The following is a 72,089-nucleotide window of genomic DNA, read 5'->3' as shown; positions in this document are numbered from 1 at the left end:
TTTCATGACTTTTTTCTATATTTCTCAATGGTTTTAAAATGATAAAAAAGCATGTGATATTTCTTGGTTAATTAGTGTGTTTGGACATAAACTTGTGCATTTTTTAGTAGCATATCACTCATGATTTGTTGACATATGATTTGAACTTTTGGAATGCAATTTTATGATAAATTTGTTGCTGATCCTATGTGTGGCTTGCTGCTTGTGAATATGAATCTTATTTTTCTTCTTGCCTTGCAATTAGTATGTGTTTTAATAATTAAATAAGGTGCAAAATGTCTTAAAAATGTGCCATGGGTTTTAGCTTGAATATGTCCTATTAATTCTCACCTTATGGCACAAAACAAGACTTCTAAAAATGCCATGATAAAGGGATTATGGGTCATATCTATGCTAGAGCCTTATGACCACTTTCATGCACATTTTGTCACTTTATTAGTCTCTTTTATGTCTTTCCTCTTAATATTTTTTTTTTTTTTTTGTGCACTTCTTTTATTCTATGCTTTATTTTACTAATCATCTCACTTCTTTTGTTCCATTCATTTCATGAGCATTTCTCCATGTCACCACTATCTCCTCCACTTCCTTTAGTTTAGTATTCATTTTTTGCAAGTTTTAATCCATTTAGTGATGTAATTTGTTATCATTGGTTTGTAGCTTGGCAAAGGGGCCATAGAATGTATTTAGGCAATTGTTGTAATATGGACTATGGACACTATGACGCACCGGCACGCACACACTCACCCTAGATGTATGCCTAGGATTGTATGTGTAGATATACGGCTAGGATTGCATGGTTAGACGAATGTTTAGGTTTTAACACTTAGAAAAAATCCAACTTTTTCCCAAAATATGCAAATAACCTCATTTGAAAACTTTTTTGCAAAAAATAAAATGGGAGTCAAAACTCCTTATTTCTCTTTATTTTTCTTAAGTAAAATTTCCAATGAATCTTAAATACACATAGACTTCATTTTGAAAAAGACTAATTCCACCTCACATTTTCCAAATCTTATGCCCTTGAGGCCTCTCATCTCTATTCTTCAAAATCTCTTTTCAAACTTAAAATCAACCAACAAAAACAAAAACCATTTTTGAGAATGAACTACGAACGGTTTTGATCCCTTAAAAGGGTACGTAGGCAATGAGTCAAAACTCATCCAAGCCGAAATAAAATCAAATTCTACTTCTTCTCACCCCCCATTCTTAACTAATCACACCTTCTTTTTTACAAATAAGCAATAAAACTAAAGCGTAGAAATAAACTTAGGAGAGCGGTTCTTATGGAATACCATAATCGCTCCGGGTGCCTAACACCTTCCCGTAGCGAAAACGACCCCCGAATCTAGAACTTTTTAAGGGTTTTTCTCCTTTTACCCTTCCCAAGAAAAAGAGAGATATCAACGGTCAAAAGGTTCAAGTCCAATTAATGGCTTGGCACCCAAAAACCATGATAACAGAAATGGCGACTTCACTGGGGAAACTTTTTAGCGGGTCGCGCCTAGTTTTCCTTAGTTTATATTTACGCTTTGTTTTATTGCTTACATATGTGAATACTTGTTTACTTTCATTTGACGTGTGGGGTGAGAATATCAAAAGTCCTAACCCGGGCTGAGTGAACTTATGTTTAGGTAGAGATATAATCGACAATTCGATCCGGGGGTTGCCTCGTGTATTGGATTATGCGATCAATCTCACATAGCTGAGGCATTTTGAAGGTGATATTGTCGGCGTGTGTTGTCATGCTTAGGCACTTCATTTTCAATTGTTCGACGAAGCTATGAACCGTAGTTACCAAACCCATCCTAGCCTTTTTAGGACGTAGTGCGGTGGCTAAATTGAGTGTTGTCTCAAACTTTAGTCGTCACGCGATACTACACTCAAACTAGACCTTCTCACAAATAATCATGGAACGGGTGTCGTCCTGTACTACCATGATATATGTGAGAGAGGTTGCAGTTTGGGAACTGTGTTAGAACCTTGGTTACTACTACCCAAAGCCTTAGTTCACCGGACGCCGTGTCCATCCGTGGCCCCGTTACTTTGAAACTCAACCCACTTTGTTCTTTAACAACACAATCATGCATACATGCATTCATGCATAAACATTTTTCATGCATTCATCGAAGGGTTTAAACAAATGGAAATTTTTGTAAATAATCACAGGTATGAAGAAGACTAAGTGCTACAAATTCAAGGAGGTGGATTTGGTTAGTTTGAGAGAGTTGGCACTCAAGGTCAAGAGTCAAACAGGGTTCCGACTCCGATATGGGGGATTGCTTACTTTGCTCCGAACCGATGTGGACGAGAAGCTAGTGCACACTCTAGTGCAATTTTATGATCCAAGCTTCCGTTGCTTCACTTTCCCGGATTTCCAGTTGGTTCCTACTCTCGAGGCTTACTCCGATCTAGTGGGTTTACCTATAGCCGAGAAGACGCCTTTCACCGGTCCCGGGACTTCTCTTACTCCTCTGGTTATTGCTAAGGATCTCTACCTCAAGACTTCCGACGTCTCCAACCATCTTATTACCAAGTCCCACATCCGGGGGTTCACTTCGAAGTATCTTCTTGATCAGGCTAATCTCAGCACTACTCGTCAGGATACACTCGAGGCTATTCTTGCTTTGCTTATCTACGGGCTCATTCTCTTTCCGAACCTCGACAACTTCGTGGACATGAATGCTATCGAGGTCTTCCATTCCAAGAACCCGGTTCCTACTTTGCTAGCGGATACCTACCACGCCATTCATGACAGGACTCTCAAGGGCCGTGGGTATATTCTTTGCTGCATATCTCTTTTGTATAGGTGGTTTATTTCGCACCTTCCGAGTTCCTTCCATGATAACTCGGAGAACTGGTCCTACTCGCAGCGGATTATGGCCCTCACTCCTAATGAGGTCGTCTGGCTCACTCCTGCCGCTCAAGTGAAGGAAATCATTATGGGTTGTGGAGACTTTCTCAATGTACCTCTTCTTGGTACTCGTGGAGGAATTAACTACAACCCCGAGCTTGCTATGAGACAGTTTGGTTTCCCTATGAAGTTGAAGCCCATCAATCTTGCTACATCTCCAGAGTTCTTCTTCTACACGAATGCTCCAACCGGACAAAGGAAAGCTTTCATGGATGCTTGGTCTAAGGTCCGAAGGAAGAGTGTGAAGCATCTAGGTGTGAGATCCGGTGTTGCTCATGAGGCCTACACTCAGTGGGTGATAGATTGAGCTGAGGAGATTGGTATGCCTTATCCAGCTATGAGATACGTGTCTTCGTCTACTCCATCTATGCCTCTACCTCTGCTCCCTGCGACTCAGGATATGTATCAGGAGCATCTAGCTATGGAGAGTCGTGAGAAACAAGTGTGGAAAGCTCGGTACAATCAAGCCGAGAATCTAATCATGACTTTGGATGGTAGAGATGAGCAGAAGACTCATGAGAACCTGATGTTGAAGAAAGAATTAGCTAAGGCCCGGAGGGAATTGGAAGAGAAAGACGAGCTGCTTATGAGGGATTCCAAGAGAGCCAGAGGACGGCGAGACTTCTTTGCCAGATACTGTGATTCAGATTCCGAGTCCGATGATCCTCCGACTACTTCCTATGCTTGAGGGCTTCATTTGTTTATCTTGTTGAAATTTCAAAGTCTTCCTTTTGAAAATGCTATGTAGTTTTGATTATCTACAAGATTTCTAATTTGTTTAAAAAATCCTTCGATGAAAAAATAAGTCTTTCGCATTTGCATTTGCATATCATGCATCATATGCATCATGCATTGGTCACAAAGGCTTCCAAGTGCTCACTATCTCCTGGTTTCTCTGCCTTAGTGTGAAAAGTGGCTCGTGCTCAGAGGATTTACGAACCTGATAGAACTGATCGCACCAGAGAATATTGAAGAAAGAAAAGGGCTATGGAAGAAGAGAACGCGCAACTCCGTACCGAATTGGCATCTTTAAAGGAGGAATTGGCCAAAGCTCATGATGTTATGACTGCTCTGTTGGCTGCTCAGGAACAACCAGTTCCCGTAGTTTCTACAGCTGCAAATGTGACTCCTACAGTAACAACTGATCCCCGCTTTATCATGCCATCCGGGTATCCTTACGGACTTCCGCTGTACTATACTGCTAATACGGGGGCAGGGACCTCTGGTACTACCAACAGTGGCCCAATCTCAGGGGCAAACTTAACTCCTGTTAGTACCGCCTTGACTCAAGCTGCAACAACTGTTACCGAGCCCATTGTGAATACGGTGCCTCTATTTGTCCATGCTAATGCGCACCACGGGAGTATTGCCACAACCGGAACTATGGAAGAGAGAATGGCAGAACTTGCCGAAGAGCTCCGACGGGAAATTAAGGCCAACAGGGGAAATGGAGACTCCATTAAAACCCAGGATCTCTGCTTAGTATCGAAAGTGGATGTTCCTAAAAAGTTCAAAGTCCCGGAGTTCGACAAGTATAACGGGCTGACTTGTCCTCAAAATCATATTGTCAAATACGTCCGGAAGATGGGCAACTACAAGGACAATGATTCCCTTATGATCCATTACTTCCAAGACAGTCTGATGGAAGATGCTGCGGAGTGGTATACTAGTCTGAGCAAAGATGATGTCCATACTTTTGATGAGCTAGCCACTGCTTTCAAGAGCCACTACGGGTTTAACACTCGATTGAAGCCGAATAGGGAGTTTCTCAGGTCCCTATCTCAGAAAAAGGAGGAAAGTTTCCGTGAATATGCGCAAAGGTGGAGAGGGGCAGCTGCCCGTATCACTCCTGCTTTAGATGAAGAAGAAATGACCCAGATGTTCTTAAAGACCTTGAAGAAAGATTATGTTGAGAGGATGATCATCGCTGCCCCGAACAACTTTTCGGAGATGGTCACCATGGGAACCCGTCTTGAGGAAGCCGTGAGGGATGGAATCATTGTGTTTGAGAAAGCTGAGTCCTCTGCGAGTGCATCACAAGAAGAAAGCCGTGAGCCACTATGGTAATGGACACCACAAGAAGAAAGAAACGGAAGTGGGGATGGTGTCAGCTGGAGCCGGTCAATCCATGGCTACCGTTGCTCCTATCAATGCAGCTCAAATGCCTCCGTCATACCCATATATGCCGTACTCTCAGCATCCGTTCTTCCCACCGTTTTATCATCAGTACCCTCTGCCACCGGGTCAACCTCAAGTGCCCGTCAATGCAATTGCCCAACAGATGAAACAACAGTTGCCGGTTCAACAACAACAACAACAACAGCAGCAATATACCAGACCAACTTTTCCTCCTATACCGATGTTATATGCTGAGTTGCTTCCAACTTTACTCCAGAGAGGACACTGCACGACTAGGCAGGGCAAGCCTCCACCGGACCCTTTACCTCCAAGGTTCCGCTCTGATCTTAAATGTGATTTTCATCAAGGTGCCTTAGGTCATGATGTCGAGGGGTGTTATGCTTTGAAGTATATCGTGAAGAAGCTCATTGATCAGGGAAAGCTGACTTTTGAGAATAATGTCCCACACGTCCTCGACAATCCTCTTCCAAATCATGCCGCTGTGAATATGATCGAAGTGTGTGAGGAAGCTCCTAGACTTGATGTCCGCAACGTCGCAACTCCTCTGGTGCCTCTACACATCAAGCTGTGCAAAGCTTCTCTGTTCAGCCATGATCATGCCAAGTGTCTAGGATGCCTTTGTAATCCCTTGGGTTGCCATACTGTTCAGGACGACATCCAAAGCTTGATGAATGATAATCTTCTGACTGTCAGTGATGTTTGCGTGATTGTGCCAGTTTTTCACGATCCGCCTGTCAAGAGTGTACCTTTGAAGAAGTGTGCTGAGCCTTTGGTGATAAGGTTGCCAGGACCAATTCCTTATGTTTCGGACAAGGCTGTTCCATACAAATACAATGCTACCATGATAGAAAATGGAGTAGAGGTGCCTCTAGCCTCCTTTGCCACAATAAGCAATATTGCCGAAGGGACTTCTGCAGCCCTAAGAAGCGGGAAAGTCCGTCCGCCGTTATTTCAGAAGAAGGTAGCTACGCCGACCATTCCACCAGTTGAAGAAGCAACTCCAACCGTTGTTTCACCCATTGCTACAGATGTGAATCAGTCAGGCAAATCTATAGAGGATTCAAATTTAGATGAGATTCTGAGGATAATAAAGAGGAGCGACTACAAGATCGTTGATCAGTTGCTGCAGACTCCTTCGAAGATATCCGTCTTGTCATTACTCTTGAGCTCTGAGGCTCACAGGAATACCTTGTTGAAAGTGCTGGAGCAGGCTTATGTTGACCACGAAGTTACGGTAGATCGTTTCGGTGGCATAGTGGGAAATATTACTGCTTGTAACAACCTCTGGTTTAGTGAAGAAGAGTTGCCGGAAGCGGGAAAGAGTCACAATCTGGCTTTGCACATCTCGGTGAATTGTAAATCAGACATGATATCAAATGTGTTGGTGGATACCGGTTCCTCTCTCAATGTAATGCCCAAGACAACTCTAGATCAGTTGAGCTGCCGAGGGACCCCTTTGAGGAGAAGTACTTTCTTGGTCAAAGCTTTTGATGGATCTCGAAAGAATGTGCTGGGGGAGATAGACTTGCCGATAACCATTGGCCCTGAGAATTTCTTGGTTACCTTCCAGGTGTTGGACATTAATGCATCCTACAGTTGTCTGCTGGGAAGACCGTGGATACACGATGCGGGTGCGGTTACTTCCACCTTACATCAGAAGTTGAAATTTGTGAAGAATGGAAAACTCGTTACAATCCATGGTGAAGAAGCATACTTAGTCAGCCAGTTGTCTTCCTTCTCTTGTGTTGAAGCAGGGTCTGCTGAAGGGACTGCTTTCCAAGGTTTGACCATTGAAGATGCAGAGCCTAAGAAAGCTGGGGCTGCTATGGCTTCATTGAAAGATGCTCAGAGGGTTATCCAGGAAGGTCAGACTGCCGGTTGGGGCAAGGTGATACAGCTCTGTGAGAACAAGCGTAAAGAAGGTCTCGGGTTCTCCCCGTCATCAAGGGTTTCCTCGGGAGTCTTCCACAGTGCAGGGTTTGTTAATGCCATCTCTGAAGAAGCCACTGGATCTGGTCCCAGGCCTGTATTTGTTACACCAGGAGGCATTGCGACAGATTGGGATGCCATTGACATTCCTTCAATCATGCATGTTTCCGAGTAATGTGTCTTGTTGCTTTAATGCTTTGTTTTCAAAATAACAATCCTCTCGCTCTGCCCAAAGCGAGAGTGATATTTTCTGTAAGGGCATGTTTGTTTCGGCATTGCCGTTGATTAATAAAATTTTGTCGTTTCTTCCACGACTACTTTTTTTAGTGCTTTTTCCCTTGGAAACAATGGTAATGCCAGAAAAAACCAAAACGTCTGTATTTTCTTATTAATTTCAAAAATCTGCATGAAAAAAAACTCTTTCTAAAATCATCCAATCATTATATGCAGGTTGAACCATAATAAACCCGTTGAACACAGTAATCCTACGGTTCCTCCAAATTTTGAATTCCCTGTGTATGAAGCCGAAGATGAGGAAGGTGATGACATACCATATGAGATTACTCGGTTACTTGAGCAAGAAAAGAAAGCCATTCAGCCTCACCAGGAAGAGATTGAGCTTATCAACATAGGTACCGAGGAAAACAAGCGAGAAATCAAGATTGGTGCTACTCTAGAGGAAGGGGTTAAACAGAAGATCATCCAGCTCCTCCGGGAATATCCGGATATTTTTGCATGGTCCTATGAAGATATGCCAGGTCTAGACCCTACGATTGTGGAGCATCGGATCCCCACCAAGCCTGAATGTCCTCCCGTCAGGCAGAAATTGAGAAGGACTCATCCAGATATGGCTCTCAAGATCAAGAATGAAGTTCAAAAGCAGATTGATGCGGGTTTCCTCATGACAGTTGAGTACCCCGAATGGGTTGCCAATATTGTGCCTGTGCCAAAGAAGGATGGTAAAGTCCGGATGTGTGTTGACTTCAGAGACCTGAACAAAGCCAGTCCGAAAGACAACTTTCCGTTACCTCATATTGATGTGCTTGTTGATAATACTGCTCAGTCTAAGGTGTTCTCCTTCATGGACGGTTTCTCCGGTTATAATCAGATCAAAATGTCTCCTGAAGATAGAGAAAAGACATCTTTCATCACTCCATGGGGTACTTTCTGCTACAAGGTGATGCCATTCGGTCTAATTAATGCTGGTGCTACCTACCAAAGAGGAATGACTACTTTGTTTCATGACATGATTCACAAAGAAGTCGAAGTATACGTGGACGACATGATTGTGAAGTCAACAGATGAGGAACAACATGTTGAGTATTTGACGAAGATGTTTGAAAGGTTGAGAAAATACAAGCTTCGATTGAATCCCAACAAATGTACATTCGGCGTCAGATCCGGGAAGTTATTAGGCTTCGTTGTCAGCCAAAAGGGCATTGAAGTCGATCCTGATAAAGTCCGGGCCATTCGAGAAATGCCAGCTCCACGGACCGAGAAGCAAGTCAGAGGTTTCCTCGGACGTTTGAATTACATCTCCCGATTCATATCTCACATGACCGCAACCTGCGGGCCGATCTTCAAGCTACTCAGAAAGAATCAGCCTGTTGTATGGAATGATGAATGCCAAGAAGCTTTTGATAGCATCAAGAATTACCTGCTGGAACCACCTATCCTTGTCCCACCCGTAGAAGGAAGGCCTTTGATTATGTATTTGGCAGTATTTGATGAATCCATGGGATGTGTACTTGGTCAACAAGATGAAACTGGAAAGAAAGAACATGCTATCTACTATCTGAGCAAGAAGTTCACCGATTGTGAAACTCGGTATACAATGCTTGAGAAGACTTGTTGTGCTTTGGCCTGGGCCTCCAAACGCCTGCGTCATTATTTGGTGAATCATACAACTTGGTTGATATCCAGAATGGATCCGATAAAGTATATCTTTGAGAAAGCTGCTGTTACTGGGAAGATTGCACGCTGGCAGATGCTTTTGTCTGAATATGATATTGTGTTCAAAACTCAAAAGGCAATCAAAGGTAGCATTCTTGCCGATCACCCTGCTTACCAACCTCTTGATGATTATCAACCAATTGAGTTCGATTTCCCCGATGAAGAGATCATGTATTTAAAATCAAAAGACTGCGAAGAACCATTGATTGATGAAGGTCCAGATCCCAATAGCAAGTGGGGTTTAGTCTTTGATGGTGCTGTCAATGCTTATGGTAAAGGAATTGGGGCAGTCATTGTATCCCCGCAGGGGCATCACATTCCTTTTACCGCCCGAATTCTGTTCGAATGTACCAACAATATGGCTGAGTATGAAGCATGTATCTTTGGGATCGAGGAAGCAATTGACATGAGAATCAAGCACCTCGACATCTATGGAGATTCGGCGCTCGTCATCAATCAGATAAAGGGTGAATGGGAGACCCATCATGCTAAGTTGATTCCTTATCGGGATTATGCGAGACGTCTTCTGACATATTTTACAAAGGTTGAGCTGCACCATATTCCTCGTGATGAGAACCAAATGGCTGATGCTCTTGCTACTCTATCCTCCATGTTTCGAGTAAACCATTGGAATGATGTGCCAGTAATCAAAGTGCAACGCCTTGAAAGACCTTCACATGTGTTTGCTATTGGGGATGTGGTCGATCAGGCTGGTGAAAATGTGGTTGACTATAGACCCTGGTACTACGACATCAAACAGTTCTTGCTGAGCCGTGAGTATCCGCCGGGTGCTTCCAAACAAGATAAGAAGACCCTGAGAAGATTGGCCAGTAGATTCCTGTTAGATGGAGATATTCTGTACAAGAGAAACTATGACATGGTATTGTTAAGATGTGTTGATGAACACGAAGCAGAGCAGTTAATGCATGATGTACATGACGGTACCTTCGGGACCCATGCTACAGGGCATACTATGTCAAGGAAGTTGTTACGAGCAGGTTACTACTGGATGGCCATGGAGCATGATTGCTACCAGCACGCCAGAAAGTGCCACAAATGTCAAATCTATGCTGATAAGATTCATGTGCCTCCGCACGCTCTCAATGTTATGTCATCCCCATGGCCGTTCTCAATGTGGGGCATCGACATGATCGGAAGGATTGAACCAAAGGCTTCGAATGGTCATCGTTTCATCTTAGTGGCAATTGACTACTTCACCAAGTGGGTTGAAGCAGCATCTTATACCAATGTGACCAAGCAAGTGGTAGCTAAGTTCATCAAGAATAACATCATCTGTCGATATGGTGTTCCCAGCAAGATTATTACTGACAATGGTACCAACCTGAACAACAATGTGGTGCAAGCTCTTTGTGAAGAATTCAAAATTGAGCATCATAACTCTTCTCCCTATAGACCTCAGATGAATGGTGCAGTTGAGGCCGCCAACAAGAATATCAAGAGAATTGTCCAGAAGATGGTAACCACTTACAAGGACTGGCATGAAATGTTACCCTATGCTCTGCATGGCTACCGTACTACTGTGCGCAGTTCAACAGGGGCAACCCCTTTCTCTCTTGTATATGGTATGGAAGCAGTTCTTCCTTTGGAAGTGGAGATCCCGTCTCTCCGTGTGATCATGGAAGCAAAGTTATCAGAGGCTGAATGGTGCCAAAGCCGATATGATCAGTTGAATTTGATTGAGGAAAAACGTATGGATGCCATGGCTCGTGGACAGTCATATCAAGCAAGAATGAAGACTGCTTTTGACAAGAAAGTCCATCCTCGAGAATTCAAGGTGGGGGAACTGGTATTGAAAAGGAGGATAAGCCAGCAACCTGACCCAAGGGGCAAGTGGACGCCTAACTATGAAGGTCCTTATGTTGTCAAGAAGGCCTTCTCCGGTGGTGCTTTAATCCTTACACATATGGATGGTGTAGAACTTCCAAATCCAGTGAATGCCGATATAGTCAAGAAATACTTTGCCTAGAAATATGAAAAGAACAGCGTGGTAGGTCGAAAACCCGAAAGGGCGGCCTAGGCAAAAATGCGCTTCCCGGTGGATCGAAAACCCGAAAGGGCGGTCCAGGCAAAAATAAGGGACAAAAAAAACAAATATGAAAAGCTCGCTGAGATTGTACGCAAATCAGGCAAGAATGAGCGTCTCGATGAGCCGAAAACCCGAAAGGGCGGTTCATGCAAAAATGAGATTGAAACAAAAGGCAAGTAACTATATCTGGCCAACCACCGTCCCCCTTGGGGCATCTGCTGCCGTTGATGACTATCTTCATCTAAAGCTCCTACGCTTGCGAATTCAAAGTTTCCAGGAAATGTAATGATTGCTGTGTTCAATGTACCACCAACCAATAAAATTACCATTTTCCAAGCTTTGTGAATCCGTGGAGTCATGCCTTTGGCTGACCACCACTCTTATACATCAATTTGAGCCTTTGCTTTTGTTTGAAAACTCTATTTTTTCTTCTACTTTCAAAGCTATATACAAAATATTTTCTTTCTATTTTGATAATGACAATGCTTGAAACAAACATTTTGAAAATTGAAAACTTTTTGTCTATTTTGAAAAGCAAACCTGAGCAACAGGGTACATTCAAATGAAACATGCATGAGTGAGAGTATGTTGATGTCTATTTCAATATGTGTTACAAGCAGGTTCTCCTCCAGGATAGTCTGTGGTCAATGGCAAGAATGAAAAAACAGAATGAAAATGCATGAAAATGAAAAGGCTCGCTAAGTTGAAAACCCGGAAGGGCGGCTTAGGCAAGAATGAGCACCCCGCTGGATTGAAAACCCAAAAGGGTAGTTCAGGCAAAAATGGGGCAAGAAAAGAATCTATTTTCCCGGTGGATCAAAAACCCGAAAGGGCGGTTCAGGCAAAAATGGGATGTGAAAAATGAGAATATAACATGCAAAAAGCATTGACCACAGATGCAATGTCTACAACATACCCAGCACTGAAATGCCCAGCACAACGGCATTTTCCCCAGTCAGGTCTTCCAAGATTCTATCTCCAGCAAGTTGCATATCTACCTGCCCTCAGCTATGGTTCCGACACGTCTCCCAACGACGTCATCTCCAAAGAGGATTTCCAAGAATGTGTAATATAGCACGAGCCACTACGTGCCCAATACTCTAATGTCTTGTCTTCCCCGTGAAGTCGTGCCTACAAACTGCCAACAGTCATGCATTACAAGCATTCATACATGCATAATCATGCATATTGCGTACCCATGCATTTAATGAAACTGTTATATCATCCATGCATATCGCATTTCCAATGTCAACATCAGTCTCAATTTCTACCTTTCAAATCAAATCGACGTCAAGTCAATCTCAATCTATATTTTGTCAAACAAACTAATCCCCAGTGAATATGTTTCTGTTTGGTTAAGTGGCTAGTTCAAGGCCAAGAACAGCTTGTACCTATCAATTTGCTTATATTATCGGTCGAGTGCCCAGCTCAATCCAAGAGCAGCTTGTACCCGTCAATATATTTCCGTTTGGTCAAGTGCCTAGCTCAATCCAAGAGCAGCTTGTACCTGTCTATCTGTTTCTGTCCGGTGGAGTAACCAGTTCGCATCCAAGAACAAGCTCGCACCTGTCTATTTGCCTTGCTTTCAGTCGAGTAACCAGTTCGAATCCTTAAGAACAACTCGTACCTGCCAATTTTACATGTTTTCAGTCGAGTCACCAGTTCGAATCCATAAGAACAACTCGTACTTGCCAATTTTCTCTTTTTCCCGGTCGGGTCACCAGTTCGAATCCATAAGAACAACTCGCACTTTCCAATATCCCCAAGTGAGTTACCAGTTCGAATCCATAAGAACAACTCATGTGTGTCCAGTAACCTCTATCCCCTGTGAAGTTACTAGTTCGAATCCATAAGAACAACTCACAGTTGTCTGTTTGTTTCATCCCCGGTCAGGTGGCTAGTTTGAATCCAAGAGCAGCTTGTACCTGTCCAACTTGTTTCCAGTTTCCCGTTACTCTGCTATTCACTATCTTTGTCAATGTCTACCAATCCCGCAATGGATACGACATATTTTGTTAATTCCAATCCCCATGAGGTCCTGCATTCATAATCCAAATGATGCATGGCATGCATATTATTTGAAAATGGGTAGGCGTATTTTTACGTCCAAACACAGTGCAAATCCTAATATTTAAGTATCTTCGTCCTGTCAAGCCAAAGACTCCGTCTCTTGACTCTCCAGACAAAGAAACTTAAATAGGGGCAGCTGTTATACCCTGTTTTTGGACCTAAAAATACTGGGCCCAATTTCATTTCAAACTTTGTCAATTATCAAATTTCAACTGCACAGTTCAAATTGTCTCTGCCTCGCAGTATTTTCAATCACAATTTCATCTATGTTTTTCTTGCATAAAACCTTTCGAAATGTCTTTACTTGTCTTGTAAGTCATTCAAAAGTGTCTCTGAATCATTACATTGCTTTTTCTACAGTTTATTTCAAAATTTGCAAAAAAGTCATACAGAAGGGTATTTTGGTCATTTCCTGCAGTGGGACCCATTTTCATCCTTGTGACTGTCTCCGAGTCTTTCCAGATTGTTTTTTTAACATTTCATCAGTAAACCCTGTTAAATTCATTTCAAGCTTGCGTCTGAGTCAGTGTTAAGTCAATTTCAATCTGTTTAGGTCATTTTTAGCCCTAGGGGCATTTTGGTCATTTCACACAAAATTTTGGCATAGAGAGGTTACTTTGAAGTACCTCATTTAAGCCATTGGTTCGTTTTAGTCCGTTTTGTCAGTTTTATTTTTTGTTTCGCTTTACGTTTGGTCAAATTACGTTTTTTACTCAATTTTATTTTTAATTGCATTTTGGTCCCTCAATTGAGGCCCCAAAATTGCATTTTGTCCAAACAATTTTCTATTTCATTTCAGTCCTTTTTTACTATTATTATTTTTTACATTTCAGTCCTTTTAGGGTTAATTGCAGTTTAGTCCTTAAAGTTTTTGTTTTTGCAGAAAAGCCCAAAGTTCATTTCAAGACCAAGGCCGTGCCACTTTGATACAAGTCCAGATGTCACAATTCCATTGGTTCCAATGCACACATGTCAGCTATATATACAGTGAGTCAGATTCAGAGCCATTAATCACACGCCACTTCACCAAAAACAGAATCAATCTTTCTCTTTCTTGTCAGTTAGATCAAAACCAAAAATCACAGAGAAACCAGTAAGAACACAAGAACCCTAAAAAATTCCAGAACCAAAATTCATACACGATTCCATTGATTTTTGCATCAATCCTCAGAGATTCGTGTGAATCTTCATCACTGGATTGAAGATTTTCCTGCAATTCCAAGTGCGAGCTCACATTGAAGCAAGCTCAAGCACTGATCACAGGGTTTCCTCACGTAAGTCCAAGAAGCAAGCTCAAGCACGAAATCACAGAGAGAGAAGAAGGAAAGAAGCAGAATCTGGACCGGTGAAGCAAGCAGAAGAATCAACAACACAGAAAACACAGAATAAAGTTTTTCCAAAGATTTCCTCCATTAAAGGTTTCAACCAAAACCTTAGGTAAAACTCAGAATCTCTTTCTCAGAAAATAATATCATAGTTTAAACCTGTAAAAAATCACGCAAGCGAAACAGATCTAAAAATTTCCAGAATTCAAAGATAAGACCGTAACCGTAAACACAAAACCTAGATCCATAAGGATCTAAGTTTTGAAAGCAAGAACAAGCACCAGAAAAGTAATCAAACAACGAAACGATGTAGATCCGTAAGGATCTAAACCTTTTCCTTCAAAAAAGATCAAAAAATCATTTCAAAACCGTATAAAGTTTTCAAGATCTATGTCGTTTCAAGCTGTATTTGAAAAAACAATTGCTGGATTCGTGTTTAGGGTTAAAGGACGAATCAAAAGATTTGAAAATCTTTAAGTTCTGGAAATTTTTCACCGGAAAGTGCATAGGACTCGCCGGAGAAGATGAAGCTTCCGGCGGACCTTCAAGGTCTCCGCCGTGGCTTCATCCTCACCGGCGGTGAGGGTTAGAGAGAGGTGAGAGAAGAGAGAAGAACTTAGAGAGAGAAAGGGAAGTGGAAAATGGAAAAAACCGGAGCTCCTCCCCTTATATAGCCAGTGAACCGGACCGGTCCAGGACCGGTCCATTCCCCTTTGATTCCTGGCCGTTTGATCTAGGGTTTCAGGATCCTGGATCAATCGTGTGGCTCCTGTGCATCCGGACCTTGTAGTTTTGGGCTTTGGGTTGGGCTTAGGTTTCTTTTTACGTTTTTGTTTATTTTCTGCTATTTGCACCATTTTTCTTTGCTGTTTGAACCCCTGCATGCTTAAAATTTTCTCTAAAAAATCTCCAAAAATTATCACATGTTTCTTGATGTATTTTCATGACTTTTTTCTATATTTCTCAATGGTTTTAAAATGATAAAAAAGCATGTGATATTTCTTGGTTAATTAGTGTGTTTGGACATAAACTTGTGCATTTTTTAGTAGCATATCACTCATGATTTGTTGACATATGATTTGAACTTTTGGAATGCAATTTTATGATAAATTTGTTGCTGATCCTATGTGTGGCTTGCTGCTTGTGAATATGAATCTTATTTTTCTTCTTGCCTTGCAATTAGTATGTGTTTTAATAATTAAATAAGGTGCAAAATGTCTTAAAAATGTGCCATGGGTTTTAGCTTGAATATGTCCTATTAATTCTCACCTTATGGCACAAAACAAGACTTCTAAAAATGCCATGATAAAGGGATTATGGGTCATATCTATGCTAGAGCCTTATGACCACTTTCATGCACATTTTGTCACTTTATTAGTCTCTTTTATGTCTTTCCTCTTAATATTTTTTTTTTTTTTTGTGCACTTCTTTTATTCTATGCTTTATTTTACTAATCATCTCACTTCTTTTGTTCCATTCATTTCATGAGCATTTCTCCATGTCACCACTATCTCCTCCACTTCCTTTAGTTTAGTATTCATTTTTTGCAAGTTTTAATCCATTTAGTGATGTAATTTGTTATCATTGGTTTGTAGCTTGGCAAAGGGGCCATAGAATGTATTTAGGCAATTGTTGTAATATGGACTATGGACACTATGACGCACCGGCACGCACACACTCACCCTAGATGTATGCCTAGGATTGTATGTGTAGATATACGGCTAGGATTGCATGGTTAGACGAATGTTTAGGTTTTAACACTTAGAAAAAATCCAACTTTTTCCCAAAATATGCAAATAACCTCATTTGAAAACTTTTTTGCAAAAAATAAAATGGGAGTCAAAACTCCTTATTTCTCTTTATTTTTCTTAAGTAAAATTTCCAATGAATCTTAAATACACATAGACTTCATTTTGAAAAAGACTAATTCCACCTCACATTTTCCAAATCTTATGCCCTTGAGGCCTCTCATCTCTATTCTTCAAAATCTCTTTTCAAACTTAAAATCAACCAACAAAAACAAAAACCATTTTTGAGAATGAACTACGAACGGTTTTGATCCCTTAAAAGGGTACGTAGGCAATGAGTCAAAACTCATCCAAGCCGAAATAAAATCAAATTCTACTTCTTCTCACCCCCCATTCTTAACTAATCACACCTTCTTTTTTACAAATAAGCAATAAAACTAAAGCGTAGAAATAAACTTAGGAGAGCGGTTCTTATGGAATACCATAATCGCTCCGGGTGCCTAACACCTTCCCGTAGCGAAAACGACCCCCGAATCTAGAACTTTTTAAGGGTTTTTCTCCTTTTACCCTTCCCAAGAAAAAGAGAGATATCAACGGTCAAAAGGTTCAAGTCCAATTAATGGCTTGGCACCCAAAAACCATGATAACATTTATGCTTACCCTTCTCGCGAGAAACCTGCGAATCTGAAAAGAAATAACAGGATAAGAATGAGACATAAGGTCTCAGTGACTTCCACCTATCCTAGGGTGAAAGTGATATGGGGAAACTAGGATCACTAACTATATATAATATATCCAAGTTTAATTGTTTTGTCATAATTATCATATTAAATTATTTATTAAAGTTAGTATGCAGCAAACATATTATCTGAATTGATTTTACGGAATGCTCGGGGTGAGTTGTTCTGAAACATTTCTCCGATTATCCGACTAAAATTCCTATCAATCAGGCTAGAGCCGAAACTTATCTTGTCGTCATGAACATTATCACCGTGGAAAGGTACTGTATAGAATAATCTGGAGTTGTCTATGTAACACCCCGATTTTTAATATTAACCAGTTAGTATTATTATAAGATAAGATTAACATTATTATTGGATAATATTAGTATTATTGTTATTGTTAGTATTGATTGCTTGATATTATTATATTAATTATTTGTGGTTGTAGATGTTATGAATGATGAGGAAGTAGGGGAGTTAACCATCGTTAAATGATGGGAGAAAACACTTTTAGGAAGAATATAGTGTTTTAGTAATGATAAGAAGGTAGGATGCAAACAGACGTGGTTTAGACAGAGGGTGGTATAAACAACAAAGTTGTGTAATAGCAGAAAGAATATTAACCATACTAGGGGTGCATATATCAAGTATGTCTAAGAATTTTATGTGAGAAAGACTAAGCACAAGTAGTGGTTATATATAGAGAATAACATGAGGGAATTAAGGTGACAGAAAACAGAAGAAAGAAATAGAGAGGAGTATAGGAAAAACTAGGGTTTGACAGAGAGGAGGCGAAAGAGAACTGATCGTGAAAATGGGAGAAAGGACGATAATAAAGGAGAGGAACCCTAACTAAGGAAACATCAAGCCAAAAGCTGCACTTTCTGTGGATTCAAGGTAAGGGGGAGAATTATTTCATATTTGGTTGTTAATTGTAAAAAGGGGATAATAGGTTTCCAAAAACCTTATGTTGTTGTGTTCTTAAAATTTAGGGTTCTTATGAATCTATGAATCAGTGTTGTTATCATAGGAATTATGGAGTGCAATGGTGATGAATGATTCTAGTGAGAAACATTGGCATGGTTGAGATTAGGAAGAGAAGTTTAAAATTAAGAGATAATCGGATAAGTAATCGTATAGGAAATTTGATCATGTGACGAGTGAGTGATTGGATAGATTGAGTGAAAATTAGTGTTTGAATGATAGGGTAACCTTATGGTGATGTTTATGGATAATTTGGGTGAGTTTGGGGTCGAAAATGAAGTTTGGAAAGGTCCCCCCTAAGCGAAATCGTAGAAAATTTATGACTTCAGAAACCTAGTATACACGCATGGTCGTGCACCTATATGGCACGCTCGTGCACGTGTTTCTTCCAAATTCCTTGTTTGTGTTGTTTTGAGGTCGCACGATCTTTCCCCTAGAGATCTCGGTACTTGTGCACCCTTCCCATACTTAAAAAAACCTACTTTTCTTCCTTAAATGGATTCGAAAAGTGAAAGTTAGGGTCCCTAAGAAATGTACATAAGCAAGGGAAGTGTGTTAAGGTGTATTAGAAGTTATACCTTAAAAAGTAATAGTGAGTCTAAATTATGAATTAGTTAAAGTAGTAGAGGACAATTATAAGTGAAGATATGTAGTGGTGGTTTATGATAATTGTTAGATAAAAGAGTATAAGACTAAAATAAATGATGAACAGGGTGCGGTCCTTTAAGATAATTAGTGATACGAGATTACTAACGACGGTGAGATAAAGATCTTGAGTTAAAATGAAGTTATTGTTATGGAGATTGTAGATATTGTAGGTGATGTTAATAGGGAGACAGAATACTAAGTTATATTGAAGTCTTGATTAAGAGTAAAGAGTTTGTTAATGGTGAAACGATTTAATGGTGGTATAAAGCTATTAATGATGAGATGAAGTAACATGTTTTAATGTCGTGTTTAAGAAGATGAAATTAAATGTGATAATGTGTTGTCAATGGGTGAGGAGAGTATGAGTCGTTATGTCGTTAATTGGTGAGTTAAATATTGTAATGATTACAAGTTTAAGACAAGAATCTACTAGAGAAGTGTAGGATGAATATAAATTAAAATAAGGGATGGTAGTTTATAATAATTGACGATAATAATTATGATCGATAATGGGGGAAATGAACCTTAAAATATAATGAAGTCATTGTTGGGGAAGGTGCTGATGTTGTAAGTAATGATAATGGTGAGATAAAGACTTTAAGTTGGAATGAGGTTATAGTTATGGAAATTGTTGATGCAATATGTGATGTTAATAGAGAGACAAATATTAAATTATATTGAAGTCATGACTTAGGATAATGAGTTTACTAATGGTGAGCTAAATTAAGGGGTTATAGGGATTTCATTGAAGATATGGAGTAATATGGTGTAATATGAAGCTCACATAGCTTTACATTTGTGTTTTGATGATGTTTATTATGACTCCTAGATAATGTTTATATCTTTTTGCATATAAAACCTTTATCCAAGCATTTGAATCGATTCAAATGGTCTTGAATCGTATCACCAGAAGTCTCTGACTTGGGGTGAATAGTTTCATGAGTTTTTGATTCTTACCACATCTGAATCGACTCAAAATAGTTCGAACCGTATCATGGAAACTCTCTGACTTGTGTTGAATCGATTCATCCTTCATCCTGAGTGTTATGAATCGATTCAAATATGGTCTGATGCGTATCAATCTTCATAGTTTCTTCATAGTTCATCTGACTTGTTTCTTAGATGTCTGAAACGATTCAAACATTTAGTGAATCGATTAACTATGTTTTTTCTGGCCAAAATTTTGCACTTCCCAAACTTTTCTATATATAGTCACATTTACATAACACCTAAAATATTGAATCATTTGCATCTAGTCTCTCTAGAGTTTCCAAACCTCATTGTTCATACATTCTTCAAGATTTAACATTTTTTCTTAGAATCACTTTGATCTTTGAGTCATAGATTTCTAGAGTGCTATAGGGATTGTAAGTTAGTTCTCTCAAGGAAATTTATTGGATAATCAAGGTTCTAAATTGAAGTGAATAATCGCATTCCACCTCCAAGGGTATTATGGTTCTTTCTAAAGTTCTTGTGTTTAAGAGGATCCAATTACCGGAAGGAGCATCAAAGATTTTTGAGTGAAGAGCTTCAAGGGTTGCACAAGAGATTGAGGATTCGAAGACATCAAGAAGCACCAATTGCAAAGGTTATTTGAAGATTGGGGGAGTGATTGTATAGGAATTGAAAAACTAAGGTAGTTTCAAGGAATTCTTGTAATCACATTGTAATAAAACATTAATATTCTAGTGGAAGTCCTTGGTGGGGAAATTTTCCATCAAGAAGAGTAGAAGTAGCCTGAAGCAAGAAAGAAAGAGCGAACTACTATAAATCTCAGTGTCTTCTCTCTTCTTTATCCTATTTAATTTTGATTGATTTTGTATTTGATTGCTTGATAAATTGCCAGTGTAGAAATTGAGTGTGATATAGGTTTATACCATTAAACTTGAGTTTGTTCTTTGAATTAGCTTTATCTCACTTTACATAGATCACACTTAGGTTCAATCTATCATCAATTTATCAAACACTTACATAATTGTGTTAATTAGTATAATTGATTAATTGCTCTTAGGTTTGGTTTGAGATTGTACTTGTTTTGTAACTCGTGTGAATTTTATTAATAATATATTGTGTTAATATTTTACTTAGAATCTATCAATTCCATGTGAATCTTATTTGTGCATAGTCTTAACAAGTTTGTCATAGCCATTGAACCTTGCGTAAATCCAATACGTCATAAATCGTTTTCTTCAAACCGCTTTCGCTTCAAACTCGATAAAATTTTAAATCACTATTCACCCCCCAGGGCATATTATATAACACCCTAAACCCTGAATGCAATAAATCATGCAAATAATTCAATTTTTTGGAAGAGTTTAGATGCTACATCTTCAATTATCTCAAAACATGCATAACTATGTTTTCAAAAGCTCGCAGCGGAAAATCATAATACAAGGCATCTCAACAACATGAAACAACATGAGTAAAAATGTACCACTTGAATATAGGTAATATGAATGAAATGCATCTTTGCATATACATGATGTTGTTTTGAATATTGGTGATGTTGGGAATGATACGTGAATAGTGGATGTTTGAACTTGATGATGTTGTGAATGTTATGTGAATTATTGATGTTTGAATCTCGTGAGCTATGTGAATGATGTGCTTGAATGATGATGATTATAACACTTATTAATATTTAATGTTGTTTATATGTACCAATGTATGTTTACTAAATGTATTCTTACCTTTATTGGTTGTTGTGTACTGGCGGTGTTTGTACTCGTGGGGAATGTAGATACTCAGAATCAGGAGCTTAAACTGCAAGGTAATGAGACGGTGATGCTGGAAACTTATTCCATATTTACCTTAGTTTTGAACTAGAAAAGAAAACATGTAGGCGATTGTGTTGCTCTGATTTTATAACACTAGGGTTGGGGTATTTTGTTGTTTGTTATATTTAACTGGAATTGACTTGGAAACGACAATTTTATTTTGCTATGGTTTTTAGACCTTAAATTATTTTAATTAAAGTTGATGAACTACTCCGCTGCTTTATTTGTGATATTTGATTTGCAAAAAACTGAATTGTTGAGTATGTGTAACACCTATTTAAATAAATATATTCTTTTAATTAATAAATAAAAGTCGGTGTCTTAAGGTATTACAATCTAGACCACAACTTATCTAATTATAATATATGAATAAAGATTCAATCTGGTCATAATCTAATCATGTGACCAATATTAAACCAATCTATACAAGTTAATATTATACCCCATCTAATTAATTACTGAAGTAATTTATTATAATCATGCAATGACATTGTCTTTTACGATATCTTCAATGAAAAAAATAAGGTGACAATGCTTGTATATTATAAGAATAAATCATTAAACTTGTCATTAAATTTGAAATGGCGAACAATCAAAAATAAATTTGTGAAGTAAATTACAATCATTATTAAATACAAAGAAAATTATATGGATAGAGGTAACATGTAATTTTTGTTACTTAATTTCAAAGTAGTTACAAAAATTATCAATACACTTTACAACTAAAGGCATCTTTGGACAGTCATCTATAGAAGTGCAGGGAATGGTAGCTGCTTTGTCAAATAAGAAAGAGAATTGTTAGTTAAAGGTGATAAAATATTTTGTTTAAGATAAGTTAGAAAATTTGAAAATGGTATGAAAAATTGCATACTTGTGGTCATTTCAACAAGAATTGGAGAAAGAAAATTGATCAAAGCAAAAACAAATATGAGAATTTGACCCATGTTTTTCTTCCTTTGCATGTAGTTGTAAAATTATTTATCGCTTTTTAAGTAAAAATTGCATGCTTTGTTAACTTTAATATAATATTTTTTCTCACTTATGAGTTGCAAGAAAGCAATTATTAAATTGAAGTTAATGTTAAACATCCTTAATCAATATTCAACAGGTATCCTTCTTTTTCACTCAATTAATCACCTAGCCTTATTAAATATCATATATAAAATTTTGATGATCATTAAAGTTCAATTTTTTATTAAACGTAATTATATATATTTTACCCTTTCGTAATAGATATGGTAAAAAAATTATTTTCCTCTCGGGTGTGTACATGCGCCACGCGCTTTTGGTACCTAAATCAGTGCAATGTGTGCACTATTTTGCACATCTGGGGGTGCACATAGTCATGCCTGGGGCACATGGTTTCTGACCCTGTTTCCCAAAACAACTCCACTTTTGACCCTCTATCAGAATCAATGACATAAATGACTCACTTTCATATTTTTTTTTGTCCTGGAGTTGGCCATTACCGCCAGAATTAATAACATAAATTATCCACTTTCACATTTTTTTTATTTTTTGTCCTTCAGTGGGCCGATGAAATGGCCGATTGCAACACGTGTTAATGCCAGCCTTTTTTGTTTTGTCCTCTAGTGTATTCAGAAAATTGAGAAAAAATTTCAATTTTGCTCCTAGAGGGACTCGAACAAGCAGCATATCACAAATGGTTTTTTTTATTTTTTTTATTTTATATTGTGTTACCACTAAGCCAGTGTACAATTGTTGTTCATTATCGCATCCACTAATATATATACCATTTCTAAAACCAGTTTCACACACCATATCACAAATGGTTTTTTTTTTCCTCTGTTTTTTTTTTGTCAAGTAACCTAGTGGCCAGAGTTCACACAATTAAATTGTGGTGAAGTGGAGTGTCCGGGGTTCAAACTTTGGCCCCTGCATATAATATCCGATATCCTTACCAACTGGTTTGAGTCCTTATGGAAGCAAAATTGAAATTTCTATATTGTGTTACCACTAAGCCAGTGTACAATTGTTGTTCATTATCGTATCCACTAATATATATACCATTTCTAAAACCAGTTTCACACACATATCACAAATGGTTTTTTTTTTCTCTTTTTTTTTTTTTGTCAAGTAACCTAGTGGCCAGATCTCACACAATTAAATTGTGGTGAAGTGGAGTGTCCGGGGTTCGAACTTCGGCCCCTGCATATAATATGCGATATCCCTACCAACTGGTTTGAGTCCTTATGGGAGCAAAATTGAAATTTTTTTCTCAATTTTCAGAATACACTAGAGGACAAAACAAAAACGGCTGACATTGACACGTGTTGCAATCTGCCATTTCATCTGGCGGTAATGGCCCACTACAGGACCAAAAAAAATAAAAAAATTTGAAAGTGGGTCATTTATGTCATTAATTCTCATAGGAGAATTGTTGTTCCCACATTGCATAAGGTTGTGACACACGAGTGATTGACGTTTTTGCCCCCTCGACAGTTAACTGCCGAAGTTTTAGAAATCCGCCTGCAGTTAACTGCCGAGGAAAACCTCGGTAGTTAACTGCCGAAGAAAAAAGGAAGAAAAAAAAAAAACTCCTTCGACACTTTAGTATAATAAAAAAGGTGTGAAATAGTTCCTCGGCAGTAAAGTGTCGAAGGAGTTTTTTTTTTCCTTTTCTTTTTTCTTCGGCAGTTAACTATCGAGGTTTTCCTCGGCAGTTAACTGCAGCCGGATTTCTAAAACTTCGGCAGTTAACTATCGAGGGGGCAAAAACGTCAATTACTCGTGTGTCACAGCCTTATGCAATGTGGGAACAACAATTCTCTTCTCATATGGGGTCAAAAGTGGAGTTGTTTTGGGAAATAGGGTCAGAAAAAAAAATCCACATGGCACCTTCTTCCAACGCGTTTATGCCTTTTTCTTGGTCTTTTTGAGTGCTTTCTTTCTTGAAACTTGTCTTGGATCTTGGAACAAATTTTCTCCCCCTTTGTAATAATGTCTTTATAGGTCTCTCGAATTTTAATTCACCGTCTTCCCAATTTTTCATGAGGTTGTTTCCTTTGCCGAATTGCATGACTTTACATTGAATTACATCAAAAAAACACGTAAGAATTTCTTGGTTTTGAGGAAACTAAAATTAAATGACTCAATATGAAAACATTACAAAAGTCCCTTAAACCATAGATAATTGTTTTATAACTCCTCTAATTTTGGCCAAATAATAACTAAAATGACTGAAAATATGCGGAAAATAACATAAGATGACTTGTCATCACAGCCTCAAACTTAAGTTGTTGCTTGGCCTCAAGTAACAAAAGAAAGTAAATCTTAAATTTTGCAAATTTTTCGGATCTTTTTCTAAGTGGTTGTTCAGATCATCATGTCATCCCATTTTTAGACTTGACTTACCACTTCCATGCAAGCGAGACATGCTAGGAGAAGATAGTTCATGCTTTCAGCGACACTCTTTTCCAAGATAAACATATGTACCTTCTAAAGCCAGTAGAAATGATCACGTCATTTGGCCACTTCAGTGGTCACGTGAATGTACTTGCTATGAATTTGAAACAATTATAAGCAGATAGGCAAGAGAATACTATTTACACACTTTTGAGGCATTTAAGGGATGTCAAATGACTTAGGTTAAGGTATGATATATTCTAAAAAGTTGGCTAATAAAACAACTTGGAGTTAGATTTACAACCTACATATTCCTACTAAATAGTGAAGTATTACCAACCATCCTTCCTTAAACCAAAACAACATGCATACAGGTAGAAATGCTTATTATTAATATGGGTCTACACACACAAAAAAAAAATGAAGAAAAAAAAATCAAGAGCCAAAAGCTCCAAAATTTTTGGTCTCTTAAAATAATAATAATGATAATAACAATGATGATGATGATGATGGTGGCGGCTTGTAAAAACTCAAGTTACCTAAAAAAAAAAAAATACTTGTGTGCAATGTAATACAAACGATATCCCAATAACAACCATATATTCGAACAAAAATAGTATTCACATGGAACACTCAATATATAAAGAATTATAGTAGAAGAGTGGAATATATTTAACTCAAAATCTCATCGGTTATGCTATACAAAAAAGTTGTGGTCATTTTGATGAATATCTTCGGCAATAAGCTCCAATAGTTATTGTGCTCTTAAACTTCGGGCGTAATCTAGCTTTCCTTCATAGAATCATTGGACAACCAACCTAGTCCACCAACTTCATGACAACATTGTCTATGATGAACTCCAATCCTCCTAAGTTGACTGGTAAGTTATAGATAATTCCGTCATCTTATTTTTAATTCGCCATTCCTACCATTCCATAAAAGGGTTGCATTTCCAAGTTTCCGATCTTCTCTAAGGTAAAGTGAGGCACTATATTTGATATGGTTCCGGAATCACACAAGGCTTTCCCGATGTACATGTTACCAATGGTCATGGGAAGAGTAAAACATCGTGGGTCTTTGAGTTTTTCTGGAACCTATACTTCAAACACTGCACAACAATTCTTTATTAATGAGACAAATTCTTCACCTGTTTGTTTGGTTGTTGCCTTCATAATTTCTTTTAGGAATTTGATACAACAAGGACTTTCTTCTAGCATATCCTTAATGGGCATCTTGACTTTGTACCTTGCTAAGATATTGCACAGCTCCTTGAAACTTTCTTGTTCATCTTCTTTCTTCTCCATATGCTTCGTTTCTTCATTATGGAGTAACTTCTCAATGATTTTTAGCACCTTGATGTGTTCTTTTTTCCCTGATTTTAGTTGTTGAAGTTCTTGTCTCTTAATTTATTTTTTTAACTCAAAATATATGTGTTCCTTTTCCAATGCTTCCACAAATGGTACCGTCACTTCTAACTCCTTCAACAACTCGATTAGTAGTTTCCATTTCTGCTCTTCACTCCTTTCCTTAGTTGTTGTATTTGGTGTGTCTTATGTTTCTACCATCGTTACATATTTAATACAATGATAATAAACTCGAGAAAAATCCTAGTAAATTGGAGAAATTTCTTTAACTTAAACAAGTGTAAGATCCTGTCCTAAGCTAAATTGTTCTTAATTCTAAACCTATTATAACTTACGAATTATAATAATAAAATATATAAGCTAAAGACTGTTACTAGATGCTAATCATAATCCTGATCTAAAACTTAAAGTTAATTATGGAGTTACTACTGATTATTGATGGTCGGATTTAAGCAAGTATACTAAATTGTTTACCATGTAATAAAATGTAAGTAGAGTATCGTATTCACATGAATTGTCGTTCTAACTAGAAAATTCACATTATTTATTTAGGAACAATAAAACAAATAAAATAAAAGATAAAGGGAGTTTGGCAATCTAGTCTGTTTGCAACAGAGCGAGAGTTTAGGAGTAAACCTTTTTTGATTGCAGAATATTAGTGTCAGTTAAGATTCTTCAAGTCCCCTATATCCATTTGCTGGAATTAATTAATGATCAAGCATTATTCAGATTCATTTTACGTCTTATATCTAATTGATGAGTTCGTGGGGTTTTATTTCCTACCAGCTGTCAAGTTGCACAAACTGATCACACAAGTTTGTACGTGTGGGGCCTTTCTTTCCCAGAGCTATGGGTTTATTCCACACCAGCTTTCGAGTTGCAACATTACACCAGATTTTCTACATAGGTTAGTGTTTAGGGCTGTCAATCATGTAGGGAGATGCACTTTCGCACATAGAGATACGTTTGAGTTTTTACTCTCTCGAAGGTATTTAAAACAATGACGGATATTAGGGTTCATAATTTATCTATGTCCTAAAGGTTCCCTCATCTCTTGGGTCTTAGAAGGACATCAACACATTCTCCCTCTTGATAGTTCTACAAACGGGAAGTCATATCTCGTCTACCTTACCAAGGCCCAAAGATTGTAAGAAGAATAATTTTACTATGCTGATTTAAATCTTGAGATATTACGTTTCCCTAATTATCGTATTTTTTATCTTAGTTACTTCCAGATCCGGGTAGGTTTTCACTAATATTAGCTATGTCACCTTCCCAAGTACTGTTATCTCAGGGTGGTTCACTTTAGAAGAAACAAAATCTTACGCTATAGTAAAATTAAATAGGATTCACAAAATAACTGAATAAAGAACTTAAATTAAATAATCCAACAAACAAAATAGACGTTCATCTCAAAACACTACCCTAAAAAGGTTTAGTTACTCATGGTAACTAAAGAAAAATTACAAAAGAAATAAAAGATACCCTAGAGACTTAGAGTGAGGAGAGACTTCTCCCTTGAAGTTCCTAGTCCTTGCCTTCCGCTTGAACCACTTCATTCTGAATGAAAAATTATGAATGAGATGAGTTGTATTTATTGGCAAAGTTTTCACCTGGGTTTGGGCAGAAAAATTGAGCCTTTTCCACTTAAAAGGTGGAAAAAGTGGTTATGACCCGCTCCCAGCATGACCCAGACGTATGGTTGGGGGCATTAGTACTTTTTTCCATGCCCCACGAGCATGGATCATGCCCTATTCACATAAGTGTCTTTTTATGCGCGTAAAGTGTTTTCTTTATCTTTTTGGGTGTTTGCTTCCATATAAGTTATCTTGGGACTTGGGAACAAAATCCGTCCCTTTGAAATGTCTTATGAGACCTCGTGAATCTTCATTTCTTCATTTATAGTCTTACCAATATCTTCACAAATCTTCAGAATGTTTTGTTTTGCCAAGTTGCATGATTTCTTCTTGAATTACATCAAAACACCATAAAATTACAATGTTTTGGAAAAACTAGAATTACATGACTCAAATAGAAAGCATTACAAAATGTCCCAAAATCGTAGGAAATTATTCTAATACTCATCTATTTTGGATTAAAACTAAATAAAAATAACTGAAAAAGATGTTAAGAACAACGTAAGATGAAATACATCATTTATTATTCTTAATTAGACAAAGAAACTTTAATTTAATCCTACGCTTATAATACCCTATGAAAATCGATAAAGAAAATTTAAGACAAATGTTATACCCAAAAAGAAAAAAAAGGAAAATGTCCTTCCGAATAATAATTAAAAGAAAACAAAAATAAAAGAAAGAAAACTATCCTAAAAAGGATATATTATATTCTACGGTTAGTAAGTAACAACAACTACCATAAAAAATACTAAACTACTAACTAATAATAGCAAGTAAAGCAAGTTACCATATTGAAAACATCAGCAATCATCAATAACGACCACAAAAGTAATAAAATGTTACGTAAGATCGTTTTCACATGAACCGTTTTCAACCAGCTAGCGTTACTTATTAAAACAGAAAATAAAAAGAAAATAAAGAAATAAAAGTGGTAAATTGGGAGAGTTTACAAGTTTGATTTGATTGCGCAAAGAAATAGTGATTTAGTAATCTGATTTGATTGCAGAATCTTAGCGGCGGTTAAGTTTCTTCGAATCCCCACAATTTCCTTGTTTGATTAAAAGACAAGTAATATTTTTAGTTATGAGATAAATGTTATATTTAAGTGATGAGTTTGTGGGGTAGTTTTTCCCTCAACCTATTGAGTTTCACCTGCTGAGAACACTAAGGGTATACATGCTATAAGGGATGAAGGGTTGTCAATGCTACATGGTTCAATATTCCTTCGTACGGACTATTAGAATGGGACCTCACTCTCTCAACAAGTACAACTCAACAGGTGGAAGGATATACCTAAATCGACCGAGATAATAAGAGCCCGCATGTAAAGTCACCGTTCGATTAACAGGTGCAACTTGACAAACTGATTAGGTTATCACGTCCTACGAACTCATCACTTAAATATCCCTTTCGTATTTAACTCGAATAAGACTTGACTATTACGTAGATTCAACAAATAAATAGAGGGGATTCAAAGAATCCTAACCGCCACTAACATTCTGCAATCAAAACAGGTAACTTTGCTTCGTTGTAAACATATTAATGTTACAAATCTCTAAACTCTTATATCTTTTATATTATTTTGTTCTCAAATAAGTAACGCAAATTGTTTGGACGAAACGACAATCCTTGTGGATATGATATTCTACTTATCAATTTATTACTTGGTAAACGATTTGGTACACTTGCATGATCCGACCAAGAAATATTAAAGGCACTAAGACATTTGTATTAAAAGATTAAATAGATCTCAAAAGATAACTGAACAAAATACTTAAATTAAATTTATCCAACAAACAAATAGACGTTGATCTAAGAACCTTACCCAATTATGGTATAGTTATTCATGTTAACTAAAGACAAATTACAAAAGAAATAAAACCTACCCTAAATACTAAGGTTAAGGAGAGACTCCCATTGATGCTCCTAACGCTTTCTTTACTCTTGAACCACTTTGTTCTGAATAAATAATTGTGAATGAGAGGATTTGTATTTATAGGTTGAATTCCTAGTGGGTTTGGGCTGAAAACTGAGCTTTTTCCCCAAACATGTAGCTGAAAACAACAAAAAGTTATTTTTTTCTTCAAAAAAAAAAAACAAAAAATTATTTTCCTCCCGGGTGTGCACGTGCGCCACACGTGGAGGCATGCATCTCACGCATGGTGCCTAAATCAGTGTATTTTGTGCATTGTTTTGCACAACCAGGGCGCACAGAGTCATGCTCGGAGTGCATGGCACCTTCTTCCAACACATTTTTTGCTTTTTTCTTGGTCTTTTTGAGTACTTTCTTCTTTGAAATTTGTCTTGGGACTTGGAACAAAATTTTCTCACTTTGTAATGACTTCATAGGTCTCTCTAATTTTCACTCATTGTCTTCCCAATTTTTCATGAGGTGCTATGCTTTTCCTATTTGCATGATTTTACATTTAATTACATCAAAAACACCTAAGAATTGCTTGGTTTTGGGAAAACTAGAATTACATGACTAAATATGAATACATTAAAAACATATCTCTTAATCCATAGACAATTTTAATTTGCTCAAATCATAACAAAAATGACTGAAAAATATGCAGAAAATATTGTAAGATAACCTATCATAAATAGGCTAGGATTGAACATGTGTTAAGTGATTATTTTACTCAATAATTTATTTAGATTTGATAAACCTTGATTTTTTTATAAATTGATTAATCACCTGATATATTAGGAATCCTTGTATCAATCAATTCATCAACTATGTTATAGCTAGTTATTATTGTGTAGATTTCATGTGTTAGTTTTAGGTTTGATTTGAGAATGTTAAGGACTTTTGATTAAGAGCTTGAAATTTTATTGTAGAACATTTTATCAATTATGAACATCTTATTCAAATCTGATTAATTAAAAACATTGTTTTAGTTTGATTATCCTAGCATCCGCATTATCATTCCAATAGTGAAATCGTTGCAATGCTTTTTCAAAATCATTTATGCGCATAAGTTTTTTTTTCTAGGGAATCTAATCACCCTCCTCGAGATTCATATTACTATCGTGATATCGACCAACAACTGGTATCAGAGCCTCGTCTCTTTGGTCATGGTTTAACCATCGGAAGAGTTGACATGACAGTTAAGGATCTGAAAGGAAAGTATAATAGAGCTCCCATTTTTGACAGAGATAACTATGTGTTTTGGAAAAAGTGCATGAGCGTGCACAATCAATTAGTTAGCATGGAAGTTTGGGATGTTGTTGTCAACGGGCGGTTTCAACTGCAACTAAATCTTGATGGTGTATTTCCAAACAAACCACAAGCCGATTGGACAACTAACGATACTAAGAAATTCCAATATGATTTAAAGGCGATAAACATACTCATTTCGCTTTAGGCGTGAATGAGTATTACTCAGTTTCAAAGTAAGACTTCTAAAACAATCTGGTACACATTGGAAACTCTCTATAAGAGTATTGAAGACGTCAAGCAATAAAAAGCCAACACACTTATAAACAATATGAACACTTTCACATGGAATAAGGTGAAAACATCTCTTCCATGCAAATGAGACAATCTCAAATCAAGATTGTGCTAACAAAATCTTAAGATGTATAACTGGGGAGTGACAACCTAGGTGGCGGCTATCAAAGAGTCACAAAACCTTCGTATCATAGATACAAGTACATTATTTGGACAACTAAATGAGCATGAGATCATATTATTAAAATAAAGTGAGGAAGGTTCTAAGAAGAAAAAGAACAAATCGTTTAATCTAAAGGCCTCTACTTCCAAGGCCAAATATTTTGTGCAAAAGGATAATGGCATCAATGAAAACTCTTCCAAAGATTAGGAGATTGATTTATTTGTGAACTGTATCATACATACATTGAGAAAAATGGGCTGAAGCATAGTTCCAAAATGTCATCAAATTTAGAAAAGCAAAAACCAAGGAGGTAAATTCTAGAAGGAGGACAAGGTTTTATATTGTTATGGATGAGGGAATCTGGGTCACAGAATTAATGCCCATAATTGGCCAAAGCTATGAGCAAGTTTAACTTCAATTTCTTGGAAAGCGAAAGGAAACTCCATATAATCCTATCGATGAAGAAGAGGTTTCTGAAGATGATAATTGGTATTCCTAACAAGGAGAGTTCTGTTGGGATTTCTTGAGGGGTTTTTAAAATATTTAAACCTTTTAACAGAATAAATTCTAATGAACAAATCTTGATTAAATAATTAATCATAGATCAAACAACAACTTGAAATGATTATCTGTTTACCTCAAAGAGAGAGTGATCATAAGTACTGTTCGATGACAACACTTCTACTCAGTCCACTCGAACAACTTCCTTCACTCACAATGCTAACTGCTTACAAATGAAGTCTTAGAGAGAAGGGGGTGGTGTCTATGGTTTCAAAAAACCAGGGGTTTGAAATAGTGAATTAGGTTTAGAGTGACACTTGCTTCTGCACAAGGTTTCTATTTGTAGTACCCCTCGTGTGCTCACCAAGTCAGGAGCTGTTTGACTTGTACAAGCCTAATAACTCATTCACTTGATCTGCTAACTAATTAGCTTCACTTACTGAACACATCCTCACTAATAAGTCTTACTTATTTCTCTTGTTTAATTATCATTTTGTGGGTGACCTTGTAGGTTATGTTAACATTGGCAATACTACTAAATCCCATTTAATATTATAAACTTTGAGAGCTATCAAAAAAACACGTCACTGCTACCCAAGTGACAAGAATTTCAAGTAATATGATGAAAATTTTCAGTGATAAATATATTGTGCATTATTACCCTTTTGCTCTCATGTCTATATTGAACATAAGGCATAGTATGACACCCTTGTCCATTACAATATTGGGCCCTTAGACATTTCTCATGTTATATGGGAGGGAAAATTCCATCTAGATCACTCATGTCCCTCATCATGATTCGTGGAGTACCGATTAACCGACTTTATAGTCATCCTGCTACGGACAACGTTTGTACGGGAACAAAGTACTCGAATCCTACATCTAGGGTAAATAGTGGTTTCAAGTAGAAGGGTGGAATACACCACTTATCACTATGAGAATAATGTATGATAGTTACATAACTGTCTATGTAGTATTCTCATGACAGGTCAATCCAATATAAAAATTACTCCTAATATTTACATCTATGTGAAGACTTGATAACTCTTTATCCATGATCCATGATATGTGATCATCAATCTACCCACAAAATAGTCTCTATGCTTTAATGATATCTCACTTCACAATAAAGCTTGACAACAAATACTTTAAAAACAGTGTCCTTATGTTTAATGGGGTCTCACAATTAAGTTATACCTTAATGCTCCATTGAACATATTAACTATTATAAGTACTTTATTATTTTAAAACAAAACAAAATCAATAAAGAAACACCTTATTGTATATTCATAAATATATATATTAAAGTCATGATACAAAGCCAAATCCAATGAATACAGATTGGCTATTACAGCTTACTCCAAGCAGTTCAACATCTATGGAAGAAAAGACACATAGTTCCAATAATAGGTTCCTTTCCCTCCAGAGGTGCAAGCTTAAAGGAGAAGAAGGAAGAATCAAATAATATCCTCAACTGTAAGAGACTTGGTCACCTCAAACCAGACTATCCTGATCCTCAAAATGAAAAATCAAAGAAGGATATCTTCAAACAAGAGTCTCATGCAAACATAAGAAGATCTTGATGAAGAACTTGAGAATGAAGAAGAAGTTGCTCTTGCACTTATAGAAACATCCTCTAGACTTGACTCGTATCAAGAAATTAACAATATTGATTGAAATTTGTTGTATCTTTTGATTAAGTAGTAGTTTATAATTTAAGTGATGTCATTAGTTTTTTTAAAAGCATCCTTTCAGTTTAGATCACATACTCCGCACAAGTGTGTTGTTATAAAGGTTTAGCAATTTAGAATCAAGTTTTATGTTCAATTTGTTCACGATCCATTTTTAGTGATTTGATTTGAATCATATATTGCATTGTATATGTTTGATCGGATCTTTCAAGCTCTCGAGGATTTGGCTCATGAAAAATTGTTAAAAATCAAGTTTCTAATTCTTTGATTCGATTCATATATATTTTGAATCGAATCATTCAAGATCTCATGTATTTGGCTCATGAAAACTGCATTTGAATTTGTTATGAAAAGTTTTGATTCGATTCAAAGTTTCTTTGATTCTATTCATTTGAATCGATTCAAGTTAATTTGAATAGATTCAAAGCTGTTTCTTTGAATCAATTCAAGGATTCTCTGAATTTATTCAATCTTCATATGAAATTATTTTAATCGATTCAAAGTTTCTCTGAATCTATTCAATCTTCATACAAACCCGAATTTCACATTTTACACTATTGAATCGATTTAAGGTTTTCCTGAATTGATCCAAACTCAATTTTTTAGTTGGGACAAAATTAATCCTATCTCACTTACTTTCATCCACTAATTTTCTCATTTCATATAATCAATTCGCAAATACAGTCTAACGTCTCCAAACCCTCTATCTCAACAACTTCTTAAAATTAAACACTTTTTATAAGAACTTTTGTAGATTTTGAGGTCTAGATTGTTAGGGTACTATAGGAATTGTAAATATTGGTTTCTCTCAAGAATCTTGGTGGTGCATCAAGGATCAAATGGAAAAGAAGGCACTTTTCACCTCCAAATATAATCGTGGGGGTTGTTTCTCAACAATTCAAGGTTCAAGGGGATTGAAGCGGAGGTATATCAAAGACGATTTCTTGGAGTAAAAGATCAAAGGATTTCATGCAATCTTGAGATTTGAAGACCTTATGGTTGTCCAATTTCAAGAGGTCTTGAAGATTGGATCTTGTGCCATTGCTTAGCATAGAAAATTAGGAATCGAAGTAATCTTTGTAATCATACACTTGTAAACATTTTAATCATGGTGGAAGCCCATAGAATTGACGTATTCTTCTATGAAGAGAGGTCATATGTAACACCAAAGGCTGACGAGGGCGGGGATTGGTCTGGCTCATGACAGCTTCTAGGAAACCGAATCACATCGGAATGAGAGGGATCATGAGACTTTGCAGGTATGTGACTACATGGTTGAAGGAAGGTGTTATCGCGATTTTCGGGTGTCAAGTCATATATTAGGCTTGAACCTTTCAATCTTTGATATTCTCTATTTTTTCTTGGGAAGGGCAAAATTGAGAAAAAAACCCTTAGATTCTAAGTTCGGGGGTCGTTTTCACTACGGGAAGGTGTTAGGCACCCGCGGTGACTATAGTACTCTATAGGAGCCGTTCTCCTAAGTTTATTTCTACGCTTTATTTTTATTGCCTACTTATTGAAAAAAAGAAGTTTTATTTGAGTGAAGAATGGGGGAGAGAAGATGATTGAGATCTTATTTTTATTTGGCTTGGAGGAGTTTTAACTCATTGCCTACGTACCCTTTTAAGGGATCAAAACCAAACGTAGTTCGTTCTCGAAAATTGTTTTTGTTTTTGTTGGTTGATTTTAAGTTTGAAAAAGGAATTTTGAAGAATGGGGATGAGAGGCCTCAAGAGCATGAGATTTGGAAAATGTGAGGTGGAAGTAGTTATTTTGCAAAATAAAGTCTAAGTATGATTAAAATTCATTGGGATTTTTTCTTAAGAAAATAAAAGGGAAATGAGGAGTTTTGACTCCTATTTTAGAAAAAAAGTTTTCAAGTGAGGTTATTCATATTTTTGAAAAATGATTTTTTTTGTCTAAGCGTTGTAAAACCTAAGCATACATCTAAGCATACATTCCCTAATCATGCATCTAGAACATCCATGTGGGGTGTGTGCATGTGTCGGTGCTCGTGTCGGTGTACATCCCTTATAATGTCCATAGTCCTTTACATTGAGTCCTAGATACATGCTATGGTCTTGCAAAGAATTTAAAAAGGAACTAATCTATCTAAAATTATTACAAACCCAATTGATATAGAAATGAATAAAAAAAATGATGCTAAAACTATAGGATGAATGAAATATGAGATGAAATGGTTAGTATCATAAGGCATAAAAATAGTAGAAAGGTAAACAAAATTGAATAGAATAGCAAGAGAAAAAAAGGTAATAAAATGAAATAAAGTGGCAAAATATACCTAGAATTAGGTATAACACTTAGACATGCATATGGCTTATAATTCCCTCATTATAGCCATTTTTTGAAAGGTTTGAATTTAAGCTACAATGTGAGGATCATAAGAGTACACACAAGCAAAGCATTATATCATATTCCTAGAGATATTTTCACACATTATTTCACATGCAAAAATATCATAATATGTAAAAAATGCATCAAGAACATATATGGAATTTAATGAGCAAGAATTAAAAGAACAAAGTAAAGAAAATAAATGCAAAAATAAGCAAATAAATTCTAACACTTGGAGGAAAAATTAAAATGATAGAGAAATATTTTTAGAAAATTTTTAGGAGCATAAAATGCCAAGAAAGTGTAAAAAAGTATTTAAAACACAATTAAAAAGCAATTAAAAAAAGGCTCAGCAGGATTTAATCTGGTCCGCTGGATGAATCCAGAGGTCCAGATCTAACTCCCAAGATCACATCACAGCCACTGGATCAAAGATCCAAGGGTCCAAAAAAAAGCACAAAAGATAGTGTAAAATGCAGGAAGCACAGTGACCGTTAGATCAAAGATCTAACGGTTCAAACAGAAGATATACCATATTTCACACAAAAAGTCATGCACAGGATTCAAAATCAAACACACAGCAGCCATCAGATCTTGGAACAATCCAGATCTGATGGTTCACAGAGCGAGGGAACACAACAAGAGCACGCACGCGCGCGCGTGGGATCGGAGGGAGTATAAAAAGGATTTTTCACACAAAAAACTCACAAAACCTTTTCCTCTTCTCTCTCTAAGTTAAACTTAGAGAGAGAAGCTCTCCCTTCTCTCTAAAACAAACACGCCGGAGAAGATGGTGGGAGGGTGGCTGGAGCTGCTCCGGCACGGTGGCCGGCCGGTTTCCGGCGGCGGCGCCACCGCGTCGGAGTTTTTTTTTTCTTTTTTTTTTAAAAATTTTTATACCAAAAGCTTCGTCTCCTCCTCCTCTACACAAATCCGACACTAGTTTTAGAAAGGGCTGAGAGATTTGGGCTAGATCTACATTTTTTCTTTGAAAATTTTTTCACACTTTTTTTGAAAAAAAACCACGGATCTAGATATCCTTTTCGCTCTAGTGTCCGAATCCGGCCTCAAAATTTTCAAAATCCGAACGTACAAGCCTAGATCTATAAATACATATCCGTAACAAACTTTTTCACACTTTCTCTACACTACACATATGCGCGCGAAAACGGAGAAAAAGAGGAGAGAAATGCGTTACCTCTGTCGTAGAACGGAGAAAAATCTTCGGAAAACTTCGAGTCCTCCTCTTCTCCTCGCGCGCGCGCTATGTGTCCCGTCGGTGTTGTTTTTGCTCGAAAATCCGGTACGTTTTTGTGTTGATGTGATGTTTCGCGGTGGTTTTTGAGTGAATCCGGTTCGGATTTGTTGATTTTGTGGTGGTTGGGGCTGTTTTGGAGCAGATCCGGTTTGGATCTGTTGATTTTGGTGATGAAGTGTTCTTGGTGTTCTTCCTCTTTTTCTCAGCTTTTTTCTGTTTTGATTCTGTTATGGATGAGAGAGAGAAAAAGATTCTGTTTTGGGAGTGATTGTGATTGATTGTGATTTTTCTGACTGATTGTGATGGATCTGACACATTTACTATTTATAGCCTGCCATGTGTATCTGAGAACCAATGAAAAAATGACATCTGGACCGTTTTGGACTTATGGACTAATCTGCAAAAAAGTTAATATGAGGACTAATATGCAAAATAAGAAAAAGGACTAAAAATGCAATTTTAAAAAGTATTGGACTAAAATGCAAGTTAAAATAAAATTGGATAAAAATTGGTAATTTGAAAAAAACGTAAAGTGAAACAAAAAATAAAATCAACAAAAGGACTAAAACGAACCAATTACCGACATGAGGTATTTTAAAATACCTCCCTGTCGAAATTTTGATAGGAAAAGACCAAAATGCCCCTAGGGACCCAAACTGACTCAAATGTAATTTTGAGATGATTTTAAAAAGAGATTTAACAATGATTTGCAAAACAAGTTGAAAAGACTCAGAGACAATTACAGGGACTAAAATGGGTTCCACTGCAGGAAATGACCAAAATACCCTTTTGTATGATTTTTGCAGATGCTTTGAAATAAAAATGCCAGACAGACACTTTGGATAGTTTTATGCGAGAAAATCAAAGACAAAATTATGATTGAAAATACTCCGAGATGGAGACAGTAAGATATGCAGATGAAAAGAGAGTAAATGTTCGGAGTAAAATAACAGCGAATTAACAAATGTTAGTGGTAGAAAATAAATTTGAACAAGTATTTTTAGGTCCAAAATCAGGGTACAACAGAAGGCTTATAAGAATTGTTTGGTACTATCTATATCAACAAGATGCATCTTTTTGGTATCCCATTTCATAAGAACTACACGGTTAAGCGTGCTTGACTTGGAGCAATTTTTAGATGGGTGCCCTACTATAGGAAGTTTCCCGAAAAACGTGCAAGTGAGGACAAAACACTCTGAAAAGATCCATGTTGGTTATCCTGAAAGCAGTTTGGGATGTTACAAGTTGTATTTGAGCAGACCTCTCCCAGTACGATGTGGTTCGAGGACGAACCAAGCAAAAACTAGTGGACATGTAACGCCTGAGGTTGATGATGGCGGGAAGTGGTCCGGCTAGGGAGGAAAACCACATCAAGGATGTCATATGATGTGATCATACATTAGCAAATAGTTGATAATTTTTAGCATCAAGGATTATTTGTCTAACTGCTGCAATTGCTGCAATAGCTCCCAATGCAGAGAAAACCACAGCAATAGTAACATTCAACCAGAAAATGAGGCTTCTCTTAGATGGCTTAAATGTCAAATTAAAGAAAATTACAGGTAAAACAAAGTCAAGTGGCATAAAACCAAAAGCTCCAATGAGTGAGTTTATGTCCCCAAAAAATGGAAGCATGGCTGCTATTAGGGTTGAAATAGTAATGGCTATTGACCGGGAAATCGGTCTGGGGATTACATTGCGGTTGGAGAACTCAGGGCTTTTTGGGTCCCCAAATGTTTGCTCTAACACTTCATTTGTAGGTTGCAAGTACACCTGTATTAAAAACCACTTGGTCATATAAATAAACCACTTGGGCACTAATGGCTTCCCATTGTCCACAAAGTTGCTTAAGATAAGGCCTTCAGATTCGTTGCCATATGCCCAATAACCAGATATGGCTACGCTAAAGAAAGTGACGGCAACAACAGTGTAACAAACACTTAGTTCCTTGAACATCTTCCCTTTAACTGGTGGTGCTAATGTGGCCTATAAGAAAACATGTAAGAACTAGCACAAAATAATGGAAAAGGATTTGTAAAGTAATAACAGTGGGAAAGGATTCTCTCCATGCACATAGTTTATAGTTCAATCAGGAGGTAAATAAAGTTCAACCAATACATGTTCCAGTTAGTATTCGAACTTAAATAATAATACTCGATTGGTTCAACAAATGCATATATATTCGAACTTAAACTCATCCATACCTGAATTTAGGTAAAGCAGTGGACACAACTTTGTCAATCAACTACTTCCATACTCATAGTCGGGATTTAGGTAACATATCTGACAGCAGCATCCATATGTTCCACAACATTTCTATCGGACACAAACATAATGAAAAAACATGAGTGTCCTCCTAGTCAAAGTAGCATTGTGAAAAACAATGACACCTTCCTAATTAGAGTTGTATACACACCTGGCTAATAGCTTGGACCGAGAATTTTGATTGGTAACATTAACAAGATCAGCATCACATTGATCTCTATGGTAATAAACAATTGAAAATGTAGCACCCCAGTTCTCATAATATTTACAGACAACACGAGAATCGCAATACGTGTTGGTTGTGAGAAAAATGCTCAAGATTGTTATTTCTGTCAATGATGATTTTACCCATAGACATTACACACATGTACATCTTGGTTTCCCTCACTCAAAAGATGGTCCCAGAACTGAGTAATCAAGTCATACCATAGCACATAGAAATTAAAATGAGAAAATAATATCGTGATAAGTAGATTCATGAAAGAGATAAAACTAGCATACCTCTTCCAACATTCTTCATATAAAGGTTCAGAGCCTTCATCATCTACAATTGCCATACAACTAGAAAAAAAATTCTTGGATTGACCTATAAACAATACGAAATCAAAAACAAAAATGTAAAAAAAAAAAAAAAAAGTACCAGAGAAAGCAATATATGTTCTTCTAGAGGACTAAATTAAGAAATACCTTGAGCTAAAATGTGCACCCAAGAAAAAAGAGCATCTTGCAACGAGACCACAGTGAAGAGACACGAGTGGTATATTCTGCAAACATAGTACAAGAGATTGTTATTTCACTGTAAGAAACACAATCAAAAGAGGGGTGGAAAGGGATCAGAGAGCCTACCAGTTTAGGTGGAAATGTGAAAAACTGTAAGGAGTAACGAACAGAGGGAACAAGTCGTATCAATGCTCTTCAAATATATAATTTTGGAATATGCGCTATCTTGTCCAATCCTCGCCTGTTCCCGTCTTGCACCGTTCCTTTAATGTTGGGCATTCATAAATACTCAAAACCTCAAGTGAAGTGAGGAATCGAATACCTTCAGGCAAGCATCTCAATCCTTTACAACTACGAATCATCATAGTTCTAAGGGATTTCAGACCTTCCCAAATTTTCTCTGGTAAACACTCAAATTTATCGCAGCGAAAAGATCTTTAGATGCTCCAAAGCTAGGCTGAAGGGTTTGATTGGGAACTCTTTCAATTCTGTGAAACCACTTAAATTGAGAGTTTGAAGACAAGTAAGGTTTATGAACATCCCCTTTTGGAAGGATGTTATTTCTATACCTCAACCAAAGGTTAAGGGTGATAGAACTTTAGTAACTCATAATATTTTTGGTAAAAACTAATTTGTGAAGGTAATCAATATTATAAAACCTCGAGATGAATTCCTTTCTTAAGGATCATTCATGTGTGATGATGATGAACTCAAGTTGGTTGAGACATCATCAGTTGCTTTTTTCCGTGCAACTGTTGCACCGGACTATTCATTTGTGGTTTGTTGTGTTTCTTAGTGAATGGTTACATCCAACGGTATATATTTCTCTACCCCCTTCTATTTACTAAGTTTTTCTACCCCAAGTTATTCACATCATTGATAACTTGTGCCATGTTTATTGAATTCTTTTGCCTGGTTACATTTCTGTTGACAAGTGAATTTTATAAATGACAAAAAAATCTCGTAGTCACTGATTTTAGCTACCATAAGGCAATAATTTGATCAAGAATGAATTCAAAAAAGCATTTGTCCTCAGTAACAAAAAAAAATAAACTAGAGGAATGGGAAAGCGATTAATATAAAGAATCACTTATGTCTGCAACATTAGTACTAGTTGATATTGAAAAATAAAGAATCACTTTTGTTATGGAAACCAACGATAACCAGTAAAGAGATATCAGTTAAAGGAAATTGAAATCTTCAGCAGCAACCTTCACTCCTAAAATATGCTCAACAACATCACCAATTCTGGCTATTGGTGTTTCCCCTGATCGAACTTGTAACTCCAACTTTCCATAAATATTTCATACATGAAGGGACTATTTCATAAATGAAGAACCATAACCTGCATATTTTCATGAACACATGAAATAAAATTCAAATCTAGTAGTATATGGAGTTGAACATCTTAATACTATAATTGAAGTTCTATACCATATCAATACCAGCATCAACGGAAGTGTAGACGCGATAACGATAATCTGACCCATCAGGTTGACATCTTTAATTGATTTCGTCTGAGACAAAAATCACATGTTTCACATAAATCAATTCAAAGATGTCTTCTTCATTCCAATAAACAATTTTTGGTATATGTGGTATCTTGTCACATTCCTCGCCTGTTCTCTCCTTACACTCCTTTAATTTTAGGCAACCATGGATATTCATAAACTCAAGTGAAATGAGGTGTCAAATACCTTCTGGCAAGGATCTCAATTCCTCGCATTCAACAATAGCCATAGTTCAAAGAGAAATAAATGGCACCTGTTCGGTTACACAGGAGATGCTCTCTGTAAGTGATATGACTAATGCTAATATACTAAAATATATGGAGTTAAAAGATGCAAAATTCACTTTGTTATCAAATAAAATGGTTGATTTCTCATTCATATCATCCAAAATCATCACCTCTTATAGTTTCTGTGGTTCAGCTGAAGCATCCTCTTGCTTTCAGGAAAAGCAGTGGACACAACTTGATCAATTAATATTGTCCGACACAAACATGGTTGGGATTCAGCAGCATATCTGATACAAACATAATGAAATAACATGAGTGACTCGACTAGAATCATGAAATACAATGTCACCTTCCTAATAAAGAGCTGTATACACACCTGCAGATTTTCTGTCTTTGGTTGTAACATGCTAAGCATCACATTGCTCCCTTTGGTAAGCAACAATGATGAACGCAGGGCCTCATTTCTAACAATATTTACCAACAAACGAGAATCATAATATGCATTGGTTGTGACAAAATGCTCTAGATTGTTATTGATGTCGATGATAATTTTACCCGGAGTATTACACACATGTAGATCTTGGATTCCCTCAGTCAAAAGATGTTTTAACAACTATGTAACAAGTGGTTCCTGCACATAGAAATTAAACTAAGACAATAGTATGGTTATAATGATGTACAAAAAATAAAGAAGCTTCAAAAAATTGTTCCGACTAGAAATTACAGTCAGTCATCAAATTGAAGAACCTTTGATGATAATTCATAATGACTAAACATGCAGTTATAGATTTCAATACCACAAATAAAATAGGGATATTCAGAACATGTTACTGCACTCATAAGTAAGAAAATCAAATAATCCAAATTTACCTATTAAAGACAAAAGAGAAACTCGCATAACAAGGAAACCATAGTCAAGAGACATGAGAGGCATATCCTGCAAAGAGAGTACCAAGAGATTGTTATACACTGTATGAAACACAGTCAAAAGAAATAAAGATGGAGGCAGAAACACCAACATCAACTGATGCGTAATTCCAGAATATGAGATATCTTGTTACAATCCTCTCCTGTTTCCTCCTTGCATTGCTCCTTTATTGTTGGACAATGAATATTCAGAACCTCGAGAGAAATGAGGTGTCAAATACCCTCCGACAAGCATCTCACTCTTCTACATCTCAAACTTCACTCTTAAAATATGCTTGACAACACATCGCCAATTCTGACTATTGGTGTTTCCTCTGATTAAACTTGAACTGCCAACTCTTCCATAAACATGTCTTACATGAAAGACCATCACCTTCATATTTTCATGAATGTATAAATTTAAAAAGAAATCAAACAATATATGTTAAAATATTATAGGAACTGAAGAATGGACAAGGTTACCTTTTACCAAACATAGCAGGTTGAAGTTTCAAATAAAATCATAATTATGTTGTATTTTGTAGAAGCTCAACCAACTCATGGGGAACTTCAGCAATCATAAAAACATTCATTACAGATCTTCTCCATATGTTCCACAACATGTCTATCGGATACAAACATAATGAAATAACATGAATGTCCAAGTCAAACTAGCATCATGAAATACAATGACACCTTCCTAATGAAGAGCTGTATACACACCTGGCTAATAGCTTGAACCAAGATTTTTGATTTGTTGCATTAACAAGCAAAGCGTCAATTCTAAAGATATGGCCCAATTCTCACAATAATTTTACCCGTAGACATTCCACACAAAAACTGAGAAAGCAAGTGATTCCTGCATATAGAAATTTAAATTCGAGATTGTTCAAAAAAAAAAGAAATTTAAATTCGAAAGTAATATGGTGATAAGAAGATGCAGGGAAGAGATAAAACTAGCATACATCTTCTTCAAGATAAATGTCTTGAGAAATACTTAGAAATCAAATATGCAACCAAGAAAATGTTTAATCCTTCACAGGTTGGTCAAAGAGTTTAGTGCATACATTGACAACTGTCAATATTCTTTAAAAATCTGCAAATAACATACCATGACGATTTTAGTATAACGAAATTCTTCACAAAATTCTGACTCAAAGCCATAGAAATATAAATTCTCAACTAAATTTGTCCTAAAGGATCACCTAAAATAAGTACCAACGAATTATACTTTATTTGTTATTTGTCAACTTTGTCTTATTTTTGTATGCCACATTATTGTTTTGAGATTACTTTCTGCAGATGAGTTACTACAAAGTGTCTTTAGAAGATACAATTCATAGAGGCGGTGGTTGTTGTCATTAGTCAATTATTTAATTATAATTTTTTATATCTTCTAAATAAAAATGATAATAACTATAATATCCTAATTATAAAAATGAGAATAACAATAATATTCTCATTAAACAATTTTATTACTGTATGTGTATTGTGGACATCTAATTTCATTCTTGTATTGCATCTGCAACGTTTGTACATACACATAATTAAGATATGAAACTCTCAAGTCTCAAATGAAAAATCAATTAAACATCTATTTCTTTAGTTTTTAATTCTATCAATCATTTTTAAATGCACAAAATATTGAAAACCATCTAACTGTCAAAAATTCAAGTTTCAATCTAATCATTTAACAATCCAAATCAAAAGTTACTACAACGAACTAGAAAATGCAACATAGGTTTGTCTACAAAACATTTTTAAGAAATATCATAGCTAAAATATGCACCTAAGAAAAAGTTTATTCTTCATAGGCCTTGAGTTGTGGTTAAAGAGTTCGATGGATGCATCAACAACTTGCTACTCAGAATATTCCTTAGTAGTCAGCAAATTTTATAGTAAAATTCTATAATAAAAACTCAAAGAAATATTTTTCTTTCGAAAAAAGAAAAGGCTTATATATTGTTAACAACATACTACATTACCTGTACAATTATTTGTAAACTACCCCAAAGTTGATCAATAAAATATCTTGTGTACTCCTGTGCTCATTCTTCGAAATGTGTTCAGACCAATACAACCAAAGCCTGAAAATCACTCCATATGGAGCATATATAACAATGTTTTGAATGAAAATTCAGTTAATTGAGCACTTGAAATCCAAACATGTGGTTCAGTTACATGTGTATTCAGTTACAAGAAGCTTTAACAAAATTGTTCTGACTAAAAATTGCAGTCAATCATCGAAATGAAGCCATGAACCTGAAGAGCCTTAATGGCTGCAAGCATTTTCGCGAAACATGCAATTATAAATTTCAATTTTGCAAACAAAGAGGGGTATATACTGAACAGATAACAAATAAGAAAAATAAATTAAATAAAATGATCAAAACTTACCTACGAAAGACCAAAGAGAAACTAACATAACTAGGAGACCATAGTGAAAAAACAGGAGTGGCATAGCCTGCAAAAAGGGTACAAGAGATTGGTATTGTTGCACTGTAAGAAACACAATCGAAAGAAAGATGGAGGGAGATTAAGGAGCCTACAAGTTTATTCGGAAATGTGACAAGCCAGCAGCAGAAACACCAAATATATTTTCTTCTTGATTCCTATTGAAGATAAAAGCAACACCAACATCACCAAAAGTCTAAGTTCGGAATATAAACCTTTGGAAAACATACATTGAATTGTATCATTTCCCATTGCTGCTATTTTACAAGGTATCATAGATCTTGTTTCAATAGGCAAACATAATTAAAAATAAACACAAACAAATAAACTTAACCTAACCCAATCTTAGGACAAACCATCTGAATTTTAACTAAATCGAAAACTGAATAAAAAAGACAGAAAACACACACACAAAATGATAACCCATTGAGTGCCCAAAGTAATTGCATCCAGGGCCATGATCTTTGTTCTACACCCAACAATCATTCACCAATATTCAAAATTCCATTTCACTTTTTGTAAATCATTCAAATTAACGTAGCACTAATACTTCATATTGATGACATGCCTGATGTTTATACTGATATGACACCAACCCATATATATAGTTACTTTCAGAAACTTTAAATTTTTAAATTATTATCAAAATTAAGCAAGAAGAAGCCAAACAATATATCATTCAAATAAACAAATAAATAAAAATGACCAATAGAAACTTAAAGAACAAAAATGGAGAAAATAAAAAAACCATGATGAAGAAAATTACCTGAATTAGAACATTTATCCTGGTTGAACAGTAAAATATATTTCATGTACTCTGGATCTCTTTCTACAGAACGGGTTCCAAAGAAGTCAACATTGAGAATAAAAATAAAAAATTTTGAGTAGTTGAAATCCAAACATAAGAATAGGAAATAGAGATCCTACCACTATAATTGAAGGGTAAACGTCTTTGCGTCTTAATCCCATTCAAAACTCACGAATATCTCTTTTTGGAATATGAGCTATCTTGTCCCAATCCTCCCCTGTTCCCTCTTTGCATCGTAACTTTAATGTGGGGCAATAACCGATAGTCAGAAGCTCAAGAGAAGTGAGGTGTTGAATGCCTTCTGGCAAGCATTGCAATCCTTCACAACCCCAAATCTTTAGAGTCCTAAGGAAAGTGAGGTGTTGAATACCCTCCGGCAAGCATTGCAATCCTTTACAATAACTAATTCCTAGAGTTCGAAGGGATTGAAGACCTTCCCAAATTTGCTCTGGTAAGGACTCCAACTCACGACAACGAGAGATATCCAGATGTTTCAAAGCTGGGTTAAAGGGTTCATTTGGTAACTCCTTTAGATTTGTGAAATAATTTAAAACCAAAGATTGAAGAGAAGTAAGGTTTTTGAACATCCCATCTGGGAAGGATGTTATTATTTCTTCACTGTCAAGTAGGGAAAGCTGAGTAAGACCACGGAAAGTAGAGATTGATCTCAGTAACTCATTGTTACATGGATCGACATCGAGGGATTTAAGAGATGGAAGACATGGCATTCCAAGTTTAGGGCATTTGGAGATTTTCAACTTAGAAAGACAAGGAAACATCTCCCCTCTTTCCACTTTCAATAACCCCTCTATGTTTTGTAGACAAAATAAGTCGAGTACCTCCAGAGATGGGAAAACCCTCACCTCCCTACCATCCCGAGATTCATCATCATCCAAGTATTTCAGATTATACATACCAGATATTGTCAGTTTTTTTAGAGATGGTAGTTTACCAATTAACGGAAGCTGCACAATTTCGTTGCAATTCTCAAGTTCAAAAGAAACTAAATTACTAAGAATAATTATCCAACTTGGTAACCACAATCCATCATAGCAATTTATTTCCAAGCACTTGAGATTTGACTGAGGTTGAAGCACTTCGAGTACTTTCTCAGCACTTACAGTTGGTGGCTTGGTAAATTTATCATTGCTTTCCCAAGACAAGCATAATTCATGAAGGTCTTTTTTACCCATCAAATTGGCTTCTTGAGCTTCAGATATACTGCCAACATCTTTTAAGCCTTTGATACTCAGTTTTCCACCAAGTTTTAGATCACGTAACTCTGTCAAGCTATTCCCTTTCTTTAAACTAACAATGTACACACTTAATGTTCTTAGACAAGATAATTTTCCAATGCTAGGAAACATTCGAGACAAAGACCAACAATCTTCAATGACTATATGTCTAAGATTTTGTAGGCAGGCCAAGTGTTTCGGAAGACAACTCAGATTATCACAGCGTATTATTTTCAAGGTTTCCAATTTTTGCAAGTTGTAAATTGAGTCAGGCAACTCTTTTATGACAAGATTACGAAGCTCCAAATACCTTAAATGAATTAAACTCTCTAGTGATCGCACATGGGTAAAGGATGTGCGCAAAACCCGAAGAGAAAGGTTTGTTGGGATGTAATCATGATCTATTTTGGAATAATGATGATAATCACTCAACTGAAACAATGTTCGCAAGGATTCAACTTCTTTGAAGGCACCCTTGTTGATGGATAACAAGTCTGTGTAGTCAAAACCAATGTGGTGTGTGCTTCGTGACAAATTAGTAACGTTTTTATCCTCCAAATACATACATTCTTTCCCCACTACTGAATGAAGGAGATCATAAACAAGATCATGCATCTTGAAATAAATATCTCTAGAATATTCATCTATTTTGATTTCTTGAAAGAATGATTTTTGGTACAATTCCTTCCAAACCATGTTTCCAACATCTTCAACGTCCAAATTACCCATAGATGAAATTAATCCATTAGCCATCCAAAGCTGAATCAATTCTTCTTTCAAGATTTCTCTATCCTTAGGAAATATAGCACAAAAAGAGAAACATTGCTTTAGAGTTGGTGTTAAATAAAAGTAACTCAGCCTCAAAGCAGGCAAAATAGATTTTTCTTGTGGTAAAGCCCAAAGGTCATTGTCTTTAATATCACGCCATTCCTTTTCTTCATTCATTGAGACCATTAAACCTCCCAATGCTTTTGCTGCAAGAGGCAATCCATTACATTTCTTTACTATCTCCTTTCCTATTTCCACAAGCTTTGTATGCTCTTCTCTGTAATGTCTAAATGCATGTTGTTTGAACAACAACCAACAATCACTGTAAGAGAGACCAGACAAAGAGTGAGCTTGGCATGTTCCCATGATTGTTGCAACATCCTTATCACGAGTTGACACTAAAATGGAACTACCTTTTGATCCACATGACAAAACAGATTTCAAACGAGTCCATATATCGGGTGTTAACCCAGATTCCAATTGATCATTTTGATTCCACACATCATCTAAAATCAACAAATATATTTTCCCTTGCAACAATCCTTGCACCTTTCTTTCCAATACGTCTAAGTCAAAGTCAGGACACTTCTCTAATGTGATAGATTCTATAATAGAACGCAAAATCCTCTCGAAGGAGAAAGTCTCAGAAACACAAACCCAAATTCTTTTATCAAAATTGCCACTCACGCGATCATCATTGTAGACTAATTGAACAAGAGTTGTTTTTCCAATACCACCTAAACCAACAATGGGATAGACAGAAATGAAGTCAGAGTCCTTCGCATGGGTGAGAAGAAACTCGACAATCTTTTTTTTATCATCGTCTCTTCCCAATGCTTTTGATTCAAGAGGGGTGGAGCTGGTTTGGCGCCCTTCAGCTACTTGATCTGGGATTTCCCTAAGAGTTCCACCCATCTGTAGAGAAAACTTGTTCTTACTTTCAGCAATATCATCTAACCTCCTTGTAATCTCTTTAAACCTGCTACCGATCTCATGGCGAAACGCGATGTTCATTGGTTTGAAAGAGTTAAATCCTCTCAGTCGACCAGACTCGATCGAGTACTCATCAAGGATATCACCGAGCACATAAACAGCATCTTTGAGGTCTTGTAACCATTGCTTAATAGAGAGTTCTTTGAATTGTTTCTTCTCAGCATCTTCAAGAACAGCCTTGATGTGAACTAAGTTGTCTGATAGCTTTCGAGCCTTTGACCTGATTCCAGAAATGGTTGCAAATTCATTTTGAAGGAGAGACGTCAAATTTTCAGACACAACTCCAAGCAAAGCGTCGGCCATTTTTTTGTGAAAACAAATTAAAGAGTTGCAAAGATAAGAAGATGAGAAATTTGTCCGGATAGAATGAGTGTTGAACTAAGCAGGAGACCTTTGAGAATGAAATGCAACGTTACTAGCAAGAATGCAAGTATTTTCACAAATTGTGAGCAAACATTCACGTAGCGTATTTTCAACCACAAATTTATGCAACTTGCTTGCCACGTTCCATTATTATCGATTGGGTGTTTGTAGGACACACATTTTCAATCACGAATTTATTATCGTGGTCCCTTATTGATTTTATTTGTCTTTGTTTTCACACTTGAACTACTTTAACCATGTGGTCGACTGAATAATGATCTCGGAAAAGTTCATATGGGTAATGTCCCTAGAAGATACACCATTCCTTTTTAACCATGTGTACTATACTAATTGATTCCATATAGTGGAGTAATATAGTACTTCCATCCTTCCTTTTTAATTGTTACTTTTAAGTTTTTTACACAAATCAAGACAATAAGTAAACCCTCCGGTCATTAATATAAGCAAAAATTTACATTTTAGGTTCATTCATTTAATGATGTATATGGTCTATAATAGTGACCGGAGGGTGTACTTTTTACTACTTTTGATACAACAATTCGTCTTATTCCTATAATAACCTTCATCATTATTAATATCTCATTTCATATATTTCTCTTTCTAGAATAAATAATCACGGGTAATAAAGACAAAACAAGATTTAATGTTGTATTGAACTTTGAAAGTGATAGTTAATTAGAAACAAAAAAATTATGCAAAAGTGACAATTAAAAAGAAACGGAGGGAGTAGCAGCATTGTATTAAAAATTTATAATCAATTTCTTTTTTATAAAGAATCTATTCGGTATCTTAAAAGGGTAAAAAGTGTTGTTTTTTATATATTCATCATTTCACATGTATTAAGAAAAAGTGAGTAAATAAAAGAGAGAGAAAAATGATTTGGAGTGTTATATCAAGTATTGATGCATTTCTCTTCATCATACATACAAAGTATAATATATTGAATTTGTAATGGTGAAATGAGTATAAATTAGAGTTATAATTGAAAAAAAGTAATTAATACTCCTTTCGTCCCTATATCTAAGCATCCATTTGATTTTATTTTTTTTCATAAATGTGAACTCATTTTCAAATTATTAGATGCATTTATTATTTTTTTTCCTAAACATACCCTTACTTAATACTACTAACTTGTATTGAAATATGAATAGTCAAATTTAATACAAATACAAACAAAAGACAATTCAGTAATATTAGCATAAAAAATATACACATTAATTAATTACACTGACAACTTTTCTTAAGAAATGTGAAAAAAGCAAAGGAAATTTAGATATAGAGACGGAGGGAGTATTATATAAAAAAAAAAAAGATGGATCAATTTTTTTGGGACAATATTTTTTTTTTTTGCCATGACTTCACTACAAGTAAACTGTCATTTAGCTTCAAATTTTTTAGCATAAGACCATTTCTAATGCTAATAGCGTCAGTTTAGCATCCACAATTTCGAACACAAATGTGCTTTTTTTAATTCAATTTTTTTAAGACACTTTGTGTTAGTTTTGGTAGATGCTATAGAGCATATTCACTGACGCTAGTTTTTCAAAATTAATCATCGATTAGCATCCACAAATTTTGATGCTAAATATTGTTTAATTTTAGAGTTTTTCTAATTACACTTTGTTTAATCCTAATTGCACCTTAAAATGATAAAATTATCCTTCTTTAAAATTTAATTTTCAAAATGCATCTTCCTTTTTTCTTGGTTACACCCTAAAATCCCTCTTCAGTTTAAGTAGGTCATGTAAACTTAGTTTCAGTAGGTCATGTAAACTGAGTTTAAGTGTACATACTTAAACTCAATTTAAGTAGGTCATGTAAACCAAGTTTAAGTCTATATTTAAAAGTTCAACATTGTTCAATGATTCTACGTAATCTCAGTTTAAGTAGATCATGTAAACTTAGTTTAAGTAGGTCATGTAAACTCTATTTAAGTAGGTCATGTAAACTGATTTTAAGTGTACATCTAAAAGTTCAACATTGTTCAATGATTATACGTAATATCAGTTTAAGTATGTACATGTAAAATTAGTTTAAGTAGGTAATGTAAACTGAGTTTAAGTGTACATATTTAAACTCACTTTAAGTAGGTTATGTAAACTAAGTTTAAGTAGACTATGTAAACTAAGTTTACATGAACCTACTTAAACTGAATTTAAGTTAACCTCAACAATGTAAAACTGAAACTGTCGTACAGTGCAGTTGAACAACAAGAAGAAAACTGAAATCAGCGTTATTGAAAAAGAAGAAAAAATTCACTTATTTATATGCAATCGAGTATGAATGAAAGATGTTTTGATTCACTCTTTAATCTTCCATAGAGATTAATTGAATATCAGGATTGTTTGATCCTTGGTGGGTGAAAGAGGATGGAATTTTATAGTGATAATGAATGAAATCAAGATTTTAAGAAAATTTATATAAAAGGATAATTTTGGTATTATCAAAAACTTTTTAAAAAAATCGGATGTAACCAGAAATATATAGGGTGTGAATAGAAAAACTCTTAATTTTAAGTAGCATCCACATATTCTGATGCTACAATTATTAATTTTTTTAAAATTTATTTTTTACCCAAATTTTCACCTTTTTTTTTATTGTTTTCGATACTCTTCCCCAATTTTATTTTCATTTCATTAATATTTTCTTTGAAATAATTTCTATATTGAAAAAAAGATGGGTCAGTTTTTTTGGCAATATTTTTTTGGTAAAAATATCGTTTTGGTCCCTGCAATATGCCTCATTTTGGTTTTAGTCCATGCAAATATGCCTCATTTTAATTTTGGTCTCTGACTCCACTTTTGTGATGATTTGCACACGTGACACATGATGATTAAACTCATTTATTAGAGAAATAGTCCCTGCAAAATCTTTTGATTTTGAAAAAGGTCCGCAAGGACTATTTTCAAAAACAAAATATTTTGCAAGAACCAAAAACACCAAAAAAAATTTACAGAGACTAAAACCAAAACGAGGCATATTTGCAGGGACCAAAATCATATTTTAGCCTATTTTTTTTCCAACGACTCACTTTATTACGGGACGGAGAGAGTGTTACCTTAGCTCTTACCCACTCCGATCATATTTATAAGCAAAAAATAACTTTTTAGATTTATTGAATAACTAATGTATCCAGTCGTAATTATAGATCAGATACATTAGTTATTTAATATACTTAAAAAGTTGTTTTTTGCTTATAAATGTGACTGAAATGAGTATTTATTTAATTCCATGTAAAACTTCATTCTAGTTCTGGTGTGACGTCATTCATTGATATTTGATTTTAAGATGTGATGCCCTTGGTATTTAATTTCCTAATCTAACTAAAGACTTACTCTGAAATTAATGAGCTGCAAGGTTCTGATTCATTCATTTGACGCACATCCATCTCAAGTATTGAATCATGATATACTCTTCCGTTCCTATATCTAAACATCCATTTAACTTTATTTTTGTCTTTAAATATAAATCTCTTTTCAAATTACTAAATGTATTTATTACTTTTTTCCTAAACATATCCTAATTAATACTACTAACTTATCTTGAAATATGAAAAGTCAAATTTAATACACATACAAACAAATGATAATTTAGTAATATTAACCCACAAAATAGACACATTAATTACATTACCAACTTTTCTTAAGAAATGTGAAAAAAGCAAAGGGAGTTTACATATAGGGACGAAGGGAGTATAATATATCCATGCACCAAGTCCAATAGTGCTGGGCAGGAGGAGATGTATTGGGAAAAACACAAGTCTGATATAGGATAAAGATAAGAATTATGTTCTTCACCCAACCAAATTCACTTGCGCCCAACTGAAATACCTAAAATACTCATGCGTTAGTTAACTAACGCAAGTGTAAAAATTTGCGCAAATTAAGTCATGCAGCGTTAGATAAGTCACGTAGAGTGACTTAACTCACTTTTTTTTAATTTATTTACTATATTCAAATTATTTTATTTACTTTATTCTAATTTATTTATTTGTTCACTTTATTCTAATTTATTTGTTCACTTTATTCTAATTTATTTACTTTATAAAAATTAATTTATTTACTTTATTCTAAATTATTTATTTACTTTATTCTAAATTATTTATTTACTTTATTCTAATTTACTTATTCACTTAAAGTAAATATTTATTCTAATTTTTTCATTAAATAAAAACAAATATAAATAAAAAGAATTTAACTAAATTAAAATTTATTTGAATTTATTCATTAAATACAAAATCAGAAAATAAAAGCAAATATAAATAAAAAGAAATGAACAAAATTAATACATATAACAACATCTCATTTTATATTAATAGAATTCATACAATAATTGAACATTTATTCGAAAAAACTAAATCTACTTATTTTCTTTTTACCTTCTTGGGGTAAAAAGTGATCATTCATGGGGTAAATAATGAATTGATCTTTCACTGCTTCTCTCATAAACCATCAGTTTATGAGCCTCCAAGGAACTTTTCAATTCTTCAATCTTCAAAGTTTTCACATCCTTTGATTCATGAATTGCAACCACTATAAAATCAAATCTTGGAGATAGTGTTCTCATGATTTTCTCAACAATTTGTTGATCTGTAACTACTTCTCCATAAGCTTTTATCTGATTTACAACATTGATTAGTTTGGAGATGTAATCAGCAATCTTCTTCTCATCCTCCATTTGCATCAATTTAAACTTCCTTCTCAATGACTGAAGCTTTATCTGCTCCACCTTATCATCACCTTCATGATATTTTTCCAGAATATTTGAAGCTTCCTTTGATCTTGTGGATTTAGAAATTCTTTTAAAGTTTCCTTCATCAAGACTCTATTGAATGAGGAACAATTCCTTGCAATCCTTCTTCTTTAACTCTTTATGTGCATTCCTATGCACTTCAGTTGCATTAGCACCTATATCAATGTAACCGTTTTGCACAATCTCCAATAAATCTTGTGCCTCAAACAGATTCTTCATCACAACACTCCATCTTTCCCAATTTCTTCCATCAAGACTTGGAAGATGAGTATTGAAATTGCTACTACCAATCATGGTTTCTACGTTTCTGCACCTTGATAATTGTGTGATTGAAGTTTTCTTGCTCCCTTAGATTAGAACCAGAGGCTCTGATACCAATTTGTTAGTGCAGCAATCAATTTCTTGCAATGCAAGTTAGGGTTTCTAATTTTGAGGGATTAGAGAGAAATAAGAAGAAGAGAGAAAGAGAAGGTTTATTGTTTGTAATGTTGTAAATTCATTAGTTGTGAAATACACTTACAAACATGGTTTTATACAAGCTTAGTTACATGGCTTGCGTGACAAGTTATCTCAAAAGCCCTAACAAACTTTGCTAAAAACTAGCTAAGTGTAGCAAACTTCTAACCAACTTGATTATCTTGTGTTTAATCAAACAAACCTTGATTAAAACACTAATCATATCTAAACTGAACTTGGATTAAATCTAACAAAACCAAACACATGCTTAGTCAAGACAATTAGAAGTTGAAGTCGTTAAAGAATAAAATTTTGCACAAGTAATCTACTAAAAAATTAGAACAACATCATTAACATATATTAATCTAGGAAAAAATGTGAAAAATATATGAAACAAATATATAGAATAGAATAGGACAAACTTCTTAGGATGGCATATATGATCATATATTAGCAAATAATTGATAATTTTTAGCATCAAGGATTATTTGTCTAACGGCTGCAATTGCTGCAATAGCTCCCAATGCAGAGAAAACCACAGCAATAGTAACATTCAACCAGAAAATGAGGCTTCTCTTAGATGGCTTAAATGTCAAATTAAAGAAAATTACAGGTAAAACAAAGTCAAGTGGCATAAAACCAAAAGCTCCAATGAGTGAGTTTATGTCCCCAAAAAATGGAAGCATGGCTGCTATTAGGGTTGAAATAGTAATGGCTATTGACCGGGAAATCAGTCTGGGGATTACATTGCGGTTGGAGAACTCAGGGCTTTTTGGGTCCCCAAATGTTTGCTCTAACACTTCATTTGTAGGTTGCAAGTACACCTGTATTAAAAATCCAATAGTTAGTTGTTGGCGATTTTTAAATGAGTCGAGGTCAAGTTATTCGTATCAAACTACAATCAAATTTCGAACTGAAACAATTCTTATCGAGTACAGACTAGTTCGGCTCGACTATATAATTCTTATCGAGTGCATACTAGTTCGAACTGAAACAATTCTTATCGAGTACAGACTAGTTCGAACTGAAAAAAATATTACTTACCACACCAACTGCTGATAATTGTACTATAGTAAACACGTTGGTCATATAAATAAACCACTTAGGCACTAATGGCTTCCCATTGTCCACAAAGTTGCTTAAGATAAGGCCTTCAGATTCATTGCCAAATGCCCAATAACCAGATATGGCTACACTAAAGAAAGTGACGGTAACCACAGTGTAACAAACACTTAGTCCCTTGAACATCTTCCCTTTAACCGGTGGTGCTAACGTTGCCTGTAAAAAAAACATGTAAGAACTAAGCACAAAATAATAGGAAAGGATTTGTAAAGTAATAAGAATGGGAAAGAATTGTCTCCATGCACATGAGAGAATTGTGAAATCTAAACCTTTGAATAATAGAACGTTTTTTTATCTTAACAAGTCATTTCTAAGATCAAGGTGATCGAGATAGTTTAGAGTTCAATCAGGAGGTAAATAAAGTTCAACCAATGCATATATATTCGAACTTAAACTCATCATCCATACCTGAATTTCAGGAATGATTCCATTTCCGTAGGTTGTGGCAATGATGCTAAGAGCATTGAAGATTCCAAATAACCGATCTTCTGTATCACCTTTTAAAGAATAATTCTTTTCTGGTCCTTTTGATGAATTTCCTATAGTAGTAATAATATTGATGAAGTTAAGATAAAAATAATTCATTTTATACATCACCAAGTTAGCATAAAGTTCAAATTGGTGAGTAACAAAGGAGTATGTAATTTATTTTTGCAAATACCAATATATATAGAACCAGCAGCAGCACAAGCACTATAGAGTAAGCATAGAACCAAAGACACAAGATTAATGTGTCTCAATGAGTGAAAAGATGGGATTTGAGCCAAAATCAACATGAAGCAACCAAATATGATCACAAACTCGTAAAGCTTCATAGACCCATTTGGGTTTGACAACAAATAAACTGCCTGCAGGTGATTAATTACATGGGAAAAATATATATAAGAATATAATATAATCAAATTAAAATGGTAACAATATGGTTAGGGCATGTAAAAAATGTGAGTCTATATGAGTGTGTGTATCACAAGGGTTCAAAATTACCTTCATGCATTGACCACCTAAAAGAGTACAAGCCACTACAGCCCCATAGCATACTGCAAACTGAATTGGCCCCACAAAATAACGACCCCATCTAGGACCTGCCAATGTTAGTTTCACAATTAGCTATATTTAATTGGAGCAATAATTCATGTAAATTTTGTCCTTAATTACAATTCAGATAATAGATTGAAGAATATTTGATATGTCAGGACGCAGGTTTAAATCCAGAATACTCTACTTTCCAAACAAGTGTACCAAAAAAAATACTAAACCAAATCATAAAGATAAATAAGAAATGATATGTTGTTGTAAGATACCTAAAATGTCTCGAGCCATATCTCTAAACCGTAGTTGACGATTACCCAATTGAGCTTGGTGTTCAAGAACCCTAGATAATAAATTGTAGGAATAGAAAGTGACCATAGCTCCAATCACTAAGAAAAATATTCCAGCCGTCCATCCAAGTAATGTGAAAGCATATGGAAGACTTAGGAGAGGTGGAGCCACAATTGATGTTGTCAAGTGGTAACCACAGTGCACCCATGAACCTAAAACGAATAAAAATAAAACCATGAACTCAATTTAATGAGTTAAGCTAACAAATTCACTCTCCCTAACCAAATAATTAGTCGATAACATTTGTGTATAAAAAAAAAAGTCCATCATCAATAACAATGACTATCTTATTTTTTTAAGAAGTTAAATTAACTCATCCAAATTAACATAAAAAAAAATTAAACATAAGACCTTGAAGAGGAACACACCTCAAAGTTAGAAGTCAATGCTACCATAACAACTCAAATGAGTTAAATGCAATGATTATCTTATGGTAGGAAAATTTGTTAAATATAGAGATAAGTTCTCATTTTCATTTTTCTCCATTTCATAATTTGCTCGAGTCTCCACATCACACGACTCAAACAAATGTATTGTTCAAGAATACAAAAAAGTTATACATTACATATAAATAAATTGAAGCTTTGTACCAAATAAAAAAAAAAATTGAAGCTTAATGTTGTTTATAAATACCACTTTCACTCTTTAACTTGAAAAAACGTCTTTTATAAAGGACAAAATCATGAGAACATAGATGTAAAAGTATCTCAAAAATATAAGGCTTAAGTGTAACACATAATAAAACTCACTACATTATAATATTAAAAAAAAAACCCACTTTTAATGTGAAATCGGTAATTATTATTTTATTTTTATAGTCTAAAAGATACGTGCAGACATTATAATATAAAAAAAAAACTACTTTTAATGTGAAATCGGTAATTATTATTTTATTTTTTTAGGCTAAAAGATACGTGCAGAGGGACCTTTTGCTGCAACACTTTGACTCAATATATATTATTACGTCTATATATATAAGACCTTTTTGCTAAAATTATGGAAATTAAGAAAGTGCATATTTGTTTTAAAATTGTATTACAATTTTATTTTTAAGAGAGAGAGTTGATTTATGTTTTCCATATGTTATTTATTGCTGATTGAAGAAAAAGATGTATAATAAATAGGGATATATATGTAATGAAATAATTAATGTAGTTGGAAATAGTAAATAAGTCTTATAAAAAAGGACAAAAAAAATCTCAAAAGGATCTCATAGTTGGAAATAGTACTTCCTCCGTCCCTAATTATAAGATCCTTTTGATAATTTTTTTTGTCCCTTTTTATAAGACCCTCTTGTTATTTCCAACTACATTAATTATTTCTTTACATACATGCCCCTATTTATTATACATCTTTTTCTTCAATCAATAATAAATAACATGTTGAAAACATAAACTAACTTTCTTTCTTAAAGGATAAAATTGTAAAAACAATAGTCATTACAAACAACTTTAATACAAATATCCACTATCTTAATTCCCGTGATTTTGGCAAAAGGGCTTTATAATTAGGGACGGAGGGAGTATTATATAGTTTTTATCGTGAAATTTGTTTGCTGCCTACGTATATGTGGGTCAATTATTCAAACAAGGCAGGCGCAGCAAGAAAGACAAAGTTGTATCACTATTTCGGTTCATCTGAGTCAGAAGTAGTATCGGTTCATCTAAGTCAGAGGTAGAAGAACAATAAAAAATCAAAAGATCCACATTCACATAAAGTCGGCTACTAAAACTATAGCTATAAACTTAATTATTCATATACTCCATTTGGACCGACATAGATCATTCCATTCCCTGATTACAGCTTTGCATAGAGCCTTCACATCAAATTTGAATACATTCAAGGTTTTCGCAATATCTAGCATTTACCTAAATGTAGAAATCTCTTTTAACCGAGATGCAAACATTGATACATCATATTTTAGAAGTTTAGTCGCGTCCTAAACCCTAATACCATTAGTTATTTTTATGTTGCTTTTGAATTAACAAAGGTGATAGATGGAACAAGAACAATAAACAGATGAGTATAATGTTCCATACAAGACAAAACAGAGAACTTGAGAAGGGTAAATTAGGAGTAATACCTTTTGATTTGAGGACAAAGAGAGCACCTGCATCAACATCTCTTTGGTGTTCATCTATTTGTAAAGAACTATTTTGTTTCTCTGATTTTTCATGTTCTGCTGTTGAGCTTGGAAGCAGGGTACCCATCCCTTCTCTATTGTCTATCCTCTAACAAACAATATTTTTTGAGGGGTCTAACAGATTATTGTCAATATTAGAGGATGGAATGTGTATAAATACTATACTATAGTCTATATATATATATATATATATAGTGGAGCCGTGGACCACTTTTCTTAAATACTATTTAATATGTCGATTAATTTGACCTATGGGATCGGTAAGGTTATTTTCATGGACCCCTCTAGGAAAATGATCATCTTACACGGTAGGATAGATACTATACAAAACCAAATTTTCAATGAATACGTATGGTTAGTCAATAATAATTTTGTTTAAAAAATTGTTATCAGAAAATTTTAGAAGATATTAGTGTTTGTTTGTTTGTTCGATTGAGGAAAGAATTTTTTTAAATACTAGACTTATAATTTTTACTTGTGCCATTACCCGTCATCTTCCAAACATATGACATTCAGCTTTGTTTTGACATCTTCAAAAAAAGCATAGAAATCATATAATTTTGACTCTTCATAATTTTGACACTCACCAACCAAGAAATCAGAATCATAACCACCACCAATAACTTCAGGATAAAGTGATATGGAGATTGAGTAATATTTCCATTTAAATTATGGTGGCATAGATATGCCAACATCTGAATTCAAGAGCACAATTTCAACATAAAATGTGTCATCAGGTCTCTTGAAATCTGACACTAACCATATTCCTAATGCTAATGGACCAAGAAGATTACGAACAGTGAATGCAGAAATAGGTTGAACAATGTTTGCCATCTTGGAAAAAAGTGATTCATAAAATAAGTAGAAAATAAGGTGTTGATGAAAAAAGTTTACACCGCAGAAAAATGTTGAAAATTTTGAAGAGTTTCTGAAAGTAAGAGGAAACAATATTTGCTGCGTTGTGAGGAACTACAAACACAAAGTACCCATTTTATGGGTGCAGATCCTCTACATTTGTGGAAAAAATGGCAATCTCAATTTCCATTCTTAAGAACAAGACACGTGGATAAGTAAGATAACAATGGTTCTGATTCAGTCCATGAATTATTTTAATTAATTAATTAACAAAAAAAAAACCACCCCCTTCCTGGTAAACCAGACCTCTTTCTCTCTCTCTCATCTGCAAGTTAGAGAACGAAAATTTCTAAACAACCCAATGCAACTCAAATTGGTTATGAGTTATGACCAAAACATAGAAAATTATCCTTTTCTTTTAGTGACGACACCTCTTTCTCTCTCATTTAGAGTTTAGATCTGGAAAACTTCTTGAGAATCCATTTTTCCAGAAGACAACGTCGATGTCGTCATCGACCACACCTCAACATGTCTTAAATGGGTTAACAGTATTTTACCCCTCCTATAATATATAGTTTTTTTCCTGGTTTGCCTCCTATAAAAAAAATTCAATTCGGTTCTTGTAAAAGAAAATTGTTTCAAAATACCCCATAGGTCATCTGAATGCGCATTTTCGCTAATGTGGCACGCTGACTGTAAATTTATTTTGTTTTTCATTTTTTTTTATGGATACACGTGGCATTTGTGCCTTTTTTTAAAATAAAAAATATATCTAAATTCAATTATATTAATTTAGAAATTTAATTATCGAAAATTAAAAAAAAATCAAAAAAATTAGAAAAAAAATCTTTTTTTTCGAAAGTTAAAAGTTTTATTTTATAAAAAAATTATGGAACATAATCTATTTCAAAATTTTTGAAAATAACTAGAAAATATATTTCAAAAATTTGAAATTGGAAAAAAGTTTAGATTTTTCTTTTGAAGTTAAAAAGTTCATTTTTTTAATTTATTTTTTATACAATAATTAAAAAAATCATAATTAATAAAAACAAAACATTAGATAACTTTTTTTGAAAATAAAAATTTAGATAATATTTTTCCGAAATTGAAAATTCTGAAAAATGAAAATATTTTTCCAGAATTTAGATAATATTTTTTTAAAACTTAAAAAAAATAGATAATCTTTTTCCAGAATTATAATAGAAAAAATTCAGTTTATTTTTTGAACATTTTATTCCAGACGTAATCAAAAAATTTGAAAAAAACATTTTTGTTTACAAAATTATGAAGATTTTTGTTAAAAAATAAAATTATGCTATTTTTTTTTAAGAAATCAAAATGATATATATAACCAAACGACTAACCTTCCGGCACAAGGTGTACCAAAAAAGAAAGCCAAAATTTACAAGAGTATTTCAACGGCAAAAATCAACAATAATTAGCCACACCCGCACATATGAATAGGTTTTGCCACCAATTATGAAAGCTATAATGAAAAACTACATCATGAGCTTTAAACCACCAAAAAGATAATAATTTGACTTTTTCCACGAGCTGTAATGGATTGTTCTCTTTGCCGCTAAAATTATGTCATTTCTTTCCTTCCAAATCACTCAGACACAAGTGAACCAAAACAAATCCATGAGGAATCGCCTAGATTTGGCACCAACAGAAATTGTACCAAACTGATAAAAATGATCAACAATATTATAATGGTCCGCAGAATAAACACAAAGCCAGTTTCGAACCAGTTGTCAAATCTGACCAAACAAGGGACAAGACAGAAAAAGATGATTCTTTGTTTCCTGAAAATTGTAACCTGTTACGCACATCTGAGACTTCGATGAGATAACGCTTCTACTATACAAATTTGGTTTAGAAGGCAAGCAAAATTGAAACAAACGCCAAGCGAACACAGTAGCCTTCAATGAAATATCCTTCCTCCATAAAAGAGCCTCCGAGACACAAACAGCGGGAGAAGACCAAAAGTAAGACGCTTGTACACCCCCTAACCGTGTACCCCTTAACCAGGTCTGGAATCCACCGCCACGCGCCATTACTGTCAACATGTAACACAACAGACGATAACAAATTCCTACAAACCCACAGTATCTACCGCCACTTCCAAGCCTCATCCCCTACCTCCCACTCTCTAGCAAACATTTGCGCCATCGTACACAATTTATCCTCGCATAAATCATATAACCTACGAAAACAAACGCTAAGGGATACATTCCTAACCCACATATCTAACCAAAATAAAGAGTTAGCACCATTACCTACATGAAGCCATAAGTTATCGGGAAACTAATTACGAAACACACCTCCACCGTCCCTGATGCCAACGATATCCTTCCACCACACTGATCCCTCACTCCCCCCAACTGACAACAGCCCCCTCTCTTGTGTCATGCTAACTGGTGTCTCCGGTGCACAGGTTAAGAAGTCAAATATAGTAGTATTTGTATTAAATGTTTAAATATCCCGAAAGAATATTCTCTCCGTCCCAAATTATAAGCAAAAAAAATATCACACTTATTAAGAAAACTAAAACATAAGAATTTGGAGTATAGTTTTTTGTGTTTTCTTTGGAAAAAGTTTTATAGGAAGATGTAAAAACAATTTTCATTGGCTATTGGTTATGGAAAAAATGAAAGAAAAAGAAAATTGAATGTAATTTGCATTTAATTTTATGAGAATAAACAAAAAAAATCTTGGAAAAGATAAAAGTGTCTTTTTTGCTTATATTTTGGAACAAAGAAAATGTGTTTTTTTTTCTTATATTATGGGACAGCGGGAGTAATATTTGCATTTAAAATTGTGTAATCAATGCATTAAATGTTTCATCTTTTGACTTAGACCATCTACAATGGGGGTCCTTCCCCTATTAAGCATCATTGTAAATAGGCACTCCCTTTCTGACACCAATGAATAGGGTGCTTATAAAGATGGGTGCTTGTATAGGCACCCTCTCTTCTATTATTCATGGGTCTCACGTGTACAATTAATTATATTTTAAATCCACTTGGGTTGGTCCGGTGGTATTGACTTGGGAATTGAGAGCGTGCTCCTCCTCAAGGTCCCAGGTTCGATCCTCCCCGGTGCCAGTTTGAGTGGACTAATTTAGATTCTTAAAAAAAAAAAAAATCTATTTTTTTATGTATTTAATTATGTATTATTTTGATATTAAAAAATAATTATATAATAGTTGAATTTGATTCCTAAAAAAAATAGTTGAATTTGAGTTTTAACTTTTTCTTGAATTATTAATAAAAATAAAATAAAAATGTTTGTTTTTTTTTAATAATTTATAATTAAATTATTTCAATATTTTAAAATTATATAATTAAGAATGAGTATAAAAATTATTGTTAAAATATAAGATATAGAGTTATTGCTAGAACCCATTTAATAATTATCTTGAGGTGCTGAGTTGGAAAAATTGAATGCTTATTACGTATTAATTATAAAACGAATTACGTGTGGATCTATTTAAGCACCAAATGGAGTGCTTTGTCTTACTTAACCGGTGCATGAGATGTGGGACAGCCGATAACATTACCCTTTATTTTTTACCAAGTTCCGTTCATTTCTCCAACATTTCAACATTTCCCTCTCTCTCTCTCACTCACTCACTCACTCAGTCGATTAAGCAACATTTCAACAGTTTTGAGACTCGTCTCGCTCAAATTACACAAACGTTACTTCGTAGGGTTTATTTTCCATTCATTCATCCATGTCTTTTGTTTCAACTCATTCATCATTCTCCGTTAAACTGATTTATCATATACAATCTTCACATTTACCATTTGTTTTTTTTATTATGCACTTAACATGTTTGTTAAAACTCCTCATACATTTTCTTCAATTTCTGATTCTGAAACTTTATTTTCTGTTACATTTGCAGCAATTTCTTCATTTCTAATTCATATTTGTTTGTTTCTACAGAAAGGTGCCAGTACAACAACGTTCACTTCTTTTCGTTGCTGAGCCTGTCACCAGTTTGAAAGGTGTGTGCGAGCTCGCCACTATTCTTCTTTTTCCCTGATTGATCAATTTTTTCTGCTTCTTATTTGAGTTTATGCATTTTTTTAGGCCGATTGCTCATGTGATTTTAGGGTTTCTGCTTGTCGTTTGTTTTTTATTGTTCCTGTACAAATTTTGTCCAACTTATAGTTTGATTTTAAGTTATTATTATTTTGTTCGTTATGATTTATAAGGTTGATGTACATTGCATTTTCAAATGTCTCAGTTGTTGTATAACCTAAACAATGTCATTTGAACTTAGCAGTTTGAGTTTCTGAGTTAATAAAATCATTGTGCATTCTGACTGTTTTTATTACATTTTGCAAGTTTCCCTTCTCGAAATCATGTCTATAGTTACGATTATGACAGAAACTTCCATTTTGTTGGTTGAAGGAAGCAACATTGATTGAACTTATTCCCAGGCAACCTCAACCACATTACTACATTTAACAGTTTCAGTCATGGCGTTAATCTCTCTGTTTATTATTGCTAATGAAATCTTTTCAATCATGTCATAACTTTACTCCGCTGTTCGGCTTAGGTCATCGCGTGCTCTGATGAACAACATGATCGATTAAGCAATCTCTCAGACGATTTGATTTGTCATATTTTGTCTTTCCTATCAACAAAACAGTGTTATAGAACATGTGTTCTATCCACAAGATGGGAGTCAATCTGCACCAAGATTCCCAACCTTCATTTTCAATTACCAGAGATTTCAGACCCTGTGTTGTCCAAAGAAGAATTCCAATCTTTAAATCTTGCTGTCCTAAGACGCAATGAAAATATAAAAAAACTAATGCTTGATAGTGAGCAAGGCTGCCAACCACATGATGTACAAATGTGGGTTTCAAAGGCATCTGTAAATTTTGTTGTCCTCAGACGCACTGAAAATATAAGAAAATTAAGGCTCGAGAGCGAGAAAGGCTGCCAGCCAAATGATGTACACATGTGGGTTTCAAAGGCATTTGATCTCAAGGTCCAGGAACTTGACTTGGATCTGTTTCTCCATGAAAAAATCTTACTGCCGCTTAGGCTTTCCATGTGTGAGTCACTCGTGGTCTTAAAATTGCGGGGCAGAATTCAACCAACACTCAATTCTTCTTTTCATGTATATTTACCGTCACTAAAGATTCTTCATCTCCGTGAAACTGTGAGGTATTCTATGTTTGATGACGGTAAAGAGTATGATCTCAATAATTTTCTATCTGGTTGTCCACATTTAGAGGAACTTCTTTTACATGAGACCTTTGCATTACCGATCAACACCTCTTTTCACTTATTGAAGAGATTATTCCTTTCTTTATATATGCCTACTTCTGTTAAGTGTTGTCCACTACAAATTAATGCCCCGTCACTTGAAGTTCTTTCAATTGTTGATTCTTCATTGGCTCCTAGAAAATATGACTTTACAAACTTGTCCAATCTTGATGAAGCTGCTATTTTCATTTGTAAGCGTGTGGATTTTAACAATTTGTATACAGTCTTGAAAGGACTTTCTAATGTCAAATCACTGGCTCTCGGTTCTAAAATTTTTCATGTAAGTTTCATAAATATTTTCCTTTTTTAATTACAAGTTCCATATTTAGTCTCCCATATGCAATTCTATTCTCATTTTATAATTTTGTTATGCAGTTTCTCAGCATGGAGGACAAATTTTACAACTTACATCTTCTCACTTTTCACAATTTATTATTGTTATGGGTTGAAATATCTGAGAATTGCAGTTGGAATATGCTCGTCAGCTTTCTACAGAATGCTCCAAAACTTAAGCATCTTGTAATGGCGGTGTGTACGATGTTTTTTTAACTATATTTGCACAAATTTTTTTTAAAAGATAAAATTTAATAAGCTCAAAACCTGGCACAAGAAGAGTAAAGACCTAGCAAAAGATACATAGAGTTTGCTAATAAAACAGATCAATACATTAATTAATTCAATACAATCTATATTTGTGTAGATTGTCCTAGCAATTTAACCTTCTTTCAAACTATTTTACTTACATTTTATCTTTATGCTATATATCAGTTGGAAAATTCTAATGATAATTTTTGGCTTACATGCAGAGAAACATTGAAATCAATTCCCGAAGAAAGGAGGTTGGAAACTCGAGTTGGGTGGAGCCATCAATATCTCCGGCATGTCTTACAAGCAGTCTCATTACATTTGAATTTGTTGGAATTCAAAACATAAAAACTGATCTGGACTTTACGCGATATATTATAAATCACTCAAGTAAGTTACAGAAGGTAAAGATTTTCACACCCAGTTCAAAGAAAAGAAGAGTAGAAAAAAGTTTACGCAAGGGGTCAAAGAAATCCTCCGTACTAGTATGGGTACGAATTTTACATATTTTCTTTTCTTCCATACAGAGTCTATATACTTTCTGTTTTAATGAAAAAGGTTGGTATGTTAATATTTGTTGGTATGATGTTGTGGGGTGGTGATATAACTTTTCTCCTCTCTTACTCTTCTAGACATTAACTCCGACCATCAACACAACTTTATATCTCTTGAATTTATTCGTGGTTGAGAATAAGACTCTTTTTTTTAAAATAAGTAAATTATATCCTCTTAAGTTTTTAAATATATTAATTTTTTTTATCGATACACCCTAATGATTTTATCATTTATATTTATAATCTTAAAATTAATTATTCAATATTTGTTACAGGATATTAATTCAATTGAAGATCATATGGATGCCTTCAAGGATTCAATGAACACTCGACACTTTTCAAATCCTTTATATTGATATTGATACAGCTCTTTTTTGAGCTGTTCTTGCCCAATAAATAAATTTAAGTCATCAAAGCTTAGTGAGTGAGTTTTAATGAGCTTATCCATAATGAAGGAGTGTTTATTCTATGATGAAATCAAATTGTATGCTCGAACTGCTTGTGTGGATATATTCAGACACACATTGATTGTATGCCAGAAATATTGTATTGCCAGAATTATTGCGGCAACTATGTTGTTTTGTTTATTAATTGTGATGTTTGGTCATCTTGTCTTTTCAAAAACTTCAGTCTTTCTATATGATCTAGAGAAGCTTGGTTGATCTATGAGATTTTCCTTTAGTATTACAACATTACATCCTAAATTATTACCAATACTATAAATCATGGAGTGTGAACTAATTTTCTTGCATAAAACCTGACAGAACTTTTTCATTTCAAAAGATTTATTTAAGGCCAACACCTTCCTATCAATCTGTAAAACTCTGATTTTTAAGTAAGTGTGCATTTATATGAACAAAGGGAGTTCTATCACAAAGTCTTCCTCTCATATTACAAAACCACATTTCCACGAACAAAGGGGTTATGAAGCAAGGTGATTACTAGTAACCAAACACATTTTTCTAAAAAAAATACACAACCTTAAGATTCTCTTTTTTTATCTCCAAAGGTTAGTCGTAGGAATGAATTTCTCATCCATGAAACAAATGTTCCACATGCTCAAGATATTACTGATGGTTTGAATCCCTGCATTGGAGAAAACTTTCAATATTAGTATAAATAAATATACAAACATTGTTCTGAAAATATTATCCTATTAGTATTCTAATTTTGAGAATATATCATGCCAAACTGGTGTATGTGAAATTACTTGAGGAGAGATTTGGGTGAAAAGGGTAAAGGTTGGAGTAAAAATATTGGATATACAGAATTTTGTTATGTACATGATAAAAAAAGCCTTCAAAGTCGATGTGTATTCTAGAAAAAGGGAGACCGACAATTTTGTTTTATTGTCGATGTCCTTCAAAAAAAATTGTTTTGTTGTGTCAGAATATATAGTTGACTTTGTCGATAGGTGTTCAAAAATTAAACAAAAAATTATTTGATAAAATGAGGAAGAAACACAAGCCTCCAATCTCTGAATTATCCCCTTCTTCAAACCAAATACACCTTAAATGTATTTTGACTAAAGTTTGTTTTGTAAATGTACTATTGATCAAAATTAAAGTTTTCATGACGTGGTTTTTTAATATATTAATTTAGACATATGTTTTGAAATATAAAATTTGTTGAAATGACAAAAGTTAAAAGAGTTTTGGAACTTTTATTTACCATAAAGAGGATAAATTTTAAAAAAATTATAATAGAAGGTGATGACTCTAATTATAACTGTTATGAAATAAACTAAAACCATAAGATCAATAGAAGAAGATGATGATGATGAAAGCCTTTGTATTATTCTGTTCACATGTGTGTCTTTACAATACAATATGAGTCCTATTTATAGTACATAAGATGAGTAAGTGAGTGATCAAGGCAGTTAAGGTCCACTAACTATTCACTTACTAATGGAAGTTATAGGAAGGTGGAAAATGAGAGTTATAGGAAGGTGGAAGACTTAAGGATGGACATCCACTAAGTCATTATTTCATAACACTCCCCCTTGGATGTCCATCATGATATGTCTCGTTAAAACCTTACTAGAGAAAAATCCAATGAAAAAAAAATTCTAGTGAAGAAAAAAGAGTACAACATCCTTTTGTGTCATAATCTGTCTCATTAAAAACCTTACCAGGAAAACTGATGGGATAAAACAATGGTTAAGGGAAAAGGAGTGCAGAAAACATATTTTTCTCCTCTTTAAAATATAAGGCTTTTAAGCAAGGACAACAAAGTATGTCAAAACTCTCAAATTTACGACAAGAGCAACAAATTGTATTCTTTTCCAAATCGAAGGTCACTTGCCATTCTTCCATATTCCTTTTCCTAGCAATTACATAAGTAGATGATGATGTTTGTATGTCCATGCTTTGCACAAAGCATGCTTTAAACAACTCATACTCACGATGGAATAAGTCGAAAATAGTAGGAGTATAAAGCTTGGACACTTGTTGCAAAATATCAGAATATGAGTTCTTTAGTCTTGGGAATTTTTTGGCGTGCTTCAAATTCACACTTCAATTATTTATACTGCTTTTCTTCTACAACATCTTCAAAGCGCTAAAAAAAATTAATTAAATCCAAGTCCTTACTCATAAATTTTTTAATATTTGCATTCACACTTTCACTAAGTTGAGTGCTTCGCATCCCTAATGTCAAAGTCATATTCATGTAACAAGATGCTCATTTCTCCTTTATATAATGTTAAAGTCTTATTCATGTAACAAGATGCTCATTTCTCCTTTATATTGTACATTCTTTACAAACAATTATTTTTCTGAACACCATACTTTATAAGGAGGGATGTCCAACCATCTTCAAATTGTTCTTCATCTTCATAACCAACCATACATGCATTTCTTAAAGTCAATAAGAAAATAAGATTCCCCCTTCATTAAATTTCCTAAGTGTTTAATTTCATTTTGCATCAAGTGCCACGTACATAAACCATTATAAGCTCCAGGCATAACCTCGGCTAATGCTTTTGCCTTTGATTTGTCTTGATCAGTATAAAATGTTTGAGGCATTTTCTGCTTATGTGCTTCTAGAAATGTCTCAAAGAGCCACTCATATGACTCAGCAGTTTCGTCATATAATAATGCAACTCCAAAAATTACGGCTCCTCGATGGTGGTTAAATCCCGAGATGTTTGCTAGTGGTCTATGCGAACTATTTGTGCAATATGTTGAATCAAGAGAAACAACACCAAAATAATTGTAATCAATCAACATCCTAGCATCTGCCCAAAACACATTGGTGAAATCCAACCTTACCACCGTAAGTTTTCCAGAACTCCCAAGCATCTTCAAAGTTAGTTACTAAAAACCATATCTACTTTTGGCTTCCAATCTTCATTCATCTTGTATCAAAAGTCTTAAAAATTCTTAAAAACAAAAAATGTATATCTTATTTGCGGTAGCCAAATGTATACTTTATTTAATTATACATGAGTATAAACAATCTAAATTATCGTAAAAGAGTATATATAACTCACAAAAGAAACATATACATACATATATATATATATATATATATATATATATATATATAATATTTAATGTATCACATTTTAAAATCAATTCTCAACTCTGTTGGTTAGTTTTTTGTAATCATAAAAGTGAATGAGGACAAACATGTGAAATAATTTGTTTCTTATATAAGTAATGAGGACAAGCATATGAAAATTTTTACAAAAGAAATGGATCAACATATGAAATTAGTGATGACAATTGGAGAAAAAACAATAGACGTACCTGAGATTTGAGACAATCGAAAAAGTAAATAAGGGCAACTGAATATTAGTGTTCTCTGTATTTTGGCAAGCTAGTTAGTTTTTGCAGCAAGATCCAAGAACAATGTATTAATACAGTTTGATCTGGTAATTTCATTGAAGACGAAGTGAAAAAACTGAATTCATTTGATGCTAGTTAGACTTTATATATACAATGCAAATCACTACTAAAATGATGCTACATGAGTCTAACCAACTCTAACTGAATTATATGTCAGCAAAACTAACTCTAATAATTACGCAACAGACTGTAACAAATTTTTACAACCAGTCTTCCTTGATTAATTCTCATCCTAATGCATTAATGTGTCAAATATTTATTATTGATATATAGGAACCAAGGTTTTAAATTATTGTTGCATTGCGATCCTTATATTATGTGAATTGTGGTTAAATGTAGAACTGATAGGGCCTTACTGCGGCTGTGTTACTGTCGTAGAGACATCATCAACCCTGATGTCGCGTATCTTTGTAGGCTCCTTTTGTTATAGACTAGGTTGGCCTTCATGTTATCGGGTTTCAGCTTCTCCATATTTATTATCGGCTTTGTGACTCATGCATGAACCAACACTTCTCAGTCTTTCAGGACAAGGTTTATTGATTACATTGAAAACAATGGATGCTCGTGTTCTTTTTTGTCTTCAATTTTATTGATTTGCAGCTCATGGTACACGCAGGATTTCCTTACACAAATATCTTCTCTGTCACTTTCTGAAATATATGGTTATTAACTTATTTTATCCGCCATCGGCCTAATCATTTTGCTCAAGGCCTGCATAGGCTTTCACATGCCGTTTTCAACTCCTGAAGACAACGGTGTTAGCTGGAGAAATCGGGGGATCATGCGCCTCTAAAGATGATGGCTGTGTGATGACAATTAATTATATGCAGTGATTTGAGTTTGATATTTGCATCCCGACACCGAAACTTGTTTCAATTTAAGAATACTTTGACTTTCTATTCCCTTTTACATGATTATTATGTTCCATGGTTCTATATACAATTCCTTTTATTCCTCCCTGCCCTTCAACTCTAGGTTTTTCGACTCCCGAATGTTGATGCAATATTTTCAACCTTACATCTTACTCATATAATTCAGAACCATCTTCAGTCATACCAAATGGAATATTATGGACTTTTTGCTTCAAAATTCGCCATCGACAGAAGTTGACTCAAGAGACTACTCATGGTCTCATTGCAGCCTCATAGAGCAAAAGATTTATAATTGGTTTGTTTTTTGTTTCCTTCTCTATTTAATTTTCTCGAGTTCTCTTTCGGCATAACTTATTATTAGTTGATAAGTTACTACTCTCTTGGGCAAACAGAAAAAATGTACATTTACCCCACTTGAATTTTTCTTATGAAACTTTAAATAAATCTTTTGGTACATCTGGAAATGCTAGAGTTTGTATAAGTGATATTATTCTTTATAAGATTCACCAAAAACAGATAAAAAAACAAGAGCCAAAGCTAGCACCAAAAACAGAAGGCAGCAGTCATAAGATATTGTGAAGGGGTGCCTGCAAAAGATATTGTGAAGCCCAAAGTAAAGAGATGCGCTAGGAGGTAGTAGCAAGTAAGATATGAAAGAGTGAACCTACAACCTAGCATACTATAAGTCAAGCCAAACCAAACTTTATTTTTTAAAATAGAGAAGACTTAGACTTTTTTAGAAGTTTATTTAGCTAAAATCGTCAGGGCACGAGTCATTAAAAAAAGAACATTTTAAGTCTTTCAAACCAAGTTAAATAAATATGAATATTATTTATTAAAATTTGTTCTTATAAAGTAGATTTTTAAAAGGTCAAACTCATACCTACAAAATAGGCCTACGACAGGCCACATCTTAG

At 34.7% G+C, this 72,089-nt stretch overlaps 4 protein-coding genes and 1 long non-coding RNA gene across 12 annotated transcripts; 1 reads left to right on the top strand and 4 right to left on the bottom strand.

Moving 5' to 3' along the window:
• Positions 1 to 21,902: 21,902 nt before the first annotated feature.
• On the bottom strand, positions 21,903 to 22,263 carry LOC11434114 (uncharacterized). Its single transcript, XR_003011419.2, has 2 exons — positions 22,125 to 22,263; positions 21,903 to 22,023 (listed from the first exon to the last, which is right to left on the bottom strand). It is a non-coding gene; the product is annotated as an uncharacterized lncRNA (long non-coding RNA).
• Positions 22,264 to 38,437: 16,174 nt separating this feature from the next.
• LOC25492317 (GABA transporter 1) lies at positions 38,438 to 45,380 on the bottom strand. Its single transcript, XM_024780593.2, has 8 exons — positions 45,359 to 45,380; positions 45,072 to 45,138; positions 44,937 to 45,018; positions 42,593 to 42,705; positions 42,145 to 42,232; positions 41,476 to 41,547; positions 41,370 to 41,375; positions 38,438 to 39,031 (listed from the first exon to the last, which is right to left on the bottom strand). Exons 1-8 carry the CDS (start codon positions 45,378 to 45,380, stop codon positions 38,438 to 38,440), a joined length of 1,044 nt encoding a protein of 347 aa, XP_024636361.1.
• Positions 41,110 to 49,371, bottom strand: LOC25492316 (putative disease resistance protein RGA1). 8 transcript variants are annotated; one of them, XM_024782596.2, is made up of 16 exons: positions 46,056 to 49,371; positions 45,895 to 45,957; positions 45,224 to 45,286; positions 45,072 to 45,138; positions 44,660 to 44,761; positions 43,640 to 43,770; positions 43,398 to 43,533; positions 43,158 to 43,299; positions 42,788 to 43,068; positions 42,639 to 42,705; positions 42,324 to 42,399; positions 42,145 to 42,232; positions 41,939 to 42,055; positions 41,728 to 41,794; positions 41,465 to 41,547; positions 41,110 to 41,375 (listed from the first exon to the last, which is right to left on the bottom strand). In XM_024782596.2, exon 1 carries the CDS (start codon positions 49,233 to 49,235, stop codon positions 46,098 to 46,100), a length of 3,138 nt encoding a protein of 1,045 aa, XP_024638364.1. In that variant the 5' UTR covers positions 49,236 to 49,371; the 3' UTR covers positions 41,110 to 41,375; positions 41,465 to 41,547; positions 41,728 to 41,794; positions 41,939 to 42,055; positions 42,145 to 42,232; positions 42,324 to 42,399; positions 42,639 to 42,705; positions 42,788 to 43,068; positions 43,158 to 43,299; positions 43,398 to 43,533; positions 43,640 to 43,770; positions 44,660 to 44,761; positions 45,072 to 45,138; positions 45,224 to 45,286; positions 45,895 to 45,957; positions 46,056 to 46,097. The 8 variants fall into 8 exon arrangements, with proteins under 8 accessions (XP_024638364.1, XP_024638366.1, XP_039689352.1 ...); XM_024782598.2 differs by having other exon boundaries at positions 41,476 to 41,547; XM_039833418.1 differs by having other exon boundaries at positions 41,465 to 41,794.
• A 5,557-nt stretch (positions 49,372 to 54,928) lies between these two features.
• LOC11428482 (GABA transporter 1) lies at positions 54,929 to 59,309 on the bottom strand. The gene is made up of 7 exons (XM_003606236.4): positions 59,110 to 59,309; positions 56,948 to 57,178; positions 56,631 to 56,728; positions 56,308 to 56,494; positions 56,055 to 56,185; positions 55,569 to 55,802; positions 54,929 to 55,348 (listed from the first exon to the last, which is right to left on the bottom strand). Exons 1-7 carry the CDS (start codon positions 59,234 to 59,236, stop codon positions 54,968 to 54,970), a joined length of 1,389 nt encoding a protein of 462 aa, XP_003606284.1. The 5' UTR covers positions 59,237 to 59,309; the 3' UTR covers positions 54,929 to 54,967.
• Positions 59,310 to 63,572: 4,263 nt separating this feature from the next.
• On the top strand, positions 63,573 to 67,056 carry LOC11421855 (FBD-associated F-box protein At4g10400). The gene is made up of 6 exons (XM_024781398.2): positions 63,573 to 63,732; positions 63,973 to 64,034; positions 64,592 to 65,590; positions 65,686 to 65,838; positions 66,117 to 66,386; positions 66,725 to 67,056. Exons 3-6 carry the CDS (start codon positions 64,850 to 64,852, stop codon positions 66,803 to 66,805), a joined length of 1,245 nt encoding a protein of 414 aa, XP_024637166.1. The 5' UTR covers positions 63,573 to 63,732; positions 63,973 to 64,034; positions 64,592 to 64,849; the 3' UTR covers positions 66,806 to 67,056.
• The last annotated feature ends 5,033 nt before the right edge of the window (positions 67,057 to 72,089 follow it).

The sequence above is a fragment of the Medicago truncatula genome, chromosome 4 (genome assembly GCF_003473485.1).
Source record: "Medicago truncatula cultivar Jemalong A17 chromosome 4, MtrunA17r5.0-ANR, whole genome shotgun sequence".
Classification (NCBI taxonomy): Eukaryota; Viridiplantae; Streptophyta; class Magnoliopsida; order Fabales; family Fabaceae; genus Medicago; species Medicago truncatula.
This window is presented reverse-complemented; position numbering and strand designations above follow the sequence as displayed.

Excerpts from the sequence above, each read along its gene's own strand:
- LOC11421855 (XM_024781398.2), top strand. The coding sequence starts at position 64,850 with ATGCTTGATAGTGAGCAAGGCTGCCAACCACATGATGTACAAATGTGG. Across the intron at positions 65,839-66,116 it reads TTAAGCATCTTGTAATGGCG|AGAAACATTGAAATCAATTC; the intron begins GTGTGTACGATG and ends GCTTACATGCAG. Across the intron at positions 66,387-66,724 it reads AATCCTCCGTACTAGTATGG|GATATTAATTCAATTGAAGA; the intron begins GTACGAATTTTA and ends TATTTGTTACAG.
- LOC25492316 (XM_039833418.1), bottom strand. The coding sequence starts at position 49,235 with ATGGCCGACGCTTTGCTTGGAGTTGTGTCTGAAAATTTGACGTCTCTC.
- LOC11428482 (XM_003606236.4), bottom strand. The coding sequence starts at position 59,236 with ATGGGTACCCTGCTTCCAAGCTCAACAGCAGAACATGAAAAATCAGAG. Across the intron at positions 56,729-56,947 it reads TATGGCTCGAGACATTTTAG|GTCCTAGATGGGGTCGTTAT; the intron begins GTATCTTACAAC and ends TAACATTGGCAG. Across the intron at positions 55,349-55,568 it reads AATTATCAGCAGTTGGTGTG|GTGTACTTGCAACCTACAAA; the intron begins GTAAGTAATATT and ends TTTTTAATACAG.
- LOC25492317 (XM_024780593.2), bottom strand. The coding sequence starts at position 45,380 with ATGGGAAATGATACAATTCAAT. Across the intron at positions 45,139-45,358 it reads GGGAAATGATACAATTCAAT|GCTATGCCACTCCTGTTTTT; the intron begins GTATGTTTTCCA and ends CCCTTTTTGCAG. Across the intron at positions 42,233-42,592 it reads ACTTATGAGTGCAGTAACAT|AAATGAGGCCCTGCGTTCAT; the intron begins GTTCTGAATATC and ends AAATATTGTTAG.